This window comes from Cervus elaphus, chromosome 21, assembly GCF_910594005.1.
Source record: "Cervus elaphus chromosome 21, mCerEla1.1, whole genome shotgun sequence".
Taxonomy (NCBI): Eukaryota; Metazoa; Chordata; class Mammalia; order Artiodactyla; family Cervidae; genus Cervus; species Cervus elaphus.
The window spans coordinates 12077235-12149323 of record NC_057835.1 but is presented as its reverse complement, the minus strand read 5'-3'; the positions used below and the strand labels follow the sequence as shown (position 1 = coordinate 12149323).

General features: G+C 43.3%; 1 long non-coding RNA gene across 1 annotated transcript; it reads right to left on the bottom strand.

Annotated features, from left to right (window-relative positions):
• Nucleotides 1-19308: 19308 nt before the first annotated feature.
• On the bottom strand, nucleotides 19309-49217 carry LOC122679398. The gene is made up of 3 exons (XR_006336386.1): nucleotides 48896-49217; nucleotides 20737-20790; nucleotides 19309-19433 (listed from the first exon to the last, which is right to left on the bottom strand). It is a non-coding gene; the product is annotated as an uncharacterized LOC122679398 (long non-coding RNA).
• Nucleotides 49218-72089: the final 22872 nt, after the last annotated feature.

Sequence of the window (72089 nt, the reverse complement as noted above, 5' to 3'; positions counted from 1 at the left end):
CAGGCTCCTCTCTCTGTGGGATTTTCCAGACAAGAATACTGGAGTGGGTTGCCATGCCCACCTCCAGGGCATCTTCCTGACCCAGGGATCGACCCCACATCTCTTACATCTCTTGCTTTGGCAGGTGTTCTTTACCGCTAGTGCCATCTGGGAAGACCATATTATAGTATGTTTATTCTCATCTCTAAAAAGGGTCATTGATAGCAATATATACAAGGGTAAATTCATTCATTCTTTCATTTAGCCACCTATTATTTTTTAAGCTTCATCTATGTGTCAGGTTCTGCATCAAGCATGTGTGTGTTAGATGCTCACTTATGTCCAGTTCTTTGCGACTGCGTGGACTGTAGCCCACCAGGCTCCTCCGTCCATGGAATTTTGCAGACAGAATACTAGACGGGGTTGCCATTTCCTCCTCCAGGGGATCTTCCCGACTCAGGGATTGAACCTGGGTCTCTCGAGTTGTAGGCAGTCTCTTTACCATCTGAGCCACCAGGGAAGCACTTATATTCAATAGCTTACTTGTTAGAGTGAAGGGCTGTAGGTGAAGGTCCTCGGCCATCCTGAGGTTGCTGGTTTGATTCTGGCTCAAAGGAGAGGGGCTTCTTTTTGGGTTTTCCTGGTTGCTCAGACAGTAAAGAATCTGTCTGCAATGCAGGATACCTGGAGTCGGGAAGATCCCCTGGAAAAGGGAATGGCTACCCACTCTAGTATTCTTGCTTGGAGAATTCAATGGACAGAAGACACTTTCACTTTTCACACTGAGTTGTGTGAATAGGCCTCATAAAGATAAACATTAAACATACGGAGAATTAAACTTGGAGTAAGACATGGCCTCTCAAGGAAAACTGTACAAACAGAAATTAAACTGATATGAAACAACTCTAGCGATTCATAGAAGCTGTAAGGGCCTAGAGGGGGAAATGTTTGCTTACCTAGAGAAGGGTCTTCTTAGGTGGGGCATTGCCTTTGGGTCATGCAAGATTGGGAGTAGTTCACCAGATGAACGGGGTTTTTAGCTCAGGCTTCCCCTCTCCAAACAGGCTAAGAAAATGCAGGATAAAAAAGCAAGACAAGCAGCCTGGAGAGTCCTGTTTCTTTACTTCTGCATGAATTTTCCATGATGCTTATCAGACTAGGGCTCTACAGATGCTGATGCAGAGTAAACAAAATCTCCCACTGGAGTCTCCAAGGATCTTGTCTGTGGGGAGGAGGGAGGAGGAAGGAGGATGACAGAGATGGGAGAAGGTGCTCAAGCCAAGGGCTGTCTAAAAAGTCATTATCAGCTTTTAAGTAAATTCTCAATTATAATTATCCTAATGACTTTAATAAGTCTGCAATTTGGAGCTGTGATGTTCTAATGTGTCAGCTGTCGTACACCTCAGTGAGAACCTCTCTTTCTTTTTTCCTTTGAAAGTCAACATTAGGAGGTAAATTCTACCAATTTCTCACTTCACAAGGGTTGGGACCTCGTATTGTATTTAATCCCAACTCAGTCACCGAGGTGCAGCTCACAGCCCATGATGCCCAGAGCTTTCTCCCTGGACTCCACCAAATGTGGGCCTTAAATGACAGGAGCAGAGAATGTTCCAGTGGGAATAAATTATTGTGTTAGAGGTGGCTCTGGATTCAAATCCTGCCCCTGCCTCATAGCAGCTAGGTCACATTAGGAGACTCAGTTCTTTTCATCATGCCTCAGTTTTCTCATTGGCAAAATGGGGATGATTGCAATGCCCAGCTCACAGTATTGCAGGAATAAACCATCCTGTGTGCATAAAAATCCCTGTTTGCTATATAAGAGACTTTTCCCATTTTTGTCAAACTCCATTTTTTTTTTCAGATGAGGAGAAAAAGATAAATTAGTTGTTCCATGTCACTTAGCAACAAAACTGGTCCACTGGTGAGCCAGCAAGATGTGGCCACAGGACCCCAGGAAGAGCTCTTTTGGGAGTCAGAAAGAGCTGGATCGAATCTTGGCTTGGCCTCCTGTCCTGTGTGACTTTCGGGCCACAGGGCTCTTTCACGTGCTTCCCAGAACCTGAGAGCTCTTCCCCATAGACTCTCATTTTTTCAAGACAGTTCTTCAAGCCTCTGCTCATCGTGACCTGTGCCATCTGATGTAGCTTATTGTCTGTCTTCTCCTGTCAGGACCTGCTTCCCTGGTGGCTCAGATGGTAAAGAATCTGCCTGTAGTGTGGGAGACCCAGCTTCAATCCCTGGGTTAGGAAGACTCCCTGGAGAAGGAAATGGCTACCCACTCCAGTATTCATGCCTGGAGAATCCCATGGACAGAGGAGCCTGGCAGGCTATAGTCCATGGGGCCGCAAAGGGCTGGACACAACTGAGTGACTAACAGTTCCTCTAGTTGGAAGGGAAGCTCTCCGGGAACAGAGAATTAGAGAATTATCTTTAATTCACTGCTGTGCTTCCACATCCTGGGTCAGCACATGGCATAGACAGGGACATAACACTATTTGCTGCATAGAGGTTGAGCGAACTTGTATTAATTTCTCTAAGCTTTCTGCCTCTTCCCAGGAAGAGAAACCGCACCCTCCTAGGGCTACATGCGGACAGCTTATATTAAGTGCCTAGCCTGGGACATGGTGTGTGGGAGAATGTCAGTCAACAGCTGTGATCATAATGATCCATCCCATTTGGATCCCCACGGCTGGGTCAAGACTTCAGAGCTGACCTTGCTGCTACAGCTCTTTGCCAACAGAGGACGATTTGAGTCAATGTTTCCCAAATCTGGCTGCGGATCAGAATCACCCGGGGAGCTTTGAAAAAACACAGCTGTCCAGGCAGTGCTGTGGTTGTTCTAAGCCAGATTTCTGGACTGGGTTGAGGAATCTGTGCATTTGAAATGTTGGAGTGGCCACTGCATTTCCGTTCAGGAGTTAGAAAGGATGTGGCTTTGGAGGGAGATGCTGTTATGCCAGCACTCCGTGGAGGGGTCATTTCATGATCATAAAAGCTTCTTGAACAGAGTAAGGACTCCATAGAAAAGTGAGGGAAGGGGAGTGAACTACTGAACAGAGAGAACTTGCTAGCAAGAAGCTGGCACCGCCTGCAGCCCCATTCATGCCTGGTGGGAGCATTTCTGCAGGTGAAGCCCACGAAGATGATGTGATAATTGCATTTCTGCCTTTCAACCTTGACAACGTTGTGTAGCAGGTAGGTAGGGAATGCTGGTGAGACTGCATTTCTGAGTGTTTAATCTTTTAATTACGACTCTTGGAGTTTTTACGGTGCAGTGCTAATAAGCCAATACATGGCCTCTTTCTTGAACTTAATTTTCGTGCGCGGAGTGTTTTCATAACTGTGACTCCCTGCCGTGCAAAATACTGGGGCCGAGAGTTAAACCCGTTGTGTAAACAAACTGAAGTCCTTCCACATTTACAATAAAATAAGTGTACGCCTAAGTCACTGGGCGGATATTTTCTTAGTAATTACCTAGGTTTGTGTTGTCCAGTCCTGTTGCCATTAGTCACATGGGGCTATATAAATTTAATTAAAAATTCCATTCCTCAGTTGCGCTAGCCAGATTTCAAGTGCATATTAGCCTTGGAGGGCCGGGGCTATGGTATTGAACAGCACAGACAGAGATCATTTCCACCATTTCAGAAGCTTCTAGAGAATAGGCCTGATGTACTTTTTCTAAGAGTATGAGTTTCAAGCAGATGACAGCTAGCGTTTGGAAATCTACCAGATCAAGTCTGTGCCCAATGAGTATTAATGACCTGAAAAGGGGTAGAATCAAAAAAGTGTGTCACTGAGCCTCCTTCCAAGTTTATTTTTAACTTTAAAAATTATCTTGGATATTTAAGAATAAGCTATAAATTATTGATAGGAAAGCATCAACAATTTGTTGAGCAAATAATTAAAGGAAAAGCAACTTTGGACAGATTTGGGAAGTTTTCTCCCCCAAGATGACTTGCCTTGTGCAAGAAGAGGGAAGCTGAGACCCTGAATCTCCATAACCTCCACGTGAAGATGGTTGTTCTGCTCACAGCCCCTACTGGGGTGCCAGCAGAATGGGGAGCACACAGTTTTGGATTCTTATCTGTGCTGCTCTTCCCTAAGAATAACAGCCATATTGAAGTTGAGAACAATGATTTCCTGTACTCACACTTTCTCTCCACTTCCCCCATGAAAGATAAGCTGGGGTCTTCCAAGGAGAACAGCGCATAAGTGTGTGTTATGTGGCTTCAGTCACGTCTGACTCTTTGCAACCCCGTAGAATATAGCCTGCCAGTCTCCTCTGTCCATGAGATTCTCCAGGCAGGAATACTGGAGTGGGTTGCCATTTCCTTCTCCAAGGGATCTTCCTGACCCAGGGATCAAACCTGCATCTCGTTATATTTTCTGCATTAGCAGATGGCTGGCTCAGAAGTTAAAGCATCTGCCTGCAATGCAGGAGACCTGGGTTCAATCCCTGGGTCGGGAAGATCCCCTGGAGAAGGAAATGGCAACCCACTCCAGTATTCTTGCCTGGATAATCCCATGGAAGGAGGAGCCTGGTGGGCTACAGTCCATGGGGTCACAGCGTCGGACACGAGTGAGCGACTTCACTTTCACTTTCTTTACCACTAGTGCCATCTGGAAAACCAAGGAGGACAGTACACTGTGTATTTAAACCTCAGAACCTGGCACCAGTAAGACCTTGCTGTATGACGTCAATGGAGTTATCTCACATCTCTGAGCTTCAGTTTTGTCATAAAATAGGGAAAATAATATGTTTATCTAATAGAGCTGTTTTAAGAGGAAAATGAGACAATACATGCCAAGCACTGAATACACCTCCCACCTCATAAAGCACACATAATGAATCGTTTGTTGTAATGTGCATACGTGCATTTGTGGGTCAGGCAGTCCTAGGCACCAGTCCCAGCTTTGCTATTCATCAACTGCTTGCTTCGCTACATCTATTAATGTGCTTTGTGTTGATTTCCTCATCCGTAAATTATGAATGCTGCTGTTTCTATGTCAGTTTGTTAGGAGGCGTAAATGGAACAAAAACAGGGAGGAGCAGTGACATGGCCTGACCCATCTTTAGGGCTCCATCAATGCTGTTGCTTCTCTTCATCCAAGAGGCATCCTTGGGTGCAGAACCTTTCTGCTTCCCAAGCTATTTCAGTTTCCTTGTTAAGGTCAAGACCTAGCTGGGCTGTATTCTAATGCAAGTGAATTTCCCTTCCACCAAGAGCTGTGTTTTGTCCAAGCACCCTTTCTACCCCTTGGAGGATGCAGCAGAGAGCTTAATGCTGTATCAGAGGGTCCCTGGGTGGCTAAGAATACCTGTGTACTGCAGGCAGGTCTGTGGGAAGGAACAGAATATGTAAGTGGGTCTGGTTGCTTGATTCTTACCTTACTGTAAAAGGCTCTGGCTTAGCATGAGGCTGGCTCCCTGCAGAGCTGGGCTTGCAGGCAGGTGGGAGGTACAACGGCAGGACAGCCCATAGCATGGCTGTTTTTCCTTTCACCCCTAGAGGACCAGCCCTCATGGGATTTTCATGATCCATTTGATGTCCTAACATCCCAGGCAAGCAGGCAAGCAGGCAGGGCATCTCCTAGCTCCACAGACCAGGGTGGGACACTGACCCTAGGAGAGGAAAACATTTCAGAAAGACATAGTTGCTCAGTGGTCAGGCTAGGATGAGGGCCCATGGCATTGGAATTCTGGTTTTGCTTTGCTTTTTTTTTTCCCCTCCCATTTTAACTTCCTTTACACTGTTTTAGAGTTCTCTATTCTCTTCCATCTCTCCCACCCCCAACCCAGTCCAACCCAAGCTTTATTCACAGCACCTCTTTCTCCTCGAATAATTTTCATCTTCACAATGTAACTGAAAGAAATGTAATTGGATCAAAACAATTCTCTCTAAAAGCTTAATGACTAATATTTACCAGGTTTTAAAAGAAAAGTTTGGTTTATTCTACTATTCCCTGTAATGGTGAATTTCAGATGAGACATTTAAAAGCACAGATCCTGTGTCTATGAGCATATCAGGAGGCATTGGTTTGCCACCTCTTGGCCGTGTCCTTGAGTTGGTGTCTTAAACCTGAGCCTCAGTCTTCTTGGGTATGAAATGGGGTCATTAAACCCTGTGTCTCCACACAATCTTCCCAGCTCTAAGCTTCTGAGCCCCTTTGCAATGAAGGGATGCATTTGAAACTTACAGGAGATTATCTTGGTCCATCCTCTTCCCTTCACTTGGCATACAATACTTCTGCATTTGGTCTTGGAGGTAGTTACAGATGCAGCGTGATCAGCATGATCAGTTGTTACACATTTTGTAACAACTCTGTCTGGGGAGTTCTGGGTGAGCAGATCCCAAGGGTCTTCCCTTATTAGAAATTCCTAAGAATTCTCCCTCTTTCTTTAGTCTCCTAGGGATCAACCTTTTATGGACCAGTTCCAGAGATTTTTCAGGAGACACAGGCGATGCAAGTTCCATCCCTGGGTTGGGAAGATTCCCCTGGAGAAGGAAATGGCAACCCACTCCAGTATTCTTGCCTGGAGCATCCCACGGACAAGCAGCCTGGAGGGCTACAGTCCACAGGTTTACGGTCGACTGAGCGACTAACACTTTCCCTTTCTTCCCAAAGATTTTCTACTGTGAAATCGCGAACATTTGTCTCCAGACACCGTCCTTCTGCAAAGAGCCTGTGTGATTCCCCTCAAAGTCAGAAGACCTAGTGACTTTTGTGTCCAGAATTTCTTCAGGTTTTGCCCCCACCACAAATGAAAGCTTGAGGCATGGAAATCAGACTGTAATGGAAGACCAAACTACCTGTAATGGAGAGGAAGAAATACACATGAATTCAGTCCTGCCATCCACCTGCATATGGATATGTCAGCCAGGGGCTAACGATCACAGTTCCGCACACTTCAAACATTCATTGAGTACTTCCCATGCTCAATGCATATTTGTAAATTGTTCCATGGTTTACAGAATACAGTTCATGCACTGAATTAGTCACGGCTCTGTGGCTGGCAAAAATGTAAGACCAGGTTGGTTAACTTAGTTTTCAGAAAAAGTGTGTGTATGTGCACACACATGAGGAAGAGAGAGACAGAGACAGAGAGAGACAGAGGGAGGGGCTGGTGCAGGGTGGGTAGAAGCCTGGGGTCCTCTGAATTAGTCAGGATCAATAAGCTGGGTAAGCAGAAATCGTCTCTAAGTCTTTCAAAGGGAGGGTATCTGTGACATTTAAGAAACATATATTTGGTTTCTGTCTCTGGTGCCTGACACAAAGCTCTGAATCCCTGGGATTTCCTGGGGTTTTGTTCTAATGAGGTATCTCTGGGTAGGTTCCTGGACAACTTCAGGATGGAGGCTGATCACAGAAAGACCAAGCCATGGGTAGTAGCTTGGAACTTTCAACCCCTTCCCCCATCCTCTGGGAAGAGGGAAGGGACTGTAGACTGAGTTAATAATTGATACGCCTGTGTGATGAAGCCTCTGTATACATCCCTAAACTATGGGACCCAGAGAGCATCTGGGCTGGTGAACACATCTGTGTGCAGGGAGACTGGTGTTTCTCAGCTCCGTGGGCACAGAAGCTGCTGTCCTCAGGGCCCTCCCAGACCCCACAGTGTGTGCCTCTGTGTCTGGCTAGTTATCTGTATCCTTTAACGTGCATGCGGTGTTCAGCCGCTTCGGTTGTGTCGGACTCTCTGTGACCCACTGGACTGTAGCCTGTCAGGTTCCTGGGCCTTTGGGATTCTTCAGGTATGAGTACTTGAGTGGGTTGGCATGTCCTCCTCCAGGGGATCTTCCAGACCCAGGGATTGAACCCACTTCTCCTGCATTGCAGGCAGATTCTCTACTGCTGAGCCACCGGGGAAGCCTATATCCTTTAATATGTCCTTTATAATAAACCTTTCCATAAGTATATCCTTACATTTTGTAAGCTGTTATAACAAATGATCAAATCTGGGGGAGTTGTGGAGCCCCTGATTTGTAGCTTAAATTGGACAGAAATGATGGAAAACCTATGATTGGCATCTGGAGGGGGTGACAGTCTTGTGGGAATAAACCCTTCACCTGTAGTGTCTGCACTCACTCTAAGTAGTGAGCATCAGAGTTGAATTAACTTGTAGCACACTTAGTCGGTGTCCCCAGGGAACTGGAGAATCAGCTGGTGTGGAGGAACAGTTCAGTTCAGCTCAGTCCCGAAGTCGTGTCCAGCTATTTGTGACCCCATGCACTGCAGCACACCAGGCTTCCCCGTCCATCACCAACTCCCAGATCTTACTCAAACTCATGTCCATTGAGTTGGTGATGCCATCTAACCATCTCATCCTCTGTCGTCCCCTTCTCCTCCCACCTTCAATCTTTCCCAGCATCAGGGTCTTTCCAAATGAGTCAGTTCTTCACATCATGTGACCAAAGTATTGGAGCTTCAGCTTCAACATCAGTCCTTCCAATGAATATTTAGGACTGATTTCCTTTAGGATAGACTGGTTGGATCTCCTTGCAATCCAAGGGACTCTCAAGAGTCTTCTTCAACACCACAGTTCAAAAACATCAATTCTTCTGTGCTCAGCTTTCTTCATAGTCCAACTCTCACATCCACACATGATTACTGGAAAAATCATAGCCTTGACTAGACGGACCTTTGTTGGCAAAGTAATGTCTCTGCTTTTTAATAGCTGTCTGGGTTGGCCATACCTTTTCTTCCAAGGAGCAAGCGTCTTTTAATTTCATGGCTGCAGTCACCATCTGCAGTAATTTTGGAGCCCCCCAAAATAAAGTCTCTCACTACTTCCATTGTTTCCCCATCTATGCCATGAAATAATGGGAACAGATACCATGGTCTTAGTTTTCTGAATGTTGAGTTTTAAGCCAAATTTTTCACTCTCCTCTTCCACTTTCCTCAAGAAAGGAGTGAACAGTAGCTTCTGGAATTTTTCACTCTCCTCTTTCATTTTCATCAAGAAAGGAGGAACATTGGCTTCTGATTAATTCTATGACCCAATTAGTTTGTGGGAGGATTCAGCTTGGTCAGTGAGAACTTTCCCATCTCATTGAATAAGATTGTTCTGATGTAAAAGATCATCCAGAACAACCTGTGCTATGTGGGAAAATGAGATCAAGATCTAATCTGTGAAATCTCAGCATGGAATGGGGGCCAGGGGAAAATTGTTTCTTGGGGGAAAAAGTTTTACCTTTTTTGTGGATAAAGCATAGATATTCATACAGCATATAAACAGCAAGGGTACAACTTTGGCATTAAAAGCTCATGATGAGGAGGTAGAGACTAGGAACAATATATCTATATCTAAAAGGCTCATTAGAAGGCAATAGTGAAATGTCCCCTGGTCTCCCTGGAAAGCCTTCTGTTGCTCAGCAGAGACACTCCTAAGGGATTGGGGGAGGAGCTGGGGGGACAGGACCTTAGTTAGCCTCTGGAGCCTGGCAGGCTACAGTCCATGGGGTCCCAAAGAGTTGGACATGATTTAGCGACTAAACAACAGAGGGACGCACCAGGTCTGTTGGGCCTAGCTTGGGTTTTGTAATTAGATTGAAGCAGCTTAGCATCCGAGCTCTATTATCTCCTAAGCACGTGACCTTGGGACACTGCTTTACTTCTCTGGACCTCGGTTTCTTTAACTCCGCCTTGAGGGAGGTGATTTCTCTCAGAAGATGCACTCTCTTGGAAGAGTTCAGAGCAGTAAAGCCTACAGGTCGCAGTAACTGGCCCACCTTCACTGCTCCATGACTGGAGCTCACACCAGCCCTATTTCATTCGAGACTTGGGTCTTGGAGTCTTTTTCTCCAACCCTGATTTTCACTTCATGTCCTCGCCCATCCCCTGACCCTTCCTCGTCTCCCTGCTCAGGTGCCCGGTGCTGTCCCTGGATTGGACTGTCCTTCAGTGATTGAGACCCCCCTCCCGGTACTCACCGAGTGTACCACCCGCTCTGGATGCCTTCTGAGGGCGGACCGGCCCGTCTTGTCTGTCTCTGGGCCCGTCCGCTCGTCCCCCGCCTGAGCGTCAAGGCCATCAGCAGCCAGAGCCAAGCCCCTCTCATGTGAATGGTCATCCTGGGTGCTTGGGGACGGACCTTCCTGCCTGGGCAGCCTCAGAGCCTGAGGCTGCAGAGCTGACATCTGGCTCCTAACCCACGGGGAATGACACTCCTGTCTCCCTCCTCTGCCCTGGGGCCGACCTCCCTCCGCGGTTATGAATGGGTGGCTGAGAAAGGATGCCCTGGCATCACGCTCGGCAAACACTCGAGAGTAGCCTCCTTTTCAGATGCCGGCTTTGTTTCCATTCACCCCCAGCCCTGCTTCTCGGCCCCTTGGGGTTCGTTCTTATCCATTCACTCATTTATTCATCCACTCACTCATCTAGTCACTCAGCAAACATTTGTTTTCTGACTTTTAAAGGAGTTTTATTCATTTTTTCAAACTTTTATTTCGTGTGGGTATAGCCAATTAACAATGTTGTGACAGTTTCTGGTGAACAGCAAAGGGACACAGCCACATGTGTCCAATCTCCGTAAGGTCCCTCCCATCTAGGCTTGCACATGACGTTGAGCAGAGTTCCCTGTGCTTGCAGTAGGTCCTTGTTGGTTATCCATTTTAAATATAGCAGTGTGTACATGTCCATCCCAGACTCCTTAACTCTCCCTTTCCTCCATTCTCCCCTCCCCCAATTCTGGCAAACATAAACTCGGAATATAAAAAGAAATGATACAAATGAACCTGCAAAACAGAAAGACTCACAGATTTTGTGAATGAGTAAACATTTATTAACTTCCTACTATATTAGTTTTCTGGGACTGTCGAAATTAAACACCACAAAAATAAGTGGCTTATAATAACAAAAAGGTATTCTCTCACAGTTCTGGAGGCTGGAAGTCCAAAATCAAGGTGTGGGCAGGGCTGTGGTCCCTCTGAAGGCTCCAGGCAAGAATTCTTCCTTGACACTTGGTTGCTGCTAATCCCTAGAACCTTTGACCTGTCAATGCATCCCATGGATGTCTGCCTCCACCCTCACACAGCTGTCTTCCCTCTGTGTTCCTCTGTCTCTTAATACCAAGTTTTTCTCTCTGTGTGTCTATGTTCAATGCTTTTCATTTTATGAGGACACAAGCTGTTAAATTGGGGTCCCCTCTAATCCAGTATGACCCCATCTCAACATGATTATATCTGGCAAGATCCTATTTTTAAGTAAGGGCATCTTCATGTACACAGGCAGAGGAATCAGGAAGTCCAGATAACTTTACAGGAACACAAGTCAACCCAACTCTGTGCTAAGCACCACTGACCAGTTCTTGGTGTTGGCTTGATGAGTCCACACCTTCAAGGAACTTTCAGGCCCTCAGGGGTCATCAAACGAATTCTTTGATTTCCCTGGTTATAATTCTCAGGCATAGCCTCATGGAACTTGAACTTTCTCTTTTCTCTAGAGCTAAATTTCCTGGGGCATTTTATTTTATTTTATATTTTCAATCACCACAATATCTGTGTCTAATCCCTAGGAAACAGAAAGTTTAGCTCAGTAGGACGTCTGTGCAAATATCTGCCTGGTGAGATGTAGCTACTCGCTCAGGGTTAAATAAGAAAAAATGGGGAAAGGAATTGAATTAAAGGGAGTAAGAATAATCACCTGTCTCAGGTTCTCTTAGGGGAAAAAAAAAAAATGATTTCAATCATTTTCAGGGGAATCTGTCTCCCAACTCAACAACTCTACTCCACTTTCCCTCCAGACTCCGGCAGATTCAGCAGCTTTTCAGAAAAATGAGTTACAGGAATGAGTGGCAAACTTTCTTTTACTGAAAGGGCCAGAGAGTTAATATTTTCAGCTTTGGGGCCACAGAGGTTTGGTCACCACCGCAGAACTAAGCATTAATTCTGCTGGGGTGAATGAGAAAGCAGCCCCATGCTGCTTCTAGGGCATCACCCTAGAGGGGCCCAGCCCAGCCTTCCTAGGGCTGGACTTTTTCTCTTCCAGGATCAAGGTTTACTTCTCCTTCCTTTTCAGGTCACCCTCATCGTGTGGGATATTGACTTCAGATAGGAAAAGCAGAATGAGAGAGTGTGGTTCACCTTCTACCTCGGAAACTCACTGCGGGGGAAATGTGATTGGCTTCTGGGGACATGAGCTTCTGTGGAACAGGGGAGATTGCATGTTGCCCTCATGGGCTTGCTGTCAATGGGAAATAGAAGCTATTTGCCCCCATGGTGCCTGGCCCTCGGCTGGTCCTGCAGCATCCCTCATACTGGTGCAGGCCTGAGGCATCCTGGTGCAACAGGTGTGTGAACCACCTGCAGTGCCCGCTGATGCTGCACCCGCCTGGTCTGGGGTGGTCCACCACTTCTGTCTCATGACAGATGCCTGCTCACCTTTTCCAGCCTGATGACTTTCTGGTTGTGACCCAGCTTGTGATGGGTGGTTCCAGCCAGACAATCACGTAGTGTCTCCTGGCCATCATTCAGTCTTGACTGGACACCAGCAATACCCAGGGCTTATTTTCAACAGACATAAGGCTCTCCTGTAAATGACATGACCTTGGGCTAAACATCAATGTCCTTCTGGGACCCACCCCTGGAGCACATCACACACTCCAAAGGGCGTCTCTTCCCATCACTGATACCTCCAGCAGCGTCAGGTTTGTTGAGTCGCCTGGTCCATCAGGCAGCTTCTGGCCCTGCAGCCTGAACCTACCACAGACCCCTCTGAGCTCTGGTGCCCAGTTAAAGCTGGCAGCTTGTCATGTCATTCCATCTATATGTCTAAGTATTATCCTGCATGTGCCAAGTGCTCCTATAAAAACCTGGAGAGGCCAATCAGACGCTGTGCATCCCTGTTTGGGGAAAGAGATGGAAAACGAAATAATTTCCCTTTTACTTTGAAGATGATGTCCAGGCATGCCCTTAGCCACCACTAGCCCTGAACAGTCTCTGTATGTGACAGAGCCTGAATCTCCTAGGGTTTCTCTGTCACCCTCTGATAATTGCATGGATGGAGGAGCCTGGCAGGCTGCAGTCCATGGGGTCACAAAGAGTCGGACACGACTGAGGGACACTTTCGCTTTCACTGAGGTCTCCATTGTGCCAGCCACCTCTTGCTCACTGGCCCGACCAGCCAACATAATATGTCGAAGTGAAATTCTGTGGCCTGTCTGACTCTTCCTGGTCTTTTCTGACAATATTGTGAAAACAGACAGGAGAGTCAAAGTGTGTACTGTTGCCCATTTCAAAAGAATGCTAACTGTTTCAGATTGTTTATTCTTCCTGGATGCAACAGACATATTTGCCAAATCAGTGTCAGGGTACTGAGCGCTGAGGCTGTTTTAATTGTTAAATACGACAACTGGGGTGTGGGCTGCCATCCTGGCTTCCATTTGGTGAGCTTGTGATAGCTGAGAGTTGTCCTCCGTGATCGGTCTGGTTTCCGCAGAGATAACAGAGTGAATTGAATAGAAATATGGCGACTATCCAGGCTCCCCGAATCCTTAGATCCTTAAGAAAGGGTGCTTTTCTCCCTCATCCCCATTAATCGGCGGGGGGGGGGGAATTCTAGAAATTTGTACTTGGTCTCCCCTACTATGATAGCTCTTACCCCCCAAGCCAATGTGGAGCTTGGGATACACAACCATACACTGACTACTCCTTTAGAACATGTGTTTCCAATCTCCCCCTCTTTGACCTGTAGATGTTACACAATTTTGGTATTTATCCCGTGGGTAGATCCAAGATTTTACAAAAGGATGTGTGTGAGTCTTACCGATGGCCTTGGCGCCCAGGTGTCAAGAAGGCTCTGGAGAAGGTTTTGATGTCACAAGGGATCAACACTCATGAGATTGTCCAAAAGGTCCTCAGATGGCCCACATCTCCCACAGAGCTCCTGTATCCATCTTGATGATGCTCACTCCTCTTTTCCTAGGATGTTGGTTGCTATGGTGACAAAAAATGAACTGCGAGGGTCCGTAAAAATAGGTTAATTGGGAAGAAGGCATTTTAACCAATATAAATTGTTTTCCAAGTGATTCCTTTCAATAAATCTGAAGAGTTACATCACATCACCAATAAAGGTCGTCATAGAGTCACCAGAGGCAGGTGAACAACAAAGGACTGGGTGAGGGGAGGGATAACTTGAGAGATTGGGATTGATATATACACATACTACTATATATATAATGGGACCTCCCTGGGGGGGAAAATAAAGAATCTGCCTGTAATGCAGGAGACCTGGATTTGATCCCTGGGTCGGGAAGATCCCTTGGAGAAGGAAATGGCAATCCACTCCAGTATCTTGCCTAGGAAATCCCATGGACTTTAGAAGAATCTGGTGGACTACTGTGAATGGGGTCGCAAAGTTTCGGACATGACTGAGAGACTAACACTTTGCTGTAAAATAGATAATCAACAAGGACCTACTGTTTAACACAGGGAACTCTACTCAATCCTCTGTAGTGACCTATATGGGTAAAGAATCTTAAAAAGTAGTGAATATATGTGTATGTGTAACAGATGCACCTTGTTGTACACCTGAAACTGACACAGCATTGTAAATCAAAGTGAAAGGCTCTCAGTCATGTCCAACTCTTTGCGACCCCATGGACTATACAGCCCATGGAATTCTCCAGGCCAGAATACTGGAGTGGGTAGCCCTTCCCTTCTCCAGGGGATCTTCCCAACCCAAGGATCAAACCCAGGTCTCCCACACTGCATTCAGATTCTTTACCAGCTGAGCCACCAGGCTATATGCCAATAATTTTTTTTTTTTTTTTGAATCATTAAAAAAAGACTGTGGGGGATACTTTCGCCTCTGTCTTCGCTTGGCTATCCTGGTTAAACCCTGGGATCCTGGGCCAGGAGGAGATTCTAGGTAGAGGAGAGAAGAACTGGCAACAGTTAAATCCTTTAAGAGTAAGCAGTCTTTTGAAAATTGTTAAGTAAATTAGTGCCTACTAATCCCTTTATCCCCACAGTGAAACTGATGCGAGGCTGTCTCACAGGTAGAAGAACAGAGGTTCAGAGAAACACAGGGGGTTGCCCAAGGCCATGTGGTGAGGGTGGGGGATGGGGGGTGGGGGGCATGATGCTGGGGCCAGTCCCCAGGTCCCCAGGCTTGTGGGCACCTGTCTGACCAGCAGAGCATCTCACAGGCAGCTTCGGGCCAGAGTCAGGACCAGAAGCCCTTCACCTTGGCATTGCTCTTTTCCCTGCAATGTGAAAGCAATGAGGGCAGCACCTGATGCTCTCCTTAGCAGAATCCTGAGCTGAGGAGGAAAGAGCGAGCCAGCGCCAGCCCCCTCTGGCTTCAGAGAGCATAGTATGCTGTCTGTCACAGGGCTCAGGAGGGAGCCTGCCCAAGAGCAGGAAGCCTACGGGAGCAGCGTGGGGGGTCCCCGGGCAAGGTGAGCTAGGGATGGTCCAGCCGGGCTGACCTGGCCGCTGGGTCACTAAGCCCACCTGGGCCACTCAGCCTCCTCCTAGATGCCACTCTGGCGAGGATGAAAGATGGAAGGGATGGCTGATCCAGAAAATGGCAGAGGCCCAGAGAGAGGAGTGGCTGGGCCAAGGCCACAGAATATGTTAGCCACTTAAGTGGGGTTAGAAGCCTGTTTCCAGGTTCCCAGCTCAAGTGCATTCCCACTGCAGCCCTGAGCCACTCAGAGAGCCTCGGTTGTCCTCTCATCCCACCCTCCCCTCCCTTTGCTGGGGCAGTGGCCAACTGTGGGCACTGTGCCAGCCTCCATCCGCCTCTTCCCCATCATCCCCCCAGCCCTGCCCTCCTCCTGTGGGAGGTTCTGCTGACAGTTGCCCAGGAGGGAACCAATGCTCACCTCTCACTCCTCTCCTGCTTTCTATCCAGTTGTAATCAAATCCTGGCAGCTTGTATGCAGAGACGTCCTGCATGGTTACAGGTTCACACCCCGTCCTCTCCCCCACAGTGACCTCAGCCCACCTCACCTGGCTGGCTTCCTCCCTCCATTCTCACCCTCCTTTCAGCTGCCAGACACCAGCCTTTCATCTACACACACACTCATTTGTTTAATGTGGTAGCTTGAGGATCTGCTATGTGTTGGGCACTTTGTGAGGCTCCATAGATGAGGCTGTGAATAACATGGACAAACCTTGTCCTTCTGAAGCTCATATCCCAAAGGTAAGGGGACAGACAATGAGCAAATAAACAAGCAAAGGAATATAATAGGATATAATGATAAAAACAGGCTTCCCAGGTGGTGCTAGTGGTAAAGAACCCACCTGCCAATGAGGGAGACATAAGAGATGTGGGTTCCATCCCTGGATCGGGAAGACCCCCTTGGAGGAGGGCATGGTAACCTACTCCATTATTCTTGCCTGGAGAATTCCATGGACAGAGAAGCCTGGCGGGCTACAGTCCATGGGGTCACAAATAGTTGGACATGACTGAGCTACTAAACAACAATGAAAATAATGCATATTCATGAAGAATTTGCTCATTTCATATGATCTTTCATTGGATTTTTTTCCTTACAGCAATCTTGTAAAATAAGCAGGAACACACACACACACACACACACACACACACACACACACACACACACACACACACATTTCTAAATATACCAGGATACTTTCAGAAAGGGGGCAGAGACACTGCAGAGAGGGCAGTTGCCATGTCAGTTGCAAAATTATAAAAGTTCATCTGTCTCTTAAATAACAGTGCAGAGCTAAGTGTTCTCAGGCAGTCTACTGTCCTGGAGAGCTGGTGCTCGTCTCTGTCTAGAACAGCTGCTCCACTTTTACCTGGAGGAGAAGGAGGAGGGTAGATTGTACCCCTTCCTTTTAGAGGTTCAGCCTATGGATTTCATGGCACCGCTGCTCACACCCCACTGGCCGAAAAATAACCACACGGCCTTTCCTGCTGGCTACTTGTTGGGGAAAAAGGGTGTTTGTAGCTGAGTGGCCATGTTCCTGTTGCAGGAAGGGGGACCCCTTCCGGGGCCTGAAACTGGGCTCTTGTCTAACACTCGGAAATGAATTGTCTGAGGAGACACATGTGCTGACAAAGCAAGAGATTTTATTGGGAAGGGTGCCCGGGTGGAAAGCAGGAGGGTAAGGGAGCCCAGGAGAACTGCTCTGCCTCATGGCTCACAGTCTTGGATTTTATGGGGATGGGATTAGTTTCCGGGTGGTCTTTGGCCAATCATTCTAATTCAGAGTCTTTCCTGGTGGCGCACGCATCACTCAGCCAAGATGGATGCTAGCGAGAGGGATTCTGGGAAGTGAACGGACACACGGTGTCTCCTTTCACCTTTCCTGAACTCTTCTGGTTGGTGGTGGCTTATTAATTCTGTATTCCTTATCAGGACCTCCTGTCATAAAACAACTCATGTAAATGGTTACTATGGTGCCTGGCCAGGGTGGGCGGTTTCAGTCAGTGTGCTTCCCCTAACATTCCTAGCTACAACTCGGAGCTGCCTGCTACTAAAATAAAATGGGGATGGATGTCGGGGAGTGGTTAGTCTCTGCCACACTCATTGTCCCTGTGCCCCCATTTAACTTAGAACTTGACCTCAGCATGATGCCGAATCTCCCAAATTGCCAGTCTGACTGCCAGTGTCCCAAAGGGTGAAGAGTGTAAAAAGTATTAATCGCTCGGTCATGTCTGACCCTATGGACTGTAGCCTGCCAGGCTCCTCTGTCCATGGAATTCTCCAGGTAAGAATGCTGGAGTGGGTAATCATTCCCTTCTCCAGGGGATCTTCCTGACCCAGGGATCGAACCCAGGTGTCCTACATTGCAGGCAGATTCTTTACTGTCTGAGCCACCGGGGAAGCCCCAGAATGGAACCTGGACACCCTAAGTGCTAACGGCCCATGTGACACCCCAAGAAAGCCCTGGAACTCCAATGATTTCAGGCACCTAAATGATAGTGACAGTGACCCCACAGGAAAAAGCTCTGCCATTCACAAGCAGTATGTGTCCAGATCAGGGAAAAAAAAAAAAAAAGAAACACTCAACTTCCAAGGTGTCAAAGTTGAATTTAGGAAAGCTTTCCAAAATTTGCTCTGACACTCTCTGAAACTGCTGCTCATCCAACAAGAAAATGGTAACACTTTTCCACAGTATCCACTGAGCCTCCTAGTCTAGGCAAAAATAGCTACCCCCTCATTCTGTTTTATACATTTGTGTATCCAAATATTCTTTTTTATTTATTTTTTATTTTATTTTATTTTTTTTGGCTATGTAGCATGTGGGATCTTAGTTCCTCGATCAGGGATCAAATCCGTGCCCCTTGCATTGGAAGTTCGGAGTCTTAATCACTGAGCCACCAGGGAAGTCCCCAACAATATTCTTTATGAAAAAGCAAATATTCAGAAAGAATTCTCACCACCCTCCCCATTCCCTTCATTCATATATTTAATCTGTGATTTGTTTGAAGATTGTTGTACATTCCTACAGGAATTGCCTGCATGTTTATTAAGAACTTCTTTTAAAATTGAATAAAATTTGTCAAATACAAGTTTTACTATTTTTCTTGCAAAAAAAGCCAGAAAATGACTCTCTCCTAGAAATCCCATACCTCACCCATGTTCTTGTTTTAAACTTGTATCTTACCCTCTCTTTTCTGTGGCTGCAGATCCAGTGTGAGACCCTCACAGTGTCCTGGCCTTGGAGTATTTTGGGGGAAAGAAGAGATGTCTGAATAGCCTGTCCATATCCATCAACAAAGACTGCAAACAATTTTTGATGAGAACACTTTCCAAGCTGTTCATGTACATACAAACTGTGTACTAAGATGACAGGTCAGGTGCAATGGAAAGCAAATCTGGAAACAATGGAAACACTGGATTTGTAGAATACAGAAGAAAAAGAGGGGGAGAAGGAATAAATTTTACCTAACTGTCCTCTGCACATTTTCCCAGATGAGCCTCCGAGGAGTCAGGGATCAGGACACCTCGGACTTAAACCATTAAGCCACATGGTAGCACCAAACCAGGATGCCTCCCTCTTCCACATTCCTCCGGATGTGCCTCCAGGGATGTTATTTAGGAAATCAGTGGATTCGTAGAAGAGAGACTTGGCACACAGACTTAAGAAATTCTTCCTAGGGGAACGTGATTCTTTTGATTATACAGGGAGATGCAAAAATGCATATGAATAGAAGATTTTATTGCTTGATTTGAGCATTATATTTCATTAACCTAATAGGTATGTCTTTTCATACCCATTACCCCTGGTTAAAAGAGAGGGTCAGAACGTATTTCGACTTTGCCGGGGGAGGAGATTCAGAATGGTGTGCTGCAAACACCTGCATCTCACTGGTTCTCTGAAAGTTCTAGGCTCCCACGTGGTGGTCACTTTCTGCCATGTCCGCAGATCTTGCAGGACACAGTGGAGTGCTTGTGTGCAGAAACCACCTCTGATGTGACTGTCTGTCCAGCACATTGTCAGGCATAAGATCCATGCTCAGCAACCATCCTTAAAAAAATAGAAAAAGATTAATTAATTAATTAATTTGGTTGTGCAGAGTCTTAGTTGCAGCACATGGGTCTTCTAGCTGAGGCATCCAAGTTCTTTAGTTGTAACATGCAAACCCTTAGTTGTAGTGTGTGGGCTCCTAGTTCCCCAACCAGCAACTGAACCCAGGCTTCCTGCTTTGGGAGTGTAGAGTCTTAACTACTGGACCACTGGGGAAGTCCTGCTCAATAACTGTCCTGACTTACATTTTCTGCTTTTGATTCTGGTTGCTGTGTTCGCCCCCTGCCCTGCGCTGTCCCTAGAGAAGAAACAGGCTTTTTGTCCCTCCTTGTAAAGTTCATACCTCCTCATTCACCAAAACCCATTCCCGGTGTCCAGAGTAATTGCTTTGTCTCTGAGGATGGCCTGTGACCTTGCAGAGGCAGGATTCCCTGCAGAGGCCCAGCTCCTGTCTGCCACCTGTGAGAAGGGCCATGAGCTGGTTGAGTTCCATCCTGATCTAATAGGTTTCTGTGTGATCGGTCCCTGAAATGGATGGACAGACAGGTTGGAAAATGCTGCAAAATGAATGGTCCTTGATAACTCAAACTGGAGCCGGAGCCAGAGTCTGCAGAAAAATGTATCACCAGAAACAACAGCGCCAGGACTTGGGGAGAGGTTCAGGGTGCTGGCTTTTGGGCTGAGAGCTCTGTGTTAAGCTCTCCCATCCCTGCAGAAAGATGTTTGCAGTCATAGAAGAACGGGAAGTGATCCTGAGTTACGATGGAGACAAGCCCTGGAGCCGGGGTAACTCGGGCTCAGCTCTGACCGCTCCACTTACCTGACTTAAAGAAAGCTGCCAAGATGAATGGATAAGGAAGTTGTGGTACATACACACAATGGAATATTACTCAGCTATAAAAAGGAATGCATTTGAGTCAGTTCTAATGAGGTGGATGAACCTAAAACCTATTATACAGAGTGAAGTAAGTCAGAAAGGAAAAGACAAATACCATATAATAACGCATATATATGGAATCTAGAAAGATGGTACTGATGATCCTATGTGCAGGGAACAAAGGTGACACTCATGTAAAATAGCCAGTGTGAGCTTGATGTATGATGCAGGGTACCCAAAGCCAATGCTCTGGGACAACCTGGAGGGTTAGCGTGGGGAGGGAGGTGGGAGGGGGATTTAGGATGCAGGGGACATATGTATACCTATGACTGATTCATATTGATATATGGCAAGAACCATCACAATATTGTGATTAATTATCCTCAAATTAAAATAAATACATTAAAAAAAGAATAAATAACATACCTGTACTTCAAGAAAGCAAAGGTGTCTGGGGTCTCCATGCCTCGGTTTCCTCATCTGTGCAATGAGTAGAGTCATTTTGTGAGGGGTACATGAATTAGTAGAGATACACATGGTGTTGGTACTTGGTAAATAATCTGTTGAATGAGTTCCTGAATATAAATTGACTTTCCTAGTGTTTGGCCCATTATTTATGCTTTTAAAGAATGAAGAAGTGAGTGAATGAATATACGCTTCTTACCATGGTGCAAGGCACACAGCTGTTCTTAAAAATCAAGTTAGTACTTTCAATGAAAAGAAATTCATAAAAGAATGACTTTTAATTTCCCTATTAATATCCAAGGTAGATGAAGCTGCCCACATGTAAATCCAGTCAACGGGTAAAGTCAGTATCAGGGGCAAAAATGGGGCCATTGGTCTACCACTGCTCCAAAGCTATAGTAGTTAAGATTACCCAACTAACTCCCCTCACTCCAAAGCAATGTAGGCAGCAGTTGTCCAATTAGTAATATGGGGTTTGGTGCAGTTTTGTCTCCAGAGAGATTTTACCCAACAAACACACATACTCAGGTCTTCCTCATAGAACCTAGTCATAGTGACCTGATAGGTGAACATTCTGATTTAATACCATGTAGGAACCTGGTCAATATCTGTTAAATAAGTGAATGAGTAGCAGTCTCCAGGGGATTTGGTAATTGTTAATTAATAATGAGAAACGTTCTAATTTTTGCTGCTGCTGCTGCTAAGTCACTTCAGTTGTGTCTGACTCTGTGCGACCCATAGACGGCAGCCCACCAGGCTCCCCCGTCCCTGGGATTCTCCAGGCAAGATAGTTCTTGAAATAGTCAAGCAGGATTCTGAGTTGAAGATTAAATCACAAAGAAGACTTCACCTTTGTGTTTGCAAAGGAAGTACACACAGCCCCTTTTTCTTATCCCTCAGTATATTACAAACAATTCAATTCTTAATTGTACACCTTTAAAAAGTCATATCGCAATTGTTACCAGTAAAATTATACATTTCAAACTAGCGTGTGGACTCTTTAAATTTAAATTTTATTTTATATTGGAGTATAGTTGATTTACAATGTGTTAATTTCAAGGGTATAGCAAGTGATTCAGTTATACATATACATACATCTATTACTTTTCAGATTCTTTTCCCATATAGATTATTAGAGAATATCAAGTAGAGTTCCCTGTGCTTTATGGTAGGTTCTTGGTCCCATCACTTCATGGCAAATAGATGGGGAAAGAGTGGCTGACTTTATTTTTTTGGTCTCCAAATCACTACAGATGGTGATTGCAGCCATGAAATTAAAAGATTCTAAATCCTTGGAAGGAAAGTTATGACCAACCTAAACAGCATATTAAAAAGCAGAGACATTACTTTGTCAACAAAGGTCTGTCTAGTCAAGGCTATGGTTTTTCCAGTGGTCATGTATGGATGTGAGAATTGGACTAGAAAGAAAGCTGAGCACAGAAGAACTGATGCTTTTGACCTGTGGTGTTGGAGAAGACTCTTGAGAGTCCCTTGGTCTGCAAGGAGATCCAACCAGTCCATCCTAAAGGAAATCAGTCCTGAATATCCATTGGAAGGACTGATGCTGAAGCTGAAACTCCAATACTTTGGCCATCTGATGCGAAGAGCTGACTCATTTGAAAAGACCCTGATGCTGGGAAAGATTGAAGGCGGGAGGAGAAGGGGACGACAGAGGATGAGATGGCTGGATGGCATCATCAACTCAATGGACATGAGTTTGGGTAAACTCCATGGTGATGGACAGGGAGTCCTGGTGTGCTGCAGTTCACGGGATCACAAAGTGTCAGACACAACTGAGCGACTGAACTGAACTTGCTGATTGTCTATTTTATATGTGCTGTGCCTATTCACTCGGTCATGTCTGACTTTTTGTGACCCCATGAACTGTAGCCTACACAGTTCTTTGTCCATGGGATTCTCCAGGCAAAAATACTGGAGTGGTTTGCCATGCCCTCCTCCAGGGGATCTTCCCAACCCAGGGATCAAACCCAGGTCTCCCACACTGCAGGTGAATTCTTTACCCTCTGAGCCACCAGGGAAGCCCGTTTTATATGTAGTAGTGTGTATATGTTAACCCCAAGGGCCTGCACGTGTGCTAAGTCACTTCAGTCATGTCTGACTCTTTGCGACTTGATGGACTGTAGCCTGCCAGGCTCCTCTGTCCATGGGATTCTCCAGGCAAGAATACTTGAGTAGGTTGCTATGCTTTCCTTCAGGAGATCTTCCCACCCATGAATCGAACTCGGGAATGTTACGTCTCCTACATTGGCAGGCGGGTTCTTTACTTCTAGTGCTACCCAAGGACCTACAGATTATCATACTAAGTGAAATTAGTCAGACAGAAAAAGACAAATATCATATGAAATCTCTCACATGTGGAATCTAAAACAAAACTTACTTACATAACAGACTCACAGATGTAAAGAACAAACTTTTGGTTACTAAAGGGGAAAGGTGCAAGGGAGGGATTATCGACTCCCCTGGAGAGCAAATCCTCAGGCCATTTTCTCTAGGCAAAACACTGGGAACCATTGAATGAGTGATGGGAGGCAGCCTGAGGAAACTAGTGTTGATATGCAGTGATTAATGAGATAAACTTCAAGCGTTTGTGTGATGCAGGAAGTTCATTTACATGTGTAGGCTGTCTGCCTTCAAAGTCCTTGCCCTTTGGGGACAACCAGAGATTTCAGACAGGGGGAAATAATATGGTCAATGGGAATGGTATCTATGGGGACCTCCATAGAACCATCTTTGGAATGGCCCATGCAAACCTTATGGCGAGGGGAGCTTAGAATTCTCCATGCAGAGACAAAAGCACTTTAGTGATCACACCCATGGTCATCTCCTGTTTCTAAAGGAGTTTAATTCAATGCAGAGTTCCTCCTAGCCATCATCGACAGACCTCCCACGTGGTGGACTCAAGGAAAGAAATCGTGTCGAGAATTGTCCTGCGGATTTGCTGAGAATAAGTGAGAGAGAGAGAGAAGCATACAGCTGTGAAAGGTTAATTAGTATTTAAACACACAATTATGTTTTCTATTTGGTCTGACTGGGAAAATAAATTGTGTTTTTGCAAAGCAGAGACTTGCAGGCTATAATTGAAAATGGGCATTTTGAGGGCATCTCAGCCAATGCAGCAGAAGAAACAAAACAGAAATAAATGGAAGCAAGCAGAGGTGTCCTCCCCAGCCCCAGCTGGAGGCTGAGTGACAAGGGTGGGGGTGCAGGGGGACAGACAGCTGGCTGCTTACTTTACCCCTGTTCCGGATGCTTTCCTCACGGTCACTTTGGGATACTTTGCTTATCTGAACTCCTAGATTCACTTTGTAAAATAGAGTTAGTAGTACTTTTCCCATGTGTGGCTGGGAGGTAAAGTTTAGGAGAGAAACTGGCTTGATGCCGGGCACAGAACAGGAGTTCAATAAACACATGTCTCCAATAAATGCTTGGTGAACCTCCTTTAATCTCCCTCTTCTCTGAATTGCTATGATATTTCTCTAAAAGACAGGAAAACCAGCCCTTAATGAGATGGCGTCTTCTATTGTGTCCTAATTGTATCATGTTTAGATTGCCAATACAATCCAATTTCATTTCATTCACTTCAATTAAGGAATATGTGTTGAGAAATGACCATGTTTCTCATGCAATACTAAGGAATCCAAACATGCAAAAGAACCAGCACATACCTTCCAAGGGTTTAAACCATGCTGAGAGAAATACAAAACATACCTGAGGGCCCTCCCATCAGTATTTGGACACTTATTATTGATTGGCTGAGAGCTCCTACTAGGGGGTGATCATGTCCTTTAAGGCATGTGGTTTTCACAGTAAACTTGGGAACTGGTGATTTTTGCACATGAGTACACTGAGGCTCAGAGAAGGCAGCAGACTTGTTCCAGGCTGCTCAGGACAGAGGACGGACTGGAGCTTGATTCCATCACCTGCTCACCTGAGCCCACTCTGTTTCGGGTTTCCCCATGGTCTGCCCCTCTCCCCGGCCCCACACCTGCCTGGCCTGGCTCACCTCTCACCTTCTAGTGTTCAGTTGTGTCTGCGTGTTAAAGCTCAGCCACTGATAATCCTCATGTTAGACCCATGGGGAGAAGACATGTGTCCTGTAAACGCTAAGGACAGCGGAATTGAGAGTCTCACCGAGAAGACTTTCTTGGGACTTCCCTGATGGGCCAGTGATTAAGGTTTGTGCTTTCAGTGCAAGGGGCATGGTGTTCAATCTCTGGTTGGGGCACTAAGATCCTGCATGCTATGAAGTGCCAAAAAAAATGATGATTTAAAAAAAAAAAAAAAAAGACTTTTATTCTTCCTCCATGAGCTGCAGGCCCTATTTATGATTTATGTATACCTCCTATTTCTAGAAAGAAAATCTGAAGTAGGTGTCCCTGCATTGTCACACATAACCAGAGTTACTGTAAAAACACACTTTGATTTAAATGAATAAATCCATGTGGCTAGAGACTTTTCTGTCTTGTTTTTTCTTACATCATCAATGTATAAAACAGGGCTTCCCCAGTGTAGATGTACAATACATGTTCTCCATGTGATGATGAATATTTTTATCCTTTCTGGTGTTCATACGTATTTCCAATAGTCACATGCAGCTAATCATTTTTCTAACAAGTTCTAAATGTATTCTTCATCTCAGTCATTTTCCAGAGGCACAAATTATCTCAGACACTTTCCATATTAAATGCTTGGTATCTTGTTGTCATTTTAAATTCTACCATTTTAAAAACACAAAACAGTCATTACCATTAATGTATAAATGGTTAAAAATGTTTAGCCATTTATTTTATCAATTTCTGTGTTCACTCTCATTTTCTCCATCCCTACCATACTCCTGCAGATTCCGTTTTCCGCTGACTAGCAAGCAGACGCCTTGGCTCTCTGAACATCTGTATTTCTCTCTCACGAAATGATCGTACTGCTGAGTACAGACCTCCAGGACGCCATACTAAGTTCTCAAAAGTTGACAGTTATCATTTATTTTTCTTTTTGTTAGATTTTCAGTCATTTTGCCTCAACGCTTTCAAGATGGTACTTCCCCTTCTCTGGCATCTATTGTTGGGAAGTAAAGTCTATTGTTAAGTCTAATTGCCATTCCTTTGTAGGTAAGCTATCTTTTTCTCTGATGACTTCTAATATTACCTAGTTTGAACTTTGCTGTGTCACCCAGAAAACCCAATGGTGTCAGTTCCTGCCTGAAAGCTGGCAGTCTTGAGACTCAGGATGGTTTTTATTCAATTCCAAAGACAGTCCCAGCTCAAAGTGGGACCTGTCACCACTGGCTTCTCTGGGTGACAACTTCAGATCTTGAGATTCCCCAGCCTCCAAGATCACGTGGGCCAGTTCCTTATAACAAACCTTCATATCTTACTCTCTCCAGCCTGTTGGTCCCATTTCCCTGGAGAATCCTGACTAACATAGGTATCTTTTCTGCTTCTGTCTTGAACTGACTTTAAAGTGCCCCTCTGACCCCATCTCCCAGTTTTCATGTTCTTATATAATCCCTTCCCTAGCCAGGGCTTGTGATAACTTGTAACTGATAGAATACGGCAAAGGTGTTGTTATACTGCTCCCATGATAACAAGATATCATATGATCATATGAGGCTTTTTAATTGTTCACCTAGAACCTATTATCACTAGTGATCCTATGACAAGCGATACAGTAACTACTCATAAAGATTATTTTTTGAGAGAATAAATAAACTTTGAGTCTCCAATTTATCTAATCAGTCTATGATAGTATGTTATTCAATGCCTGTTCCTCTTTGTGTGTGTGTGTATGTGTGTGTGTATTTAAGAGCTACAATCCAGCCTAGATCTCCATCTATACCATTTTCCTCCCAACAGATACCAGCTTCCCTCTGTGATTCTGGAAGAAGCATCAGGCGCTCCAAACATGAGTAAAGATTCCACAGTCCAATCCTGCAGGGTATGGGCCTCTTTCACGGGCAAAACTCCACTGCTCCTAGTCAACAGAAAGATTGTAGCCTCAGGAACTGTCCCTGGGGGAAGTGAAAGTCCCCCAGCAGGAGTGAAAGTCAGATTGTAGCTGAACAAAGAAAGAACAGTACGTGATACCTTCATGCCCGTTAACCCTGCACCTGCTGTGGAAGAAAAGAGAAAACCAGAAGCTTCTCTCTGCCTGTCTGGTCCAGATCCATCTCTAACCTCTGAGTCAGCTGTTCCAGTCCCATCCCAGCCAGCAGGGAATGGATGCCTATTATGCATGGCGATGATAGAAAGTATAAGGACTTCGGATTCTGATGGATAGGAGTTTAAATCCCAGTTTTGTCTCTCGCAAGCTGTGAATTCTTGGGCCATACATCTAACTCCTCTCTGCTTTGGGTTTTTTATCTGCTAACTTGGTTGTCAATAGCTCCCTTTCTGGGCCAGCGTGAGGATGGAAGCACAGTGTCAAGCTCCATAACGTGGTTATTTATCTCACGACATCTGTCCCCTCATGGCGCTACTACTGCAAACCTGGATGAATGTTAACCATCAGTCTTTGTTCCCCTACTTCCTGTGCCTCCTCCCTCCAACTTGGTGCTACTAGATTCATCTTCTTAAGGTTTAGTTTTAACAATGTGGGTCCCCTGCTGAAAAATATGCTTTGGTCCCGTCTTGCCTCCTTGGTGGTGGTGGTTAGTCATTAAGTCTTGTCTGACACTTTGCAACCCCATGGACTGTAGCCCACCAGGCTCCTCTGTCCATGGGGTTTCCTAGGCAAGAGTACTGGAGTGGGTTGCCATTTCCCTCTTCATGAGATCTTTCTAACCCAGGGATGGAACATGTGTCTTCTACATTTCAGGCTGTCTTCTGTATTGTAGGGTAATTCTTTACTGCTGAGCCACCAGTAAAGCCTTCTTGCCTCCTTAGTAATGTTCAGATTGTCCAGCATAACTCAGAAGCCCTTCTGTCTGGGAGATCTGTCTTTCCTGAGGCTCTCCCTAACCCCAACTCAGGAGAAACAGCCTCTAAGCCCACAGTCTCTAGGCCCAGCTAGTGGGGTCTGTCTCTTAATTCTTGTACTTCCTAGCTCTGGGATTTGGACATGTTGTTTAATGATGATGCCACTTTAGAAAGAGCATTTTGAGAACTGAGTGAGTTAGCTTTAAGTAAAGCACTTAGAACAATGCCTGGCCCATACTAAGTCCTGGGCAATGTTGCTACATGCTTGTCTCCTTTCTTTGAAGTCTTTGGACACAATTTATAATAGACTTTTTTTTTTTTAACTTTATGCCTGCCATTCTAGATAATTGTGTACACTTTAACATCTTCTCTTCTTGACTCTAAACTCTTGGAGCAATATCTTGTTTATCCTCTATAGCACCTCAAATAGAGGCTCAGACCAAGACAGTGTTCAGTGAAAGTCACTGAAATTCCATTACTTATTGTATTAGTTTTCTAGGGTTGCCATAATAAAGTTCCACAGAATGGGTGGCTCAAACAGCAGAGATTTATCTTCTTACAGCTCTGGAAGCTGTTAAGTCTGAGATCAAGGTGTTGGCTAGGTTTATTTCTTCTTGGCTTGTAGGTGGCCACCTTCTCTTTGCATCTTCATGTGATTTTTCCTGTGTGTGTGTCCTAATGTCTTCTTATAACATGCCAGTCAGATTGGATTAGGGCCTATCCATATGACCTCATCTTAATTACCTCTTTAAAGACCCTATCTGCAAACAGTCACATTCTGAAGTACTGGGGGTTAAGGGGATTTTGGAGGGATGCAACTCATTCCATAACACTTATCAAAAGACAATCCGAAAAGTATATGTTCAGTTCTATCAGGCTGTGCTAAAAGCCCATTTGGATTAGTCAGCCTTTTTTATTAGCTCAACTACTCTGCCCTTGGTTATACTGTTGGAGAAATCCATGTGATCTTCATAGAAATATTAAGAATAACTGAGGGTTTGGAGTCAGAAAGTTCTAGAACACTGGGGCCCATGGTAGTCTGCAGAGAGGTTTGAATCCACACCCCAGATGCAGCTAGGACACCAGAGCCCAGAAATTCCGATAGTTAATACAGGACTGTGTTTCTGCCGAAAGCAGAACACGGAGAAGTAAAGCAACAGTTTATCTGCCTACTGCAAGGATTCTAGAATATTACAAAAGGAAGTCACCCCATTTATACAAGACATGGCTGTCATCCCCCTGAGTGGTTGGGCATTAGGTATCCATCCTGGCTGTATGATCCTGTATCATACCCTGAAAGACATTGTGTATCTTTTCTTATCACGAGTCCTATTTTATTAACTCTTTTCTTTTAACTTTGATAAAGTTTAGTTAAACATTAAACAATCCTTTTATTTAGTGCAAATCAAAACCATATTGTCACCCATAACTAGCACCGTTCAGCCGCTGACCTGAATGTTGGTGGGCTGTGAATTTGAACAGCTGTTTTGAAAAGCAACTTGACAATATTTATCAGGAAGCTTCAAGATCTCAATTATTTTGTTCCAGTAACTTTACTCTGAGACATTTACCCAAGGAAAAAAGAAAAAATGTGGACAGGATATGTTTACACTTGAGCGTATATGTGCACATGTGTTCAGGGGGATAAGTGATAACAGCAAAATTTGACAACAATCTACTTCACAAGTGTGCCATTAAAATAATGATAATATGTTCAAAAAGGAATATAACAGTCACTGAAAATGACAATTGTAATGAACGTTTAATGACGTGGAAAAATTATTGCAATGTGACATTAAGTGAAAAGGCAGAACACAGCATTGTATATACATTTGGATCTCATTTATGTTTTTGGATATGTGCATTTGTTTAAAAATTTTTTTTGTTGTTGAAAGAACGGGAGTTAGAATACTATGGATTCAGGTTAGTGGTTTTCACTGGAGGTTATTTTTCTCCTTCCAGGGATATTTTGCAGCATCTGGAAACGTTTTTGATTGCCTTGCTCTGGGGAGGGGGTTGTGACTGGCATTGATTGGGGAGGGGCCAGGGGTACCCTGCCCCCTGCCAAGTACCCTGCCAATCATAGAACATCTTCCCCACTGCCAAACTAATAATTATCCAGACCACATGTCAGCAGTCAGGTAAGATATCCAGCTCTAAGTTCTCATCTTGATTCTGCCTTTTTCTAACTTGAGCAAATTTCCTCCCTCCCACTCTCTCTCTCTTCTTTTCTTTCTCTTTATAACACTTACTGAAGCTTCAGTATATGTCAGAAACTGTTACAAGTATTTTTCTGTCTGTTGACTAATGTTGACACAGAATGATTCCACGAGGTAAGTATTGTTACTGTCACTCGAAGTGAAAAAAGTCTCTTCTGTTTTGAGGTTTCAAAAAATAGTTAATCAAAAGTGCTTCATACGGAGCCTAACATACAGATAAATGAAAAGAAGTTTAAACAGACAACAACGTGTATGCATATATATACACACACACATGATTACTGCGTATGCTGTCTATATATGTTACAGTGAAGTTGTTAGTCACCCAATTGTGTTGGGCTTCCTTGGCGGCTCAGCTGGTAAAGAATCTGCCTGCCATGCAGGAGACCTGGGTTCCATCTCTGGGCTGGGAAGATCCCCTGGAGAAGGGAAAGTCTACCCACTCCATTACTCTGGCCTGGAGAATTCCACGGACTATATAGTCCATGGGGTCACAAAGAATCCGACATGACTGAGCAACTTTCTCTTTCACTTTCATAGTCGTGTCTGACTCTTTGCGACCCCAGGACTGTAGCCTGTCAGGCTCTTCTGTTCATGGGATTTTCCAGGCAAGAATACTGGAGTGGGTTGCCACGCCCTCCTCCAGGGGATCTTCCCCACCCAGGGATTGAACCTGAGTCTCCTGCATTGCAGGTGGACTCTTTCCTGCCTGAGCCAACTGAGAAGTACATGTATTACAGTAAACCTGTAAAAATGGCTAGCTTTATACGCTGGAGTTAGAGGAAAGTTTCACACTTTTTCTTTATACTTTCCTTTATATTCTATATATATACTTATCTATGTCTCTCTGTTTCTTTAATATGTATCAGTCACTTTTGTTACCAGAACAGCCCCTGGAGAACTGAAGGGCTGGCTATGAACACAGTCCCTGTTACATGAGAAAGTCTACAGAAAACATTCCCATTTAGTGATGTGACACATTTTACTGAAACAGAGCACTGGATCTCCTTGCCAAAACCAAACTTCAGTTCTGATCCAATACGGTCAAAATTAGCGCCGCAGACCCTGCATGAGCATTTTACTGTGGCTAGCTCCCTTGGGATTAATTATTTCCCATTTATCTTATTAGGAAATAGAATGCCGTTTCATTTTCCCTTGGAATGACCCTTCTCACTTCCTCTTAGACCAGTGATACTGTTCTGGGGGAGACATTTTTAATCCAGTGGGTTTTGTATCAGATTTATCTGAGGAGCTCTTAGGAGATATTAGCAAATGACCCACTGCCATCCTGAGAAATTCTGATTTGTCTTGCCTGGAGCTGGTTATCATTTTTTAAAGTTCCCCAGAGTTTTAAACAGGGAGACAGATTTAAGAACCACTGCCCTAGGCAGAATCATATGCACTGTCCTTGAACTGGTCCAAGGAGGGGAGTTAGCCTTCTTCAGCTGTAACCTGTGTCAGGGCAGCATGGCGACTGTGGAGCCCAAGTACCCGCAAATCGTCCACCTCCCACTAAAGTTTGAGTTATGTCAGAAGCATCCCATTTTCAGGCAGGCCTGACTGTTGAAGCTCTTCACCCAAGTGCAAGACTTGAGGCTTGGAGTGTCTTCCATGTACCAGCCCACCAGCTAATTGGAACACCTACCACTTGAGCATGCCAACAGCTTCCAATCAGGGCATCTCTGAAAGCCTTCCCTTTTTTCTTTTTCTTTCTTTCTTTTTTTTGCTATGAAGCTTTTCCTTGCCTCAGTCTGCCTTTGAGTCTCTGCTTATGTTTATTCTCATTTGCTTGGTGTTTGTTTCCATACAGCATATTGAAGACGTCTGATGGGGTGAGCACCGAAATGCGTTCCTGTGATAGCCGCACCAGAGAAGTGAATATATCAATGTCCTGCTTTTCTTTCCAAGGCAAGATTTACATGACACCAATGCACCAGCCTCATGCAAGTTCTAGAGCGTTTTTAGGCCTGTCTCTCATGCCTTCAGCTTTGCCTCCATGTGGTCAGAACCCCACCCTCCACTGACTGCCTCATTTCTATAGGATCCCTAAGAAATTCAAGACCAGTTTACTGCTTCGTTATTTTTCAGATTTAGGCCAAAGACTGCTGCCGACAATGCAGCTTTTGTCCTTTTAAATAACTTGGGAATAGAGCAGTTTTCACAGCTCAGTGAATATGAACCTTTGAAATACATAACATAAATAGAATGGAAACGTAGCCCATCAGATTTGGCAGCTTCACAAAACTGACCTAGACCTTCTTGTGACTCTTGGATTCTGGCTTTCAGCTTGAGGCGGGGAATGAGAGACACTCTGATGTACCTAATACTCATGAGAACGGCTGGAGGGTAGGAAAGGGAACCCAGAGGGAAAGGGCCAATGAAGAAAGCGGAGGTGAGGAGGGGACTCTTTCTGCCCTCTGGAATTTAATATTCGGACGAAGACTGATTTTTAGTTTGGAGCTATTCTGTTTCTTCATAAGACATACTAAAGAAAGAGGTTTCAGTTGCAGGGTTCAGGATTCCCTGAAAGATAAGAGTGAAGCGCTCTCTTTCATTTGCTCCCTCTGTCGATCTGGCTGCTACCCACACCCCCCTCTGCAACCAAGGCAGCGGTCACAGGATCTCTCTGGGGTCCCTCAGGTGGCCATCACCTGGCCTTTACCTCTCTACCTGGAGCAAGTAAATCCCCTCTTTCATTCTCCAAGGCTGTGTGGAGATTTGTTCTCCAGGGAAGAACAAATCTGACTCTGTATTGGATCTGTTTCTTTTACTTTAACCTTTGTATTCTATTGTTTTTGCTAGAAGTTAAGCACTGAAGGAATGTTGCCCATAGCTTAAAGTATACTTAGCGGCTCATCTCTGGGAACGCTGCCTCTCATGTCTGATCATTAATCTAAAATACCTTTGTTTAGTTCACAGGAGACATCCTGACCAGGCTCACCTATGGATGGCTGCAGGAAAGAAAAAATTAACGCACCCCTTGTGGTGCTGGAGAAGACTCTTGAGAGTCCTTTGGACTGCAAGGAGATCAAACCAGGCAATCCTAAAGGAAATCAACCCTAAGTATTCACTGGAAGGAATGATGCTGAAGCTCCAATACTTGGGCCACCTGATGCAAACAACCAACTCATAGAAAAGAACTTGATGCTGGGAAAGATTGAGGGCAGGAAGAGAAGGTGGGCAGCAGGGGTGAGATGGTTAGATAGCATTGCCAACTCAATGAACATGAATTTGTGCAAACTCCAGGAGATAGTGAAGGACATGGAAGCCTGGCATGCCACTGTCCATGCGGTCACAAAGAGTCGGACATGACTTAGGGACTGAACAACAACTCCGGAGTCTGGCCAGAACTAGGAAATATGTGCAACAACTAATCACCTTTTCTACCTTATCTCCCCATCTCCTTCCCTCTTTGCTCCATAAAAGAAAATAACATCCAAACCTATCAAGACGGTTCTCTGGGGCTCTAGTTCACCATCTTCTCAGCCTGCTGACTTTCTGAATAAAGTCACTCTTCTTTGCCCCAACAATTGGTGTCTTGCTTTATTGCCCTGGCGTACAGCAAGCACTATGAACTTAGACTCGGTAACATGTGGACCCAGTGAAATGAAGATTCCTTGACCTGGTACCAAGGTTTCCCAAACTGTGACACCCCCCCCATCTGACACCCCATCACAGCTCCAGGTTCTTGCTAACAGGCATTAGCAAATCAGCTTTCCTCTCAGTATCTGTGTTCTCTTAAGAATGGATACATAGAATTACTGTGAGAGTCAAAGGCTTATAACAGATATAAGCATGTGTAGATTGCCAAGTATTAAAACAAATTGCTGTGGTTACTATTATTATTACAAGAACTCAATGATACATGTGAAAATGAGTTTCTTGGTTGTATAGTTAAACATTGATATTATAAAAATTACTTAAGAGACACATGGAACCTCTTTGAATGGATCATAAAATCAACCACCCAGAAAAGACCCACAGTGGTAAGTACAAACTTCACCATGAACCTTGGCTCTATGGCGAGCATCAACACCGTGGTGTTAAGACTAGTGCTCATATTTATTCTATGGATGCATGGAACATGAAGGAAGCTAGAGATCCTTCAGCTTGATCCCAATGATTCATGGATGGAAAATAGAGCCCCTTGGCCTCCTAAGGCTGAATGGTTTGCCCAAGGTTGTTCAGCTAGAGAAAGCAGAAGTACAACTAATAATAATAGTACGAGGGTGTGCAGCTTACAGTGAAAATGTTGCTCGTACATAAACCTACCCAGTCTTCAGAACCGTTCAGGGATGGACAATATGTACCTCCCCAGTGTTCATCAAGGACTAATTTTTCAAGCTGGGCTCTGAAGGTAGGTTGCAGGGATTCTCAATAAAAAACAACTATTATAGTTATTTTCTCCCATCAAACAATGAATATTTAAATGCTCTAGGAACCCATTTATTGCTTTCATTCGTTTTATAGGTTGAAGTCTTAGTAAAGATTTTCTTTGAAAAAAAGCATTCTGCTACTGAAAATGCTTTTTAAAAAACCCACTGACCTAGAGGAAAAATAAAATGCTGAAAGAGCAAGGATAAAATTGAACATGGATGTGTTTGAGTGGATAAGCGGAGCTGTGGAGTGTATTAGGATGGGAGTAGAGGAAAAATGAATCCCTTCATCAAATTCTCTAATAACTCAATGTACAGAGATCACCCATGGGAAATGGGCTCTCTGATTCTCCCAGGGTCTACCAGGAGATCTTTACTATATCACTCTCCTTTACTAGAAATCTCTCTGAAGGCAAGGACCACTGTCTTTCTAAAATAGTCATCTCCAGAATGCACATGGTTCTATTCATGGGTGTGTGTGCTCGGTCACTCAGCCATGTCCGACTCTTTGTGAGCAGCCTGTCAGGAATTTTTCAGGCAAGAATATTGGAGAGGGTTGCCATTTCCTCCTCCAGGGATCTTCCCAACCCAGGGATCAAACCAGCATCTCCTGCATTGGCAGGCAGATTCTTTACCTCTGAGCTAGCTGGGAAGCGATTCTATGGGGACAGATTACTCCGAACCTTGGGCGGGGGGAGAGGGTGGGCTGTGAACACAGGTTGATCTCTGTGTTCCCAAGGACAATACAGCTGAAGTAGTCTTACGGGGAAACATGACACGGAGTCATCTTGTTTTATTTTATTTACTTTATTTCATTATTTTAAGGGGCTTCATAGGAAGAGAAAAAGCAAAGAGTTTAGATAGTACTAGTCAGCTGGGCCTCAATGAGTTTGATAAAGAAGGGTTCAAGACAGTGCTTTTTAAACTATCCTATCCCATGACTTACAATAAAAGATATATTTGACATCATGCTCCAATATACACGCACATATGCAAATACAATAAAAATACATACAACTGTATAAATATATTACACAACACTTAGCCTGACTGCATGCAATGCACTCATTTTCTTTCCTACCCTAAACTATCATAAGGATGGATAAATTAACTATCAGAAGGCAAGATTAATGGGCCTTTTTTTACTGGATATGACAGGTGAAGGAAAAGGACAGATGAAGATAACTCCCTGACTTCTGATCTGGGTACCAGCCTTGTGCGGCTTCTGTTACCTGCATTAGGTGACAACGGACAATGGAAGAGATGCTGAGGAATGAAGAGTCCTGTGGGCAATATACAGAGTGTGAGATGCTAATGGGAATGCTTTTAGTCTGAGAAACCCAACAGGAAAGTCGATATGCAAGGGACTGAAGTCAGACAGGAGCTTTAGACTCAGCATTCACTGGCATGCCAGTGGTAAATAAAGTCAAAAAGGAGTCCCATCATTTGGAAAGGAGAGAGATAAGAAGAGGCTTCCCAAGTGGTGCTAGCGGTAAAGAACCTGCCTGCCAACGCAGGAGATGTAAGAGACACGGGTTCAGTCCCTGGGTTGGGAAGATCCCGTGGAAGAGGGCACAACACCCCACTCCAGTATCCTTGCCTGGAGAATTCCATGGACAGAGGAACCTGGTGGGTTACAGTCCATGGGGTCGCAAAGAGTCGGACATGACTGAAGTGACTTAGTATGCCTGCAAGTATAAGAAGTCCAAGAGTAGCATCCTGTGACTCATCACCCTTGAGCGGGTAAGCAGAGAAGCATGAGTGCAGTGAGAATGAGGAGAGAGAGTCCCAGGGCTACAAATCCAGCCCGGAGATTGCGGTCCCAAAAGCTGAGGGAATAGGGATTGAAAACATAAACTGGGAATCCATGAGATCTTAAGGGTCTTTTCTACCATCCACACTCATGTAGGTTGCATTCCTGAAATTTTCGTGGTGGGAGAACTTGTGGATAAGAAAACATGTACAATTCAGCTGAAGAGGCAAAGTCGAGAGAGAAAGTTTGACATCACTAGAGATTTTATTTTAGCATCTACCAACTTGGTTTGGTGAAAGTCGCTCAGTCGTGTCTGACTCTTTGTGACCCCATGGACTATAAAGTTCATGGAATTCTCCAGGACAGAATACTGGAATGGGTAACTATTCCCTTCTCCAAGGGATCTTCCCAACCCAGATATCGAACCCAGGTCTTCCGCATTGCAGGCAGATTCTTTACCAGTTGAGCCACAGGGGAAGCCCAATGAAACAGCATTTTACTTAAAATAATTTGCATCTTGTATTAGCAACAATAATGTAAATTTGATCACTTTTTCCTGTTCCATGATAAAGATTATGTACTGTCATGTATTAAATGATATTAATGATCTCATTCAGTACTTAAAGTAACTCTGTGGGGCAAATATTATTTTATGTTTGCTTTCAAATGAAACACACATGCACACGTAGACACACACATGCCACCAGAGGCTTGAAATAGTTAAGTGCCCAAGGTCATGAGTAAGTAAGTTACAGAGCCAGAATTCTAACAAGGGTTTGTCTACCATGAACTTGGGCTGGCAGCCACTGCCCTGGGCAGTATCAAATCCACTGTGCGTAAATATTTAGTTACAAATCCTTCTGTCACTAGGAAGTCTTCAGGATGTACACGTCTCTGAGTCATAATAAGATGCTTATGCATTCTATTCACTGCAGGGCACATGCAGACTAAGATCTAAGCTTCAGCTTCTGGTTTTCTGGCTATTGAAAACCTTTTGAGCTTCCCCACTCATGGTTCTGTATTTTTCATCCTAAGAGACCTCAGGGAATGCCATGACATTTGCATAAATTTAATCAAAAATGCTTAAATAAACAGAAAGTCATCTGTAAAGGCTACAATTACGTACGAGAGGTATTTGAGGACAAGGAGGGGTTGCAATATGTTCTTATTTTCAAGTATAATCATGAGTCCGTCTTGTGGGGAGGAAAAAACCCAGTTGCATCATCCTACAGTAAAGATAATTATATTTTGGAGCTATCATTTCCTAGAAGTGGGGCGCACAGATTACAGTCTTTCTCCTCTGTATGAACACTGTCAGAAAGCAGAAAAGACAAACCTATTTCTTGTGGTTGGCTTGTAGGTGTTCTCTCTGATCCCTCTTCAGGTTGATAAGAAATGGAGAAGCAGATCCCTTGACTTCATTTTTTAGAAAGAGGGAAAAGATTATATCCTTTTACGATGTCTGTCAGCTTGAAAGAGTTATGAATCACAGCAAAACAGCATTTTATATTTAGTAATTCGTTTCCCGTTCAGATCAAGGTGACAAATCTTGTGCAAAATAGCTCCCTGTGACCCACATCAGCTTTCTGAGGTTTCGGTAACAAAGTTTGATGCATCATTATCAATCCAGCTTTGAGGGTGTACACAATTCGTCTCGGTTATTAATAAGATATACAGTCTCCATCTGACTCAGAATGTAATGATTATTTCTTTCCCCTGGCATCCCTCTCACCCAAAGAGAGAAGATGTATTCCAGACTCGAGAGAGGGCTTTTGAGCCGTCCCAAAAGCAATGCTGCTAGATTCTGCCACATCTAGCAATCTCAGGACGGATTCGAGACACAAGAAGAAGTTGAGACATGCAGGCAGAGTTTATTAATATCAAAATTTATATAACAGGTGCAAAAGGTCAAAGAGCTGCTAGTCATATAGATATCATATAGTTATCATACTCAACTTGGTATTTTTATCGCTGTTTTCCCCACTAGAATAAAAGATCGATGAAGTTGAGAACTGTGTTTTGTTCACTGTGGCATCCCCGATGTTTAGTTGAACACCTGACGTAACATTTGACGAATAAATAATGGAATGTAATACAACATAATTTGACACAATATAATACAACATAAAATAAAAGAATGTATCATAATTGCTAATTTTTGTCTCTTCATCCAGCCTTTATTTCCCTAGAATAGAGGCCTTTTGTGTTGACCTCTGGATCCCTGTGTCTTGTACTGTTGCTGGACACAGTAAGTCGTCACACAGCCCTTATTGAATGAATGAGAGAATGAATGAGAGACTGGAAGAAGGAGATTGTGTGAATTGGACCTTGAATCATCCAATTCAAGGTGTGAATTGGACGAACAAGTGCAGGATGGTCCGCTGGCACAGCCTAGGCTTGTGAACCTCTTTGGAGGTCCTGCGTAAGGAGCCTCCCCAGGCAGCTCTGAAAGCCTGCGCTGGGCTTGCTGTTATGGGTTCCCCTGCCCAGGACGCCAAGCCACCCAGCGTTGCTGCCCGTAGGAGGGCAACCCTCCTGTTAGACATCAGGGTGCTGGCTTAGATATGTGCAGTGATGTGTACAGCCCCGGCATTGCCAGTCCTCACCACTCAGCTGCTCACTACATCTTCATCAGGAGCTCAGCCTTTCTGGAACCTTCGTCCCTACTTCTCAGAGGGTACTTTCCATGGATACCTGCACACTTGTCCTCCATCCTTCCAGCTGAGGGATGCCGCCCCCAATCCCAGTTGACATGCATCACGTGCTCTGCTCTCCCAGCTGTTGAGAGCAAATGGGATCATTTTATGCAGCAAGAGATATCACAGTGCAGGTTGTGAGCATGGAAGGGGGGACCCTGGAACTGGGATTTTAAGGTCCAGCCTTGTGAGGGCAGAGGGAGGTGGAGAGAACACTCAGGCATGTGTTAGGGGGCAGATAGATGTCTCTGCATTGATTGTTCCTGGAAAATCATTACATCTACATTGGTGGTGTTTTCACCCTTATTTAGTGTGTGTGTTTCCCCAGCATCTTCTCCCACCAGATCCTTCCAGACAGACGTTTGGATCCTGCCTGAAACATGAGCACACTGCCCAAAGGGGTTTGGGATGATTCCCCAGGTTGAGAAGACGCCTCTGTCCCCACCGCTTGTCCCTCAGTGGCTCAGGGTTCTTCTCAGCTCCCCTCTCTCCCCTCTTCTTTCCTGAGCTCTTCCCCTGGATCCTCTGCCTTCCCACAAGATTTCTAAATGTTCTCATCCCTTTCGTCTTCCTTATCTCCGTCTTGGGCATGTCTCTGCTCTGACCCTCTCTGAGTCCTCTGTTCTCAGTACCTATTCTTATCTTTTCCAGTTCCCTCACTGCCATATGCTTCTTTCCCTGTGCTATCTTTTCTCTTCTTTCCTATTCCTGGATACTCCCCTTGGTCTCTGGCCACCTTTATTTCATTTGTTTGCTCATTAATGGATTCATGGACTAGATGTCCATGTAGAGCCCATGACAGGTCATATACTCCAGCAGACCCTGGAACATAGCAGAACTTAACACATAACTGGAAAAATAGTTGCTGCTCTCTCATCAGCGTTCCTTCAGCACTCACTTATCAGCACTCCGTCTCCCCTCCTTCCAGCTTAGAAGAGGAGTTTCCTTTGGTCCACATGGAATAATGATCCTCAGTCACAAAGACCTGAATTTGAGTGCTGGCCTGATTGCTCAGCTGGTAAAGAATCTGCCTGGAATGCAGGAGACCCGGGTTCAGTCCCTGGGTTGGGAAGATCCCCTGGAGAAGGGAAAGGCTACCCACTCCAGTGTTCTGGCCTGGAGAATTCCATGGGGTCGCAAAGTGTTGGACACCATTGAGCGACTTTCACGTTCACTTGCCTCACTCAAAAATTATAAACCTAGGCAAGGCCATTGATCTCTCTGAACTTCTCTCAAATCTGTGCATAGAGTACTTGGAATATTGTGGATGCTAAATAAATCTAAGTCACCATTCCTTCCCTTCGTCTCTACTCTAATTCAATTCTGCAAAGACTAGCTCAGCACCTGCATTATGACAGACTTTGTGCTAAACATTATCCATCAGACAAAGTTACACTTTACTTTCCAGGATCTCACACTCCGTTGGAAAGGACAGATTGTGTGCAAATTATGCTATCATCGGAGTAGGATCTGTGTCCCACATGGTCCAGCTCCTATATGTGGTCACAGTGAAGGGAGCCCAGTCCAGCCATGAAATATTTTCAAAAAGCAATGGCAGTGACTTCCCGGTGCTCCAGTGGTTAAGGCTTCACCTGCCAAGGCCGCGAGTGCAGGTTCAATCCCTGGTCAAGGAGCTAAGATTTCACATGCCTGTGGCCAAAAAAACAAAAAACCATAAAACAGAAGCAATATTGTAACAAATCCTATAAAGATTTTAAAAATGGTCCACATCAAAAAAAAAATCTTAAAAAGAAAGCAGTGACAAATTTTCTTATTTCTTTTGCGGAACGTTGTTGTTATTCAATCACTAAGTGGTGTCTGGCTCTTTGCAATCCCATGGACTGCAGCACACCAGGCTTCCCTGTCCTTCACTATCACCTGGAGTTTTCTCAAACTCACGTCCATTGAGTCACTGATGCCATCCAACTGTCTCATCCTCTGTCGCCCTCTTCACCTCCTGTCCTCAGCCTTTCCTGACCAGCATCAGGGTCTTTCCCAATGAGCTGGCTCTTCACTTCAGGCGGCCAAAGTATTGGAGCTTCAGCTTCAGCACCAGTGAGGAACTTTGACCAGGACCCAATGTGTAATTCCCATCAGCCATTCCTAAATCTTCCTTGAACCCCTGTGCATTCAGATTTTGCATCTGCTCCAGACTCTCTCTCATGTCACCCCTCCCCCATTCCCAAATCTCCTTCAAGCTCCCAGGCCATCTAGCTTTTCCTTCTCTTTATCCCCAAACCCATCAGTATGCAAACTGACTCAGCCTCTTTGGCTACAATCTCTCCCCTTTCCTCTCATCTCTCTTGTTGAGATTTTATCCTTTCTTCTTACCTGATGTTAACGTTTACTTGTAATGAATCTTGCGAGAGGACAAAGAACACATACATTGGTGAATCCAGTCACTGGGGTAATGATGATGCAATGCATGTGTTGATGATTATATCTAATAGTTAATAACTTCCCAGAATGTATCACCTTCACCTGTACCATCTTCAAGCTCACAGAACTCCTGCAAAGTAAATATGGCAGTAAACTGAGCTATAGGCATATAGCTCTTCCTTTGCACAGAACTGAATGAACCCATTCAAACGCCAGAAGACTACCATGGGAAAACAAAAACGGACTCTCCTCACTCTGCCGCTGGAGATGAACAAGGGAGCACGTGGCTTTAGCTGTCAAGGAAAAATTTCCCTCCAAGCAAGTAGGCATTGAAAGGAAAGCAGAAAATCACCATGAAATGAGCAGAAACTAATCACCCCATGCCCGGGCTCACATTTCCTCTTGACTTCCTGTCCAGAAATGTGCTTATTTTTCAGTTCACTCTAAGTCAGAACCCTAGGGATGTGATAACAGCAGTTAGCTGTAAGCTTTGGGGTGATTTAAATTTTTTCTTGACAAAATGTGTGTTTTTCACATTTCCAGCATGAAGCATGTGGGTTTAAAAAAAATAATAAAGCCAGGGAAAACATATTTGTAAGAAAGAAGCAATTTCTTTTCACAACTTGAAATTTGGAAGAGCATCTGAGGGCGGGATGCGGCTGACTTCATCTCAGCCAGTCACAGGGAACTGACATCACCGTTGACTTTGGAGCACGTTCGAGGCTACAGAAAAGAAAGCATCTCCACCAAAGAATTCTGGGATTTAAAAATGACCACAGGCAATCGTTTCCTTTGAAGTAAAGTCTGGAGAGAATTCACTCATCTTATAATCAAATTAGATGAAAGGGTGAAAGGCTGGCTGAGCAGAGGGTCCTCGTGGGATCTATTTACCAATGGGTCTGAGGAATAATTGAGGAGCTGCTTGGCCTGAAAGAAGAGCAACTATAAACACACATTTGGTTCTATGACAACGCTCCTGAGTTAGAGAGGGGGTGTGACAGTCGGCAGACCTTCGGCTAATCCCTATGTCTTCTGGACTGATCTGAGGGTTATGGGAGTTAGTGCCCCAAGAATTTGAGATCTTGGAAGCATGAAGCAGGTCTGCTTTAAGAGCACCACAGTGGGGTTCCAGGTTTTCCTGGTATGCAGAGAACACCTAACAGCTTTGTGGAAGCTGCCAGTTACTTCGGGGATAGATGACTTCCTTCATCAGCCATTGGCAGGTTTTGGCCATGGGATTCCAAGCACGAGAAAGATAAAACCACAATGAGTAAAGCAACTGAGAGGTCCAGGCTTATAACATCTGGGTGACTCTGTCCCTCACTGCCCTCTCAGAACCGGCTGGAAATCCTGGTCATGGGAGAGATTGAAATTACTGACTGGTGGTCTGTTTTCACTCTGTAGTGAGAGAAATCCCAGGTGAAACTCAGGTTAAATATATAAACACACTTTGCCCAATTCAATAAAAATATTAGGAACCATCTAACTGTGTGAGTTTCACCTATGTGGATGCATGTAGCCACAGTCCATTCATTCCCATGAGTGTCTCTTGCTTCGCATTGTAGGGGCATAAGGATTTTCCCAGATGGCTCAGTAATAAAGAATCTGCTTACTAATCCAAGAGATGTGGGTTTGATCCCTGGATTGGGAAGATTCCCTGGGTCAGGAAGATCCCCTGGAGGAGGAAATGGCAACTCACTCTGGTATTATTGCCTGGAAAATCCCATGGACAGAGGAGCCTGGCAGGCTACAGTCCATAGGGTCGCAAAGAGTCGGACACGACTGAATGACTGAGCACACACATGCGGGCATAACATGATTTATTGATCTACTTTTCTATAATGGACATTTGAGGAGTGTATTAGGGTTCTCCAGAAGAAAACCAAAACTGATAGGAAAGGGAGAGAAAGATAATTGATAGATAGATAGGAAGAGGAAATTTATTTATAGGAATCAGTTCACCTGATTATGGAGACCACGAAGTCGCAGGATCTGCTATCTGCAAGCTGGGAAGAACCAAGAAAGCCAGTGGTATAATTCAGATCAAATCTGAGAATCAGGGGAGCGGAGGGAGTAAGTCCCCGTTTGAGCCCCAAAATTGGAAAATTGGATCAGGGAGCTGGTGCTGTAAGTCTCCCTGCAAGTCTGAAGGCCCAAGACCTAAGAGTGCTGATGACATCTTTCTTGTTCCACTGAGGCCTTCAACTAACTCATGAGGCCCACTCACATTGGTGAGGACCATCATTACCCAGTCTGCCAATTCAAATGCTGCCACGGTTCACAGACACCCTACAGACCCACCCAGAAGTAAGGCCAGTAGCTTCCTGCATATCTCTCAGTCCAGTCAAATTGACACATGAAATTAATCATCAGAGGTGGCTTCCAGTTTGAAACCTGTCATAGTCAAGTTTCCTAGGAGCAAGAGACAAGAATTCTTGGACAAATATTAATAATTCATTAAGGGGTGCTCTTAGGAGAAACCAATAAGGAAGTGAGGGAAGAAGTATGCGGAAAGCTCTGGGTCAGAGACAGAAGCTAAGCAAGAATGTGGGCCCAGGACCCCGAGTCTCATCCTGGAGGGAGCTCTGGAGCATAAATTGCACCCTGTTCTGCACAGAAGTACTTTATCAGATAAATGACTTTCATTATGTTCTCCAACTATGTGGCTTCTCTTTTCATTCTCTCAACATTGTCTTTCATATAGCTAAGCTTTTCAATTTTAATAAAGTCCAATGCATCCATTTTTCTTTCCTGATAAAGTTAACTTTTCAATTTTACAATAATGTTTGGTATTGAATCTGAAAACTCATCACTAAACCCAAGGTGATACAGATACTTTGCAATGGTTTCCTCTAGAAGTTTTATACTTTCGCATTTTTACATTTAGGTCCATCATCCCCTTCCAGTTAATTAGAAGCTTTTCTCTTAAGCTCTTACATTTGGATCTAAAAACCTCATAGAATTGATTTTTCTTTGGGTGACAAAATAGGGGTCAGAATTAGTTTTTTTCCCATGTGAACTCCAGTGGATGCAGCACTATTTATTGAAAAGATTGTCCATTAGTCACTCCTCTGCAGTGTCACCTGTGTCATAAATGAAGTGTCCTTATTTGACTGGGTCTATTTCTGGACTCTCTTCAGGCCCACTGATATATTTGTCTGCCCTTGCCCCAAGGCCACACTGTCTTAATTAACGTAGCTTTATAAGAAGCATTTATATTGGGTAGCATAAATCCTTCAACTTTGTTCTTCTTTTTTAAGACCACCTTGCCTATTTTTTGTCTCTTTGCATTTCCACGTAAATGAGAGAATCAGCTTGAAATTTCCATTAAAAATTTTTGAAATTCTTACTAGAATAGCATGAAATCCATAGATCAACTATCGGTAATGCAATATTAGCTTAATGGTGTTAATTCTTTCAAACCTTGGACATGAAACAGTTGACTGTTGAACAACATAGATTTGAACTGTGGGAGGCTACTTACATGTGGATTTTTCTTAATGAATATGTGTTACAGCACTACATGATCTGGAGTTGTACTGTAGTACTATATCCATTGTATATATTGGCTATACGTTGTATGTATATATTGGCTGTAGCCACAGATGCAGAGCCGTGGATATGGAGGGACCACTGTAGCTACACAGGGATTGTCACTGTGCAAGAGGCTGGCAGCCCTAACCGCTGAGTTGTTTGAGAGTCAAGTATATATTCCTCCATTCTTTGGGGTCTTCTTTCAGTTCAGTTTAGTCACTCAGCCATATCCAACTCTTTGTGATCCCATGGACTACAGCACGCCAGGCCTCCCTGTCCATCAGCAACTCCTGGAATTTACTCAAACTCATGTCCATTTAGTCTGTGATGCCATCCAACCATCTCATCCTCTGTCATCCCCTTCTTCTCCTGCTTTCAATCTTTCCCAGCATCAGGATCTTTTCAAATGAGTCAGTTCTTCACATCAGGTGGCCAAAGTATTGGAGTTTCAGCTTCAACATCAGTCCTTCCAATGACTACTTAGGACTGATCTCCTTTAGGATGGACTGGTTGGATCTCCTTGCAGTCCAAGGGACTCTCAAGAGTCTTCTCCAACACCACAGTTCAAAAGCATCAATTCTTGAGCACTCAGCTTTCTTTATAGTCCAACTCTCACATCCATACACAACTACTGGAAAAAACATCGTCTTAACTAGATGGACCTTTGTTGGCAAAGTAATGTTTCTGCTTTTTAATATGCTATCTAGGTTGGGCACACCTTTTCTTCCAAGGGGCAAGCGTCTTTTAATTTCATGGCTGCAGTCACCATCTGCAGTGATTTTGGAGCCCAAAAAATAAAGTCTGACACTATTTCCACTCTTTCCCCATCTATTTGCCATGAAGTGATGGGACCAGATGTCATGATCTTAGTTTTCTGAATGTTGAGCTTTAAGCGAACTTTTTCACTCTCCTCTTTCACTCTCATCAAGAGACTCTTTAGTTCCTCTTCACTTTCTGCCATTATGGTGGTGTCGTCTGCATATCTGAGGTTATTGATATTTCTCCCGGCAATCTTGATTCCAGCTTGTGCTTCTCCCAGCCCAGCGTTTCTCATGATGTACTCTGCACATAAGTTAAATAAGCAGGGTGACAATATACAGCCTTGACGTACTCCTTTTCCTGTTTGGAACCAGTCTGTTGTTCCATGTCCAGTTCTAACTGTTGCTTCCTGACCTGCATATGGATTTCTCAAGAGGCAGATCAGATGGTCTGGTATTCCCATTTCTTTCAGAATTTTCCACAGTTTGCTGTGATTCACACAGTCAAAGGCTTTGGCATAGTCAATAAAGCAGAAATAGATGTTCTTCTGGAACTCTCTTTTTGCTTTAGCGATGATCCAGCAGATGTTGGCAATTTGATCTCTTGTTCCTCTGCCTTTTCTAAAACCAGCTTGAGCATCTGGAAGTTCACAGTTCACGTGTTGTTGCAGTCTGGCTTGGAAAATTTTGAGAATTACTTTGCTAGCATGTGAGATGAGTGCAATTGTGTGGTCGTTTGAGCATTCTTTGGGATTGCCTTTCTTTGGGATTGGAATGAAAACTGACCTTTTCCAGTCCTGTGGCCTCTGCTGAGCTTTCCAAATTTGCTGGCTTATTGAGTGCAGCACTTTCACAGCATCATCTCTTAGGATTTGAAATAGCTCAGCTGAACTTCCATCACCTCCACTAGCTTTGTTCATAGTGATGCTTTCTAAGGCCCACTTGACTTCACACTCCAGGATGTCTGGCTCTAGGTGAGTGCTCACACCATCATGATTATCTGGGTCATGAAGATCTTTTTTGTACAGTTCTTCTGTGTATTCTTGCCACCTCTTCTTAATATCTTCTGCTTCTGTTAGGTCCATACCATTTCTGTCCTTTATTGAGCCCATTTTTGCATGAAATGTTCCCTTGTTATCTCTAATTTTCTTGAAGAGATCTCTAGTCTTTCCCATTCTATTGTTTTCCTCTATTTCTTTGCATTGATCACTGAGGAAGGCTTTCTTATCTCTCCTGGCTATTCTTTGGAACTCTGCATTCTAATGAGTATATCTTTCCTTTTCTCCTTTGCTTTTCACTTCTCTTTTTTTCACAGATATTTGTAAGGCTTCCTCAGACAGCCATTTTGCTTTTTTGCATTTGTTTTCCATGGGGATGGTCTTGATCCCTGTTTCCTATACAATGTCATGAACCTCTGTCCATAGTTCATCTATGGCTCTCTATCAGATCTAGTTAGTCCCTTAAATCTATTTGTCACTTCCACTGTATAGTCATAAGGGATTTGATTTAGGTCATACCTGAATGGTCTAGTGGTTTTCCCTAATTTCTTCAATTTAAGTCTGAATTTGGAAATAAGGAGTTCATGATCTGAGCCACAGTCAGCTCCCAGTCTTGTTTTTGCTGACTGTATAGAGCATCTCCATCTTTCGCTGCAAAGAATAAAATCAATATGATTTCGGTGCTGACCATCTGGTGATGTCCATGTGTAGAGTTTTCTCTTGTGTTGTTGGAAGAGAGTGTTTGCTATGACCAGTGCGTTCTCTTGGCAAAACTCTATTAAGCTTTGCCCTGCTTCATTCTGTACTCCAAGGCCAAATTTGTCTGTTACTCCAGGTGTTTCTTGACTTCCTACTTTTGCATTACTGTCCCCTATGAAAAGGACATCTTTTTTGGGTATTAGTTCTAAAAGGTCTTGTAGGTTTTCATAGAACCATTCAACTTCAGCCTCTTCAGCGTTGCTGGTCGGGGCATAGACTTGGATTACTGTAATATTGAATGGCTTGACTTGGAAACACACAGAGATCATTCTGTCATTTTTGAGATTGAGTCTTCTTTAAATTATCTCAATAAATCTTTGTAGTTTTGTGTGCAGAGGTATCTTCCATTTTTAACTAGATTTATTTCTATGTATTTGAAGTTGTTTAGTTATTATATATACTTACATGCTTCTATTTAGTTTTTGCTTGCTTATTACTGGTATATAGAAATACAACTGACTTAAAAAAATACTGACTCCTAGTTAATGAATAATTATAACAGTTTTCTGCATTCTTTATTTGGGCCCCAGGCTGAATACCTCCTGTTTGTCTCTCTAGTTACAAGCAACTGTTCTCTAGACTGATCTATGCCCTAATGGGTTGCATATACCAAAGGCTCTAATGCCTTTGAACTTCTTCTGGGTTTGGGCAATGAGTCCCATAAGAGAGGTCTGTTTTCTTGTCTGGCTCCATTCCTCTGAGATTGCCTCTGGCTGACTGTCTCTCAGCAGAAAGTCATGGCTCCTCTCAAAACGGTTGATTCTGCAGGGGTTAGTCTCCCCGTTTTCATCCCATTGCTTCCTTGAGCTTACTGGTGATGAAAGCTCTAGTGCTGTTGGCTCTGAGCTCCATCACTGTCCCCTATGGCTCTACTATACTTTGCCTATAGTAGTGTAAATGTTGTCTTATAAATAAGCTCAACTAGAACTATCTCCGTCTATATGTGATGTGTCTTTTGGGATCCTGACTGAAACAGGTAGAGAGACTTCTAAACAACAGAAGCCTCCATTGAAGGATGGGAAAGCCAAAATTTGTAAAGCAAATCTTTAGGAAAATTAGAACTGTATTATTTCCATATTGGTCCTTTAGTGGTCCCTACCTCATTTTACTGTTAATGAGAGAAGTCGTACCAAAGATATGAATCAGAGCATATATCACACACACAAGAAACCTCCCATCCTTACAAAATGTTGTCTCCATGCTGCTGCCAAGGTTGAGCTATCAATAGGACCCCTCCCCCTTTATATGGACCTCCCTGGCGGCTCAGATGGTAAAGAATCTGTCCACTTTGTGAGAGACCTGGGTTTGATCCTGGGTTGGGAAGATCCCCTGGAGGAGGTCATGGCCACCCACTCCAGTATTCTTGCCTGGAGACTCCCATGGACAGAGGAGCCTGGCGGGCTACAGTCCATGGGGGTGCAAAGAGTTGGGCCCAGCTGAGGCGACTAAGCACAGCACAGCAGTACTTGCTTCGGGGCAACTAGGTTCATTATAAAGCAGTAAATCTCAAAGGCCTCCCTGCACTGAACTGTCTCATTGCAGCAGCAATTGTTCATTAGTTTGAGACACCAGACCAGTTCACAAAGTATCTGGTAAGTTCACAGAGTAGGTGAGCATCAGAGATGGGTAAAGCAAAATCAGATCTAGAATAGGCATCATTTCCAGTAAGGACAAATTCCTGCCTCATCAAAATGAATGCAGTTCATTTTCACTCACCAAGGCTGGCTGATCCTTTCAAGGAATGGCTCTGTAAGAAGCATCAGGGTTGGTTGTTGCTTCTACACTGAGGGATGGAAGAAACTGGGCCGACCCAGATGAAGAGAAGCTGTGCTTTCAAGAATGATTCCTGTCCATGCTGCTGTGGACATCTGTCCACAAGCCCGTTGAGTAAGCACGGGTATTGTTAGAAGAGGAGTCTGATTATTATTTGTTAAAACCCTAGTTGCGTGATTACTAAGGGCCTTTTCCACACAAGGTAATATTGGTGAGTCTTCTCAAGAGACACAGTTCAAGTCTTTGTTATTATTGCAAGCAAGACACAGACTTGATTCGCTTATGCAAAAATAATTCATTGGCGACCTATGAGGCAGCTTACTTAATCGAAGGGGATGTCCAGACCTCAGAAGGCGTCCAACTGTGGGAACTGGGATGATAGTTAGGGTGGCTGTATAATTCATCATTTCAACCATGACACTTTGGAGAGTGAAAGGAAGTGTTATTAGCAATTGTGTTGGGACAACCGGCATTCATTGCAGCATGTGGTTCCATGGGGATAGTCTCTGGACTTTACAATTAGGATGTTTTAGCTCCAGCTGTCTCTCATCGTTTTGCCTTTCAACTTAAATTTCAAACTCTGGGGAAAGAGAGACAAATTGCAGAACTTGAGTCACATGTCCATGCCTGGGACAGGGGAGTGTGGGAAAACTTGACTAATGATCTCACCAAGCCTTAGCCCAAGAGCAGAGAAGTATCCTAAAGGGAAGTAAAAAATCTCTTATCAGATTAAAAAAAAAAATTCTTAGGCAGGCAAAACAGCAAATGTCTACTCCCCCTAAAGAGACATATTAGGAATAACTAAGACCCAAATGACATGTTTTCCTGTAGACAATGCTTGAAATTTCCACTGTGCAGTGTCAGGCATTGAAAAGAACATGGTTATTTGGAGCCAGGGGACGTGGATTGAAGTCTAACTCCATCACTTTTCTGCTGTTGTCACTTGATGCCAGGGCCTCTTTTTAGACTCTGCTACTTTACTTATAACACAGGGATCAAGATCCATGGAGGTGGAGGAAACAGAATGTTCTGAACACCGAAGGAAATAATATATGCAAATGCCTACTGAGGGCTGGCTGGCTTAGATTCTCGGTGACTCATCCCCCCACCACCCATACCTGATTCTCTTCTTTAAAACAAAAAAAGAAAGAATAAGCTAGTGGGAAGTCGCTGTATAGCCCAGGAAGCTCAGTCTGGGGCTCTGTAACAACCTAGAAGGGTAGGGGAGAGGTGGGGGGGGGGGTGGAGGGAGGGGATGTACGTATATTTGGGCTTCGCTGGTGAATCAGATGGTAAAGAATCTGTCTGCAATGTAGGAGACCAGTGTTCGATCCTGGCAAGATCCCCTGGAGAAGATCCTGGCAAGAATCCCCAGTATTCTTTCCTGGAGAATCCCGTGGACAGAGGAGCCTGGCGGGCTATGGTCCATGGAGTCGCAAAGAGTCGCACACGACTGAACGGCTAACACTTTCACTTTTCTCAAGGCTGATTCATGCTGTTGTAGGACAGAAACCAACACAACATTGTAAAACAATTATCCTCCAATTAAAAAAAAAAAGAAAAGAAAAAGAAAAAAGTCAACATTCCTGCAATCAGAAGGAAATAGTTCAGTCTATGGAGATGGAAGAAACTGGATTTTATTTCTGATGCCACCATTTACAGCAATAGGGATTTGGGTAAGTTTTGTAACTTTTCCAAGCTTTAATTTCTTTAAAAGAGAGAAGAATATCCACTCCAGGGTGTTTTAGGAGGCTTAAATGGGATGAGAATTTTCAAAGAGCCCAGCACCCTCGCCAGCACCAGTGGGTGCTCAATGAACACGCTAGAATTGGCATGTTCTGTTCCGGCTCATCAGAGCTGCTCAGTGTTTCTGAGATAAACAAGAACCCCTGCAGCAAAATAAAATGTTCTCAAACCGCAGAGCAAATAAGCAATTTGTTAAGAAGTTCATGAGATAAGAAGGCATGAATAATTTCCAGGGTGCCCTCCAAGGTAGAACAGCAGTCTCTGGTGGTTCTGGAAGAGTCTGTCAAAATCGGCTTCCAGAAGGAGCATGCATCCGAACAAAGAAATTCCTCCTCTTTTTGGACAAAACTCCAGAATTGACTGGACTTCTTCCTCCCACTCCCGTTTCGCTCGGGTTGTCACTGTTAACTGCTGAGCTTGGGGGAACAAAAGCAAACTGAGAAAGTGGAACTGGAAAGGCAGTACGAGTTTTATTTCCACATCTTCTATTTTGTACTTGATTTTAGAAAATAATTACCTATCTCTAATATCAATTCTTGCATTTGTAAGAGAAAATAGGGCTTTGGAGCGTTGACAGGTACCATGGGGCTATACCTCTCCACCAACCCAGTCCATGTTACATCATGAATGCAGCTGGACACTGTTTCCTGCTGAGCCAGAGGGGCTTCAAAACCCTACTCTAGGGGCCACTGCAAATCAGTCAAATTGAGTCTTGAAACAAATTATGTTTACAGTAGTGAACATGATTTTTTTGTTAGTCACTTAGTTGTGTCCAACTCTTTGCGACCCCATAGACTGTGGCCTACCAGGCGCCTCTGTCCATGGGATTTCCCAAGCAAGAACACTGGAGTGAGTTGCCATTTCCTCCTCCGAGGTATCTTCCCCACTCAGGGATCAAGGCTGATTTCCTGCATTGCAGGCAGATTCTTTACTGACTGAGCCACCAGGGAAGCGCTATAGTAGTGATAAAGACAGTTAATGCTGTTTCAGGGTTTGTGTACTCACAATAGTATTAACTCTTATTATTTCTATTTATAGGTGGGAAAACAGTAAGACAAAGTGATTCTGAGAAAGACATTGATATGAAAGCCTTTCTTCTCTCTTCTTAGTCTTGACTCGGAGCAAAAAGGAGGGAATTCCTGCTGTGAAGGCTTCTGCCTTCTCAGAGAAGCCCTACAAAATATGTTTCTGCCCTCATTTTCCTCTCTAGAGCCATGTACCTTTGTCTGGTAGAGAGGAGAATATTGGCCTCCAGTTGGCCACGGAGCATGGAAAATCTTAGTTCTTGGACCAGGGATCAAACTCCACCCCTTAATTGGAAGTGTAGAGTCTTATCCATTGGACCTCAAGGGAAGTGCCCAGAGCTAAGTTTTAAAGCTAGGTTTTCAACTCTAAAGTGCATAGAATGGGAGAAAAAAAAAAAAAAGGAGTTTACCAGACCCTCAGAGAGGGGTCAGCAGGATAGACAGGAAAACATGCTGGTCTAGGGGTTAACAGACAGGGAGTGGTGTCCTGACTCAGCAGCTGACTTCAGCAAGTCACACAGCCCTCCCAGCCTCCTCTCTACCCATCTCTGTTTGTTTAAAATGTTGACATTGACCCTTGGCCTTCCTTCGTGCCATGAGGACACAGCTTACTCTGTGCAGAGACAGGAGGTGATGTCAGCAGCCTCTCCCTGGGCTGCTCCTTCATTATTCATTCGCCTTGATCTCCATCTCTCTCTCTGTCCCCATCCCCTCCACCCAGGCTGGCGCCACCTTCTCACAGGTCTGAAACAGGGCAGGATGGGGACATGGAGAAAGCAGGATGCAAGAGTCCCTGAGAGGCCTTGTGGCAAGGGCTCCTTTCCTGGCTGTTAAAGGTTTTTATGGGGAGATGGGTGCACGGGAGTCTTAAGGCAAAGAGCAAATAGACTAAAGATCAGGACACTGGCCAAGCAGACTGTGGGATGGGCCTGGCAGGCACCTGGTAGAACTCAGTGAGGAAGACTCCTGACCGGGACTGGAGGGTCCCCAGGCTCAGAGGATTACCTTAGGAATCCAGTTACTAGATCAGGGGAGCAAGGTGGCTCTAAGACCCTGCCTGTCCTGGGCTCCTGAGCTCTGAGCTGGGGAGGCTGAGCCTTCACAAGGCAGAGGGTCTGGGGAGAGAATGGGGGCAAGTGCCCACGGACACAGCTGACCAAGAGGGCTGCCCACGCAGCCTTTGATGTGCTCAGAAGCCTGCCCTGTCTTGTTCGCCTGAAGTTTGCAAATGGTCAGAGCCTATGGAAGTCAAAGCAGGGCTTCATTTCTCTCCTGCCCATGATCACAGAACAGGATCTGGTCTATCTGTCTGGATAAGTGTGGACCCTGAGTGATGTTCAAACCCATCTCCTCATATCTACATTTTGGGTCAAATTTCATAGGGGTTGTAACTTAGGAACTGCTCCCAAGTTCCTCTGGAAAAGATTTGACTTCCAACCTGACTAAGGCAGCCTAATGGGCTTTCAGTACTAGAAAACACCGAGGAAGAACCAATGTCCTCCAGGAAGATGACGGGAACCCCACCTCTCTGCATTCAGAGGCCTCCACTAACTTACAAATGATAACCTCTCCAAGAAGATATGTAAGAGTCCTTTTCTTATTTTCTGGAAAGATCTTTCCAGTGGAATCACATCAGGTCAAGTTATTCCCAACAGCCTATTCCCTCCAAAGTAGTGTCCAATCTCCTTATGTTGGCTGAAAAGACACAAAATCATAATCTGACCCCAGGTATCCTATAATTTTTGCACTCTTCTGCACACAGCGCTCTCCACAGGCCCAGGTACACTGGAATCATGTCTGTTCAGTGGACCTGCTGAATCATTTCATGATTTCCTGTCTTTGTGTGTTCTTTAATTCCATACATATTTATTAAGCATCTCAGGGGTACCACGCTGTGTTCCAGGCCTCGGGAAGAGAGAACAGGACATTCAAATTTCCTACATTCATAAAGAGAAATAGACATCAAACTAACAAACAAATAAGTATATAAACAATGTCAGTGATAAATACTCCTGGGAGAGTTAATGCCAGATAAAGGGATAGAAAGTGATAGAGGCCATCATTTTAAAGCAGGTAAGAAAAGTAACTTTATAGAGGATGTCCAAGCAGAGACTTGAATGAAAGCAAGGAATCAGCCATGAAAATATCAGAAGAAGAAGGGGGTCACTCCCAGATGGAGTGGTCAGAGTGGGACATTGGTGCATGAGGTTAAGAAATTCCCTCCTCTTACCCAGGTTACATTCAAGCGGAGGAGATAGACACTCCAGAAATAATGTTATACCACCTGGACCCTACTCTGACTCACCTGTGACGATCACTCAAATAAGAGGGAGCAGCGTGGTGTGATGACTATTATTGCCTATGTGTGTCAGATCAGTTCTCCTAATCATCCAGTTCCAGTTTCTTGGGTCTCCTCATTGCTCCATTGGAGAAGGACATGGCATCCACTCCAGTATCCTTGCCTGGAGGATCCCTTGGACCAAGGAGCCTGGGGGACTGCAGGTCCATGGGGTTGCAAAGAGTCGGGCATGACTGAGTGACTAACACTTATTGCTCCATATTTCTCAGATCTCAAGCGGATGGAATAGTGGTGGTCCTCAAGCAGGACATCCTCTGGCCATGTCTTCTCGGTGTCCCATAATACCCCAGTGTCTGGTCCTGCCACATATCTACTGTAGGACTCTCTGGGAACAGATCAAGGCATTTTAATTTTAAAGAGTGGGTTTGATAAAAAGTCTTTCCATCCAACATTTCGACATTTTTAATCTAGTGTCCTTATGCTTAAACATTTCTCATGATAGGTGAGTTCATTCCCCCACCCACACAGCCAGTGAGCTCCTGCCCATTTTGAGCAGTTCACCTCATTAGAAATCAGTCCTTTATTGCAGAACACAAACCTAATTCCTAATGATTCAGCAGTTCCAATCAAAGCTGTACAGTAGATGCCTGTGGCCCTTAGAGATAGTCTGCTTTATTGCCTGGAGGTTTAATGTTTAACATGGATTATCAGTAATAGAAATAGATTTCACTTATCTGCCTTCTCTTGAAAAATCAGAAGACTTGTCAACAGAGGGTTGGTTTCTGCTTCCCTAGTGGCTCAGAGGTAAAGAATCCCCCTGCAGTGCAGGAGACCTGAATTCGATCCCTGGGTGGGGAAGATCCCCTGGAGAAGGAAATGGCACCCCACTCCAGGATTCTGGCCTGGAGAATCCCGTGGGCTGAGGAGCCTGGCGGGCAGGCTACAGCCCACAGGGTTGCAAAGAGTCGGACACGACTGAGAAACTGGCGGGCACACTTAGCCCTTTAGCAGTTGCCGCCTGGCTTTAGTTGCACTCTGAGTGAGCCCCAACACTTCGTCCACCTTGCTCATTCTCATCATGTTCCCAACCTCTGCAGAGGTTGAACTGAAGACCTCTCTTTCCTGCCTCTGCTTCTGGGAAGGTTAACAGTCCTCCAGTATCCTCCATCTGACAGCCAGCCCTGCTCTGGATTCAGGGGCCATCGCTCTCTTGAGTTTCTCAAGCCCAGCATCCTCGCGGTGTTCAGCTCCCTGGCAGGGTCAGGCTTCCAAACTCTCTGCCATCTTGGTTTCTCCTCTAGATTCTTCAGTTTGTTAAGATTCCCCCTCTAACCAAGAAGCAGTGTTCACCAGTTGGGAGGCCAGTACGGCTGACACACGTTGAATTTTTCAGGTTTGTTTCCTGCTTGGAAACTCTGGGTTTGTACTTGTTCAGGTTTCTCCAAGCCCTCCCACCACAGCTCTTGTTTCATTTGATTCAATGTACCTTTGACATTTTAATTTTACCCTCCTTTCATTTGTCTGCCGCCTGCCCAATTCGCCCACGCGTCATTCAAGATTTTATTAAGAGATTATTGCTTACCTACGAAATAAATCTCCTCAGATCTCAGTAGCTGCCAGTTCAGGTTCACTTAATAATGTCCTCCTTGATCTTTTGCAAACAGTTTCACACTTGATTAAGAATCTTGGTAAACCTTTCCAACATACACACACGCATATGCACTTATCCACACACTAATATGCAGCAGGCTAACGTATTGATTCTTGTGACTTTCTGCTAAGAACTGTATCTTGATTGGGAAGGAGCGTCTTATAAGTGACCTAAGAATGCAGTGACCTGAGAATTGACTGCCAAAGTTACCTAGGAAGGTAATAGAAGAATTCAGTAAAGCTGCCGTCTTTTCAGAGTAGACATTGCCAACTCAGACAGTTTAATTGTTTTGAACATGAAGGAAATTAATTTAGTATTCTCTAAACATGCCTCCCATTAGCTTGGGACCACTAGTCCTGAAAAGAAGAAAAGCAAAACAGATGAACCAAAAGGAAATAAGAAAGAGATTTCCTTTTTCACGAAATTAAATTGCTTCTTGGTTTCCACTATTTTCTTTGTTACATAGATGCAACAGGAATGCCCTTAGGACTGTGATGGAGTAGTAATTGAGCACTTACTATATACGAGTATCACCTAGCCATCTTTTTATTGGATCCTCAGCGGCTCCATGGAAGACAGGAGACAGAGGCTCAGGGCAGGGAGGTGACTTACTGAGGTTGTCAGGAGGACTGCTTCTGCATCTTGCCAGGTGTAGGCAGTGGAGAGCAAGGAGGAGGTGTCACTTTTCTTCACTGAACTGTTTTATTTTAGGGCAGCTTCTCTCTCCTCAACACCTGGTTTCCTCCTGGAGCACATTAGCTGTTATTATTTAAGGTGATAGGGAACTTCAGAGATGAGGAGAAAGAATGCATATGGCACAGGTCTTAACACATAGTATAGACTCAATAAATGGGCTTCCTGGTGGCTCAGACAGTGAAGAATCTGCCTGCAATGCGGGAGACCTGGGTTCAATCCCTGGATCAGGAAGATCCCCTGGAGAAGGGAACAGCTACCCACTCCAGTATTCGTGCCTAGAGAATTCCATGAACAGAGGAGGCTGGTGAGCTACACGACTGAGTGACTAACACACACGCACATCCACACATACTCAGTAAATATCATAGAAAAGAGCATAGAGTTCAGGGCAGCAGAGCCTCCCTCTTCACGGTCATGCAGGACAAGGTCAAGCAGAGATGATTTGCTCATTCAACAAATATTTCTTGAAAAAGTAATGCATTCCAGGCAGAAACAAACTGGGAAGAAGGGAATTGCCTAGTGCAAAGTCCTTGATATAGTTTTAGTAGATTGACTCTACTCTTTTTCTAGAGAAGACATAGACCTAAATCAAGCTAGTAACTTAATCAAGATCAAGTGACTGGTTCCTGGAAGAGACTGAGGTCCAATCTACATTTGCTCAATTTTCCAAATGCTTGAGCTTCTGCTGAATCATTCCACTTCTTCTTGGGGAAGATTTCAGATTTCTGTCACCTGATTGGGAAGCTGCAGGGTGGGGAAGTGAGAGCAGAAGTGAAGGGGAATGAGTGGAGGGTTAGTGGAGAGAGGGGTCAAGGCAGAGAGCTCTTAGACTTACAGACCAGTGCCCCAGGCTTGGCAGGGATCCAGGCCAGACCGAAGAGAAGCTTCTGAGGCTTGAGAAATCACGGAGCATACCTTAGGACTCAGCTCACCTTCCTCTCCTCCACTGAGGCCTCACGGCTCTACTACTTGCTCTGCAATCAAAAACAGCCCTTCATCTCCTGAGCCAGTGAAGACGGGAAGACCTAAGGACCAGAAATTCAATTTGTGAACTAATGTAATCCTGAGAGTGGGAACCCCATTTTGAAGTCAGTTTTTATGAGACACAAGTGGCCTAAATAACATCTTAAAAGCCCAGGCCAGAGGAAGTGGTACTAATATGAAGGTCACTGACCTGTAACTGCAAGGAAGGGCCTGACCTGACCCCTTCCCTCTGTCCCTAAGTTCTGTACTCACCTGTGTCACTTGTGGGAGGTGTCCTAGGGTTGTGTAAAGAATGAGGGTTTGGAAACAGGTTCGAATGATGGTTCTCCACTTACGTGTCAAATGGCACATGGCTTTTTGAGGGCAACATCAGCAAGACAGCTTGGTTTAGCTGAGGCACAGAAAGAGATTGCTGGACATCACCCTGCGGAACCGAGTCTCGGAGAAAATCACAAGTATGGGTGCTTCCAGGTCTCTCTCTTTTGTCTTCTGCCGCTGCATCTGGGTTTCATACGACCCTCCTGTAAATAAGATCCTGCCAGGGACAATGGATTATGAACCTTGAAGAACCTCAGAGCTCACAGGTTGACCACCAGAGAGAGATTAACATGCTCTCCACAGTATAAATTCAGATGTCTCAGGAAAAGAGTCTGGTCGGTTCAACACAGGTCACGTGCTCACCCCTGGACCAATTAACTGTCCAGATGAGCAAAATTATCAATGGTAGCATATGGAATGAGGGAATAACTTCCCCCAAAGGATTATGAGATTCCCAGTAAAAGGGTGTGAGACCAGAGGAAAACAGCCAGATGTCCTTATCTTCTGAAGGAATTCTACTGAACCTCAATTTGGTCATTAATAGCATTGGAGTAATAGTTATCTTACAAGTTTGTTATAAAGATTAACTTCAATAAAATGAGAATATAGCACCTACTGTAAACACAATGAGCTTTTATTATTCACAAATTGAACAGCTTTTATCTTTCCTAAACTTTTATTATTTCCCCCATGACTAATGTAAGCATAAAGTAAAGCTCATTACTAAGAATATGAAAAGTGAAAATATGAGTGGAACAAGTCTCCCATATTCTATATTGATGCTCATGTAACTTTCTACACGATTATGTAAGATACCTTCACCCACTCATTTCACTTAGTGTAAATCACAGATGTGTTTTTACATGTTTTTGTAGAAGAGGGTATAGATTGAACTTGGTCTGTAACTACTGATGGGTCAGGTATGTCTAGTGAGAGAGGGAGAATATATATATTCTCCACTGCATATTTTCATGTGCTACTTTGCAGATAAGGAGCCTCGGTTGATGAGAAGGGAAATAGTGAGTGTGCAGATGGCCTGGTGACGTTTGTGGAGGCCATGTGGACATACAGTCGAACTTGGAGAAAAGACCTTCAGTTAATTTGGAGGGGAATTCTTAGAACGTCATGAAAAGGATGATTCTCCAACTTCTTTCAGAAATGCGATGAGAGGACTTCCCTGGTGGTTCAGTGTTTAGGACTTCTCCTTTCAATGTAAGAGGTACAGGTTCAATCCCTAGTCAGGGAGCTAGGATCCCACATACCTCGTGGCCAAAAAATCAAAACATAAACTGAAGTGATATTGGAACAAATTCAAAAAGACCTAAAAATGGTCTACATTAAAAAAAAAAAAAAAAGAAACCTTAAGAGAAATAAAATGAGATCTTGAAGACTTGTAACCTCATGGCCTTGCTTTTCTCTGGTACCAGGGGGACTGTGATTTCAGAAGCATCAGAGACAACTGTCTTGGGACAGGCTTGTGAGTCGTGCACCCAGCAGCAGGAATTTTGAAGGTAGTGGTCATCGGAAAAAACTCAGGCAGGGAAAACAAAAGCAGAAAGAGAATGCCTCTTCGGGGCTTCAGGTACAGACCACCCTCAGCCCCACCCCTGGGCCACGCACTACATGAGACATTCTCCTTTGATGATGTGCGGAAATAACTGGGTGAGACTTCTTAAACAGATGAAGGCAAAAGCTAATGACTTCTCACAAAATACTATACATGCTCAGGTGAGGTGTAGGGGAATTCATTATGAACTCTAAGCAAGTATCAGTTGTACATCTTCATGTCTACATAGCTGCTATTCTATCAGAGACCACTAGAACTTCTTTATTCATTCCCTTATTATTTACTGTTTGGATGGCTCCCAGTTGACCGTTATGATAAAATCTATAATCATGAACAGTGACCCACTAAGCATTTGGTTGGGCTCATGATAATTTTTAAATGTAATATGGATGAAAGAAAATAGGTTTTTCAGTCCCCAAGAAGAAAAGAATAAGATCATTGTGTACTGATTGATCAGTGTACAAATTAGTGAGTCAAGTAATTAAAGTGGATCAAGAGAATTATTACCCTAGATCTTCTATGATGTATTTTAACTCAGTAGTTATATAAGAAGTAAGAAATGTTATAGTGCATGCAATGTGTGTGTGCATGCTTAGTCGTGTCCAGCTCTTTTGCAACCCCACGGACTGCAGCCCACCAGGCTCTTCTGTCCATTGGATTTCCCAGGCAAGAAAACTGGAGTGAGTTGTCATTTCCTTCTCCAGGGAAGAGTCCCCACCCAGAGACTGAACCTGCATCTCCTGTGTTTCCTGCATCAGCAGGCAGATTCTTTACCACTGAACCACCTGGGAAACCCACAGTGTGTATACATATGCGTGTGTAATTGCATGCTGTGCTGTGCTTGGTCGCTCAGTCGTGTCTGACTCTTTGTGACCCCATCAAGGCTCCTCTGTCCATGGAATTCTCAGGCAAGAACACTGCCTGTGGTAGCCATTCCCTTCTCCAGGGGATCTTCCCCATTCAGGAATCAAACCTGGGTCTCCTGCATTACAGGCATATTCTTTACCATCTAGAGCCGCCAGGGAAGCCCTATAAACAATCATTAAAGGCAATGTTAGAAGGGTGCTTTGCTCAATCTTGGGATATCTTATGTCCTTGTGTTACCCAAACTAAGGAAGTGCTTGCTTCTTATTGGCCTCAATCATGAGCAGTCACTACTATGAATCTGGTATCAGAGGTTTCCTTTTCTGTCTAACCAAATTCCAATTCTTTAAGCTAACTAATCCATGTGAGTCAGGACTCCAGTGGCCCACAAAAGGGATCCATAGCCCCAAGAATGTCTTTTGGAGAAATCGTCTGAAAATGAGCTTCTTAGAAACTTGTGGATTTTGTAAAGGCCTTTCTGGAGTTGGGTGGAACTGTGGATTGTCCTCCAGGCCCCTCAATCCTGTTTTCAGCAAAACAGATTGCTGTGTATTAGTTTTATTGTTTTACTGTCCCAGAAAAGGTTTGCTTGGAGCCTAATACTGATCAAGCACTTTCTTTTTAGATTTATTTTTTATTGGGCTGCTCTAGGTCTTAGGTGCAGTATTCAGGATCTTCCAGATTCACTGTGGCATGTAGGATCTTTAGCTTCAGCATATGGGATCCAGTTCCCCAGCCGGGGATCAGACTGAAGCCCCCTGCCATGGGAGTGTGGAGTCTTAGCCACTGGACCAACAAGGAAGTCCCTCAAGCACTTTCTCCTCGACAACACTGTAGGAGTCCCTGTTGGTCCCTGCTGGTTCCCTGCACCGTCACACCCAGCTCTGGCCCTTGCCAGATTTGAGATTCTTCTGTAGTCCTCTCTGTAAACAGCTTAGCTATCCCCTAAGGTTGCTGTGAGAAATAGATTTAAGGGACTAGATCTGATAGACAGAGTGCCTGATGAACTATGGACGGAGGTTTGGTGACATTGTACAGGAGACAGGGATCAAAGACCATCCCCATGGAAAAGAAACGCAAAAAGGCAAAATGGTTGTCTGAGGAGGCCTTACAAATATCTGTGAAAAGAAGAGAAGCAACAAGCAAAGGAGAAAAGGAAAGATATTCCCATGTGAATGCAGAGTTCCAAAGAATAGCCAGGAGAGATAAGAAAGCCTTCCTCAGCGATCAATGCAAAGAAATAGAGGAAAGCAACAGAGTGGGAAAGACTAGAGATCTCTTCAAGAAAATTAGAGATAACAAGGGAACATTTCATGCAAAAATGGGCTCAATAAAGGACAGAAATAGTACGGACCTAACAGAAGCAGAAGATATTAAGAAGAGGTGGCAAGAATACACAGAAGAACTGTCCAAAAATATCTTCACGACCCAGATAACCACGATGGTATGAGCACTCACCTAGAGCCAGACATCCTGAAGTGTAAAGTCAAGTGGGCCTTAGAAAGCATCACTATGAACAAAGCTAGTGGAGGTGATGGAATTCCACTTGAGCTATTTCAAATCCTAAGAGATGATGCTGTGAAAGTGCTGCACGCAATATGCCAGCAAATTTAGAAAACTCAGCAGAGGCCACAGGACTGGAAAAGTTCAGTTTTCATTCCAATCCCAAAGAAAGGCAATCCCAAAGAATGCTCAAACTACCACACAATTCTACTCATCTCACACGCTAGTAAAGTAATGCTCAAAATTCTCCAAGCCAGACTTCAGCAATACGTGAACCGTGAACTTCCAGATGTTGAAGCTGGATTTAGAAAAGGCAGAGGAACTAGAAATCAAACTGCCAATATCCGCTGGATCATCGAAAAAGCAAGAGAGCTCCAGAAAAACATATATTTCTGCTTTATTGACTATGCCAAAGCCTTTGACTGTGTGGATCACAATAAACTGTGGAAAATTCTGAAAGAGATGGGCATACCAGACCATCTGACTTGCCTCTTGAGAAACCTATGTGCAGGTCAGGAAGCAACAGTTAAAACTGGACATGGACCAACAGACTGGTTCCAAACAGGAAAAGGAGTACATCAAGGCTGTATATTGTCACCCTGCTTATTTAACTTATATGCAGAGTACATCATGAGAAACGCTGGGCTAGATGAAGCACAAGCTGGAATCAAGATTGCCAGGAGAAATACCAATAATCTCAGATATGCAGATGACACCACCCTTATGGCAGAAAGTGAAGAGGAACTAAAAAGCCTCTTGATGAAAGTGAAAGAGGAGAGTGAAAAAATTGGCTTAAAGCTCAACATTCAGAAAACTAAGATCATGGAATCTGGTCTCATCACTTCATGGGAAATAGATGGGGAAACAGTGGAAACAGTGGCAGACTTTATTTTTTTGGGCTCCAAAATCACTGCATATGGTAAGTGCAGCCATGAAATTAAAAGACGCTTACTCCTTGGAAGGAAAGTTATAACCAACCTAGATAGCATATTAAAAAGCAGAGACATTGCTTTGCCAACAAAGGTCAGTCTAGTCAAGACTATGGTTTTTCCAGTGGTCATGTATAGATGTGAGAATTGGACTGTGAAGAAAGCTGAACACCAAAGAATTGATGCTTTTGAACTGTGGTGTTGGAGAAGACTCTTGAGAGTCCCTTGGACTGCAAGGAGATCCAACCAGTCCATCCTAAAGCAGATCAGTCCTGGGTGTTCATAGGAAGGACTGATGCTGAAGCTGAAACTCCAATACTTTGGCCACCTGATGGGAAGAGCTGACTCATTGGAAAAGACCCTGATGCTGGGAGGGATTGGGGGCAGGAGGAGAAGGGGACGACAGAGGATGAGATGGCTGGATAGCATCACCGACTCGATGGACATGTGTCTGAGTAAACTCCAGGAGTTTGTGATGGACAGGAAGGCCTGGCGTGCCGTGATTCATGGGGTCGCAAAGAGTCAGACACGACTGAGCGACTGAAATGAACTGAACTGAACCGAAGGTCGCTGTGGCTCCCACTGTAGCGTTTATATACTAAATGTAGTATGTGTTGTTTGTTACCTTATCTATTATTACATGTTAAATTCCACTGATTTCCCCCACTTCAGTACTCAGCCCTGACAACCTCAGAATGAGGAAGGAGAAAAGAAGAATTTTTTAATATTTCTTTTGTAAGAATTCTTAGTTTATTTCTCCCACAAAGAACAGAGCTTTATTTTATTTTCCCCTGATCATATAAGCAATACATATTCATTATGAAAAATTTGAACAATACATAAAATTATAAAGAAGAAAATAAAAATTAAAACCCCAGCTCTCTAAGCTAACCACCATTAAAATTTTATCATCCTTATTTCAATCCTCTCTTTATGCAAACATGCAGGGAAGAACCTTATCATTTCAACTAAGTGGGGGAATCACCATAATATTATTTTATTCAGTGATAACTTCTTTCTTCTTTCTTCCCCTACCGTTTACCAGATAATACACACACACTCTCTTTCTATCCTCCACATACAGATGTATATAGATTTTTTAAAATTTGTTATCTATAAATGATTTTTATATAAATCAAATATATATGTGCTGATATAAGTATGTATGTATAATATATAATAATATATTATATTATATTGTTATAGTTAGTTTATATTATATATGTATAATAATATGTATAATATATAGTCATTAAATATATGATAAATCTATTAATTAATTAATGCCTTGATGATTTGTATAATTAATTGTTACTGGGAAAAACCATATTGAGGGCATATATATACTGATTGATATTTCTCTCTCTCTACATCTCTCTCTCATATATCTGTATATCATATACATATATGTATAAACATATATAAATATATATGTCCCCAATATTCCAAATGCATATACATACATATGCATAAGGATAATAGATAATCCATATAAATATATATGATATATATATAATCTATATAAATACAAATATACATTTGTATATAGGGTAACTGTGGAAAGCCAATCATTTGAATCAGGGAGAGAAGCATTCCAACTTATTGACTGTAAAGATGATTTCAGTAAGTGGGCAATTGTTTTCTGTCGAGTGCCTATGATGGCCATTACAGTGTTTTGAGCAGATAAATGACACGATCTGACTCATGTTCTCAAAGAATCACTCTGGTTGTTCTGTTTAAGAAAAAACAATTGTTGGTGGAAACTACCGGAAGAGTTGTGAGGATGCTGTTTAAGGAATCTGGGAGAGAGGGTGGTGTCTCTGAGCAGAGGTGATAGTATGAGGTATGAGAAGGTATGAGAAGCAGTGAAGAGCTGGATACAGCCTGACGGTGGAACCCACAGGAGTTCTTGTTGTATCGGATGCTGGATCTGAGAAAAAGGGAAGGAGTCAGAGATGACTCGAGGGTTTGGGCTTGCGAATCTGGAAGGATAGAGTTTCCTTCAACTGAGATGGAGAGGGTTGTGTGGTGGGCAGTCTGGGGTGGGGGGGCGGGTGACTGCAGATACATATGGGGAGATTCTCAGCACACAGAAGGTATTTAAAAATGACTGACTAGAAGGGAATGTCAATAGAGCAGATCGAGAATATGGTTCCAGACCACTATGACTTTAAAATTTGAGGAGAGGAAGAGAAATCAGCAAAGAAGACTGACAAAGGGATGCCATGTTATAAAAGAGAACTCAAGAAACAGTGAGCGTGTCAGGAACTTGGGGATGATGGTAAACCTCAATTGATATTGCAGTCTCAGGTCAGCATCCCTAGGGAAGAGACACGAAGACAGAGGTGTCCAAGAAGGTGGTGTGTGGGTTGGGACACCTGAGAGGTAGTGAGGGAGGCAGGACTGGGCAGAGGAAGAAGAGAAGCAAGCAATGAGGTTGCCAGGAAGGCTTCAGCCACACTCAGTAGGAACTCTGGAGCAGAAGGTGGCCATTCAGATATTATCTTGAATTGAAATAAAGCCTTTGTGGTCTGGCACAGACTAGTCACTGGATGAAGTCCCCACAAAATGTTGCATGCAATCCCTTAAGGGAAATTCCTGGGAGAGACTAAGCTGTGAGCAGCCAACACTCCTGGCAGCTTCAGGAATGAATGCTTTAACCTTGAAAAGGGAACCTGGGTGGCATGCCACAGCACCCATCTTTGGGAGAGATTAAATTGACCACAGGCTTCCAAAGCATGGAAGTCATCTGTGATCTTCATATGAGCATTTTGGGTGGAATGGTAGCTGGCTTGGAGTGTGGTAAGAGTAAATGGGTGGGAAGAGCTTGAGGAACTGTTCAATACAAATACATAACAACCACATTAATGTATTTTGATGTGAAGACAAGCAACGATAAAGAGCTGTGGTGTTGGAAGAGGAAGTGAGGTCAGAGAAAGTGATGTTCTATTTATAAGTCAATGGTCCTGATCAGAGGGGTAGAAGATCATCGTGATGTAAGGGCCAGGTTTAGAACTCCTGGAGCAATAACCCTGAGGATTCTTCTACAAAGTGTTTTAGATTATTATTTTATTTTATGTCGCATTGCATTTGCAAGAACCTACAAAAATATTGAATATTGATGAAGCTAATGGACATCTCATCTTGTGCTTGATTTTAAGAGAAACAGCTTCAGAGTTTCACTTTTTGAGAATGATGCTTGAGAGGATATTTTTATAAATAATGAATCATTGTATGATCAGTTCCTCGATCGTGCCCGAATCTTGTGACCTCATAGTCTGTAGCCTGCCAGGCTCCTCTGTCCATGGGCTTTCACAGGCAAGAATATTGGAGCGGGTTGCCATTTCCTCCTCCGGGGGATCTTCCCCATCCAGGGATCGAACCCACGTCTGTTGTGTCTCCTGCATTGGCTAGTGGATTCTTTACCCCTAGTGCCACCTGGGAAGCCCAATGAAACTAGGTAATGATTCATTTTTCTAATATTGTTTTCCTTAGCTATAACTGTAATAGCTACTGAATTTTATCGGCTTTCTTTCCAGCATCTGATCCTGTGTTCTTACCCTACCTCCCTCCTGCTCTTAGCATGCAGCTCTGCAGTGGAGGGGTTAAGAGCAGGACTGAGAAGCATTACTTCCCAGGTGAGGTTCCTAGCCCTACCACTTTGCTCTGTGTGATCATGGAAGTTTAACTTATCTTCTTAATGCCTTATGTTTCTTATCTTCAAAATTCATTGCTAATTGTTAACCAAACAGGATTACAGTGAGAGAGGAATTGAGCTAATGCATGTAAATCATTTAGCAGATTATCTGGTGCAGAGTTCCTGCTGAAGCCACACTGGCCTTCAACATTTTATTGTTCCCATTTTAAGAGGTTTCCTGATAGAGTATCTTTGAAATAAACCCTACCAGATCATAGTACATGATCTTATTAGTTAATGTTAAAATTGTGGCCTCCCCTATGATAAAGAAGGTTTTTGTAACTATTTTTCTATTTTTTATATTTTTATAATTATTTTGTAATGATTGCCATTGTTTTCTTTTTTAAAGAATTTTTCAGTATTTAATATTAACACTAACCTTAGTATCAAGGTTATGCTGGCTGCACGGTTATTTTAAAGGTTGAGCTTTTCGGTTTTCTTGTATTGTCAGAAGTTTTGAAAACACATTGGGAATAAGCCACCTGGTCCTCATCCCATGTTTTAAGGGCAAATCTTTAACCACTTTTCCAATCCTCTTTTTTTAAAATAATTAATCTGTTTCTCTTTCTTCCGAAAGTTTGTAGTTTGATTGGAAGATATCCATTTTTCTGGGTTTGTTTTCATGCTTATTTATTTGCTATGGACGTATACATATTATTAACCTGTAATTCTTAAAAATCTCTTTCATATGTGTTTACACCTCCCATTTCATTTTGAACCATGAATATTTTACTATTTTTCTTTTTTTCATTAGTCAGGGTCAGAAGGCATTTATTTATATCATTAATCTTTTCAAAGAATCAGATTTTTTGTATATTTATCTTAAAATACATTCCTTTTTATATATTTCATTAATTTCAGCTTTTATTTGAATAAATCTTTCTTCACTGAGACTTTTTGGGTTGTTCTTGGTTCTTATTTCCTAAGAAGAGGCTTAATTTCCTTTATATTTTGTCTTCCTTCTTGTAAAACAATGCCATTACTCTGTATTTTTCTCTCTATACTGATTTATTGTGCCCCCAGGGTTTTGATATAAAGTTCCCTCTTTTTCCTGTTTTTTAGATAGTTTGTAATTTCAGTTGCAATTACCAGGCTTCTTAAAATTCCAAGTAGTTAATAATTTGGGATGATATTTTATTAATTGTTTAAGATCAGTCATATGATTCTGATCACAGCATATAATCTGTCAAATTTCTAGTTTTGAATTTCTTAAGCTTTTTCATAGTCATAAATATGATCAATTTTTGAAAATGTTTGTTAGACATGTGTAAAAATGTATAATATATATTCAAAGAACAAAGGTAATATATATATATACACACACATACAATTTATAAATATGCACAACATGTGAATTAATTCCAGTGTATATAATACTAATGTTGCTGTTTTGACTTTCTTACTGTATGCTTGGTATATTTTTATGCATCTTTTTTATTTTCAGTTTTCTCTATTACTTTGTCTTAAATTTATTTGTGTCAACCATATGGAGACAGGTTTTATTTTTAAATAAGTTTGGCAGTCTTTGTCATTCACATAAAGTATAAAGAACAACTATAAGGATTTTCAGTCTCTTGGACTGCAAGGAGATAAAACCAGACAATTCTAAAGGAAATCAGTCCTGAATATTCATTGGAAGGACTGATGCTGAAGCTGCAACTCCAATACTTTGGCTACCTAATGCGAACTGACTTAATGGAAAAGACCCTGATACTGGGGAAGACTGAAGGTAGGAGGAGAAGGGGACGACAGAGGATAAATTAACTGGATGGCATCACCAACTTGATGGATGTGAGTTTGAGCAAGGTATGGGAGTTGGTGGTGGACAGGGAAGCCTGGCATGCTGCAATCCATGGGGCAGCAAAGAGTCGGACACGACTGAGTGGCTAAACTGAAACTGATAGAGGATTTAATCCTTTCATATTCTTTCTATCCATTATTTATTGCATGTTTTTTCCTGGTTTTTCCTTGTATTTCTTGTGGCTGGTCTCTTCTAGTTACAATACATCTCTATTTATCCCTTTATTAGTTTAGAGTTTATATTGTCCTTTTTGATACCACCACCAATTACCTCCCCTTTCCTGAAGCTCAGAATTCTTCTATTGTATTAATATAAGGTATCAGTTATTACTTGTAGGCAAGATTTTTAACCCACCTGCCCGTTGCTAGCTTCTTACTTTAGCATAATAAGAATTTTAAAAATATTTTTACTTCTACCTTCTGGTCTATCACACATCTTTAGGGTTTTATTCACAGGAGTTTGGTTCTTCTACTTTTAGATGTTTTGTCTTATAGAATGTGGCTTTTACTTTAGGAATTCTTCTTTGGTATGTATGCTATGCCTTCCAAGACATAATTCTAAGACAAATTACATAATTTTAATAACTACATAATCTCTATCTCTGCTCTTGGGGCTTTTCTGGTGACTCAGTGGAAAAGAATCTGCCTGCCAATGCAGGAGACTCAGGTTCAATTCCTGCGATGGGAAGATCCCCTGGAGAAGAAAATGGCAACCCACTCAAGTATGCTTGCCTGGGAAATCCCACGGACAGAGAATTATAGTCTGTGGCATCTCAAAAAGAGTCAGACACAACCTAGGAACTAAACGATGACAACCTGGACTCTTAACTTTATTTGCTTTTCACCCTTCCATCCTGTCTTCTCCTGTCTTGAGATCTCTCATTTGATTCCTTTCTTATTTGATTAGAGTCTGTACTTCAGTATTTTCTTCTGTGAGGTATAGGTAATACATTCCCTGAATCCTTAAATACCTGCAAACTTCTTTCACAACAGCAGATAAATATCATCTCAGTTGGAGGTAGAAGTCTTGTGTGAAAATTCATTCTCTTAGCATTCTCACCATGCTATTCATTATCTTCTACTTTGGGACTGTGGGTAAGAATTTCCATGCCAGTTTGATCCTTTTTTATCTTTGTAAATTATTGTTCTTTCTGTATGGAAGCTTTAAATATTTTCTCTTTATCCCTGAGATTCAAAAACGAAGTACCTTGTCTGACTTGGGCTTGGTGTGTCTTGTCTAATATCAGTCTTGCCTAGATCAGACGAAACTTTCAGGATTCAGACTCCAGCCTTTCTTTAACTCAATGCATTTTTAATGTATTAACTGTTTTTTTTTTCTGTTTTTTAATATCCCTTTATCTATTGTTATCTGTTCACCTGTTAAGTACAATGTTAGTGAACAAATGATATGTAATAGATAAAGTATCCTTAAACACAAACACATGTAAAACAAAGCTATATATTGATAGACTAATGAAAATGCTGTGGTTAGAAGCTTGTAAGAACCTGACCCTTTATTTCCCCAAAGAGCAATAGTTCAATATTTGTTAGTTGAGTGTTTGCAGCATTATGTATAAAATGACAGCCATGAATAATGAAAACTGACATTATCTGGTTCTCTGAAGTCCTTTTTTTTTTTTTTTTGCATACTGTAATGTAATCTTGTTATTATTTTGTTTGTTGAGGTTGCCAGATTCTCCAGCATTTTCCCTCTGTGTCTGCTAGTTCCCTCTTGTACAGGCTGCCTATTTCCATTGCCCATTCAGTGGGGCTCAAGTTCAGCTACCAGGGTATCTTAGCATCAGTTCTCAAAGATGAGATAGGCACCTTAGTCTCTGCCCTACAGACTAACAAACTACAAGACTCAGCTCAACAAATGACTTGTCAGTTCCTAGAAAGCTGCTCTGAACTCAAGGTCAACAGGTTTTCCTGGGAATATCTTTTCCAGTCTCTGAACCCTTTGGGAGCCCAAGAGCTTTTCAAGTCCTACTCTGCCTCGTGCTGCCATGTTCTACTCCTTGCTTTGGGATTCTCTGCATTGGTTCTGAGGCATTCATCTGACAGGAGAAGAAATCCTCAGCAGCATTTTATGTCTGGCTTTCTGCATGTCCCAAGGCTTTGCTTTCCTTCACCAGATCTCATATGTCCACCGACTTCAAATTCATAGAGGTGGTTGGCAGGAAGAGTTGAGAAGTGGGTGCAGAAATATGATAAAGTAGCCATCCTTCTAGAATTGGATTCTGAAGCATATTATATACCAGTGAATGCCACCAGATTCGAGGGACACTGTCTTTCTCTACAGTCGCATTACTTGGAGGTCTTGAACTAAATGCAAACCTCCTTTTTACTCCACATGTTGTCACAAGAGACATCCCTCTCTCAATGGTTATCGTTTCTAACACGGCTGCTCATAATGCGATGGCAGATTGGTTTGTCTCTTCTTTTCCTTATTGGCAAGTTGCTACCATTACATGGAAGCAGCTGAACTCTGTAATTATGAGCATTGAAGGGAAAGAATTTCCATAAATGCCACATGTTTTACCAATGTTGTCTCAGATGAGGCTTACCCAGGAGTTTTTGACTTTGCACTTGTGGTAACAATTCTGTTATTGTACAGATGATTATTTCCAGGATGAGGAAAATGAAGATACATTTTCTAGTCCACTAACCCTTACCAGCATGCCAAAAATCAGTAGCTTCTCTTGCTACACAGACACTGCCTTCAAGATGACCAACTTCAAGCAGTTTCCATCAACAGTTTTTATATCCATTTGGTGTCTCAGTTTTAACTAATGTCAGTGTGGGCACACTTCACCACCTGTTTATTAGCATTTTTTTTTAAAGCATGTTGTTGTTCATGAAGAACTTAAAAAATGTTTGTTTCACTTAAACATAGGGCTTATAACTCATTACTCTTGTAACATTTTTGTTAATTAACTTTAGAGTGGCCCTTATTTCAGTATCATTTTTTCTTTTAACATTTATGTCCCAATTTGAACATTTCAGAAGCATCATTCCATGCTGGCTAAACCTGATTTTTGGTAAATATTCATGATTTCTGTTGAAGTGTGTTCTATTGGATAAATTTTTGATACTATAAAAAGAATATCGGATTTAAAAGCAAAAAGTTTAGGTTTAAATCTTTCTCCTACTGGGAAGTTAGTTTATTCTTGATTTGTGTGCCTGCGTTCTTTAACATCTATGAACTTTCATCTTCTCCCTTTAAATGGGAATGAGAATACCAACCTTACAGAGTTCTCCTAACTGAGTCAAGTGTGTGAAAGGGGTGGATTCATAATAAATACTCAAGGAAATACTAAATACATAATAAATACTCAATTTCAACTAATGAGTTGAAATTGAAAGCCTGAGGAAAAGTCTTAAACATATAATGAGTATTATTAAACACAATTTGCAAGGAAAAAGTTTAACCTGCCTAAGTCCAAGAACAAATACTTTGGACCATTTAAATAAACCCAGTTTATAACCAAAGTGTTCACTCACATCATCAATTTTATCCATTATATTATGTCTGACTTATCTCTGTTTCAGAAAGATTTTATTCCATTTTGCTACTTCTTCTAACTGTGTTTCCTCTAAATAATACAATAATTGCCCTTTAAAATAATCCTAGAATTCAGACTTTTGACTAAATTAGATTTCCCTTTGCCTCAAATTGGAGATATCTGAATAAAATTTCTTTCTTTTTAATGGCATTAAAAAAAAGCAACTCAGAATCAGAATACTGGGGAAAATATTTCAATACTATAAAATTAATGAAATGTACATATGTAAAGATATTTATGTATTTTTATATATGCATATATACACACAACTGGCCAATGCAAAAGTCCAGATAGAAAAGTGGTTAAAACAGCAATAGTACTGTGTTTCATGTCAGTCTCAGCCTATTGATAATTAATGTTTTGGCTGGGCCCGCCCTTGTGGTTCCTATTATGATTGGAAGATGTACATAGCAGTAATCATCAGTAAACTCGGATGGTGACTGCAGCCATGAAATTAAAAGATACTTGCTCTTTGGAAGGAACGGTATGACA